Below are 72,089 nucleotides of genomic sequence, written 5' to 3'. Positions count from 1 at the left end.
CAGAAGTTCGGGACTTATGTTAGGATAAACGGCATATTTCTTGTCGTTGAATCTTGTCTTCCATTTCATTTCTTTACTTCCTTCCTTCCTTCCTTCCTTCCTTCGTTTCTTTGCTTACTTGCTTTCTAAATTAAACGTTAACTTGATAAGATAAATTAGCTGATCATTTATTTATCGTTAGATATAAAATAATATATTTAATAGATTGTTATAACTATCTATATAAATATATAATTGATGTAGTCATTGGATTGTTTGGAATATTTGTATCGATTTATAATTTTTCATATTTTCTAAAAATTTGTCTTCAAATTTGGATATAATTTTTTGAAAAAAAAAAGAAATAATATATTAGGTTCCTGCAAAATTATATTATATTAGGTTGTCCCATAAGTGTTTCTTCCTTTTTTTGTTTTTTTTATGCGAATTCAATAGACGATATTTATCGTTTAAAAATATCATTTGTATATAAAATAATAATGATTTTCTGCTTTTTCTCTTTAACTTTTAAATACTTTGATGTAGGAGAGGGAATATTGGAAAAATTAAATATTCGAACAACGAGGATGATTCGCGTAATCCTCCCGCAACGATAGAAAGTTCGATCTGGGTGCAAACGATCTCACCAAGCAAACAAGAAAATCTGCATGTATCGTATTTTTTAACATTTTTGGTAGAACTGGGAACGCAAAATGACGATTTTTAAAAAAAGAGACGAAAAGGGGAAGAGGGAGAATGAAACGTAGGCGGACGTAAACGTAACGAAACGAAACGAAACGAAACGAAACGAAATGAAATGAAACGAAATGAAACGAGAACGAAGAAGCTCAGTGGTCATGTCTACTGCAAAAAATATCCCCTGTTTTTGCACTTTTCCCCTGCTCGGGTGAGAAACGCTAATGCGTTTCCGGATCGTAAACTATGTTTTTTACAGGAGACGCATGTGTGATTCGATTACTTGCGAACGTGTCTTTTTTCATCTCTCTCTCTCTCTCTCGCTACCCTTTTGCAATAATTATTCATTTATTATTCTTACCAAGACGTTCACTTAGTTTTACATTTACGTGACTGATCTGTTAATCGCGTACGTACAAAATAATATTCAATTTATTATTATTGAATTATTTATTAATCCTATTAACGCGTGGTTGAATCATTGGTATTGCATCCGATCAATTCAATTTTAAATTGTCACTAATTATATGGAAAATAAAATTATTTATAATATTTTATATATTATATTATATTATATTTTATGTATTTTATATATTATTATATTACGTTAATAATATTTTCACAATGTTATATAATACAATTTAAATAATAATTTTATTAATTACTACAATTTTTTTTTTTAAAGAATTTTTACATTATTATAATATATTTAATTATTTTTCTATAGTAAAAAAATATCTTATCTGAGAATATTATTATAATTGTCTATTTAATTTGATATTTGTTTTACATTTTTTTGTTTTGTTTTGTTTAATAGCGAAATATCGTCACGGTTTCTTTTTATTGATTTAATTTTATTAAATTAAACGTGCTCGTAGAATATGACGTAAAATATATTATAAGTAAGATAAGATAACGGGGTTAGAAACGATATTATGAAGATAAGAAAGAAGAAAAGGGCTTGATATTGAGAAAGGAAATATCGAAGAACAAACCTTTGACTTTTTTCGTATATAAAACATAGGTCCTTTCATAGAGAGTTATTTTATCGGCAGGGACTGCTGATAAACTACCGGAGGACGTTCGATAATAAAACAACAGTAAGGAAAGTCTTTTTCTTTTCTCATTCGTGCGAGAAATAATAACCTAGCGATATTACGACCCGAGTTCAGTTCAACGATCGAATTATGGCCTTTCTATATATATATATATATTTTCTTTTTTTTTTTCTTGAATTGAGATATATATTACATGTCAATATAAATTTGTTCAATGTAATAGAAAAAAATTCACGTACGCTTAAACGTAAAAATAAACATTTTTACAGAAACAGTGACTCGAAAAAAAAAAGTATTCTTACAGTTTGTAACTTTGAATAAAAAGTTTGTAAAACTTTGTCTATTACGAAACAAAAAATAAAGGAAAGAAAATTAGCTATTTAGATAAGATAATATTAGATTTGTCGTTGTTGCGTGTTGAAAAGTAAGAATTATTATCGGTGACAAATTTCGTGTTTTACGGTGTTTCGTTGATAGTTCAAAGTATCCATGTGCAAATTTTGCTTGAAATAGCATCAGCTAGCAGCAAAATTGAGGAGGAGGAAGAGGAGGAGGAAGAGAGAGTAGGTGAAGTTCGAAAATATAATCCTCTTTCGGAAAAAAAATTAAAAAGGGACGAATGCGTGATATGCCTTTCCCCCTAATGCATTTACTTTTGATATAAACGCTACGAATATACGTGCAAACACATAAATATTATCTACATATATGAATGTATATATGTGAATATATATACGTACGTGTGTGTATTAAATATATATATAATCCATTCTACTTGTCAATGTAGGACAAGTTGGTAGCAACGTCGACAAAGTTCGAATTTACTTGGTACACATCGAGAATTCAGTTACCGCGTGTGAAAAGTGTAAATGTTTGCTTAATAGATTGGTCAAACGTCTCGAAAACCCGATCCTTTGAGACGTTACTTCTACACACTCACCGTGTTAAATATTAAACAAGCTTGTAATCCGACATCAATTTATATTTAAACTCATGCACATTCATAAATATTCATATCTGTATTAATAAATATTAAAAAAAAAAAAAGAAAAAAAAGAAATGATCTAATATATGATTATTACGATAATAATAATAATAATAATTATTATTATTGCTTAGATACTTGGATTGCATAATTATTGAATTGTATTTTAATCAACTAATCATTCTCGTCATAATTTCATTATTTTATACATATCTGTATTAATAAATATTAAAAAAAAAAGAAATGATGTAATATATGATTATTACGATAATAATAATAATAATAATTATTATTATTATTATTATTATTGCTTAGATACTTGGATTGCATAATTATTGAATTCTATTTTAATCAACTAATCATTCTCGTCATAATTTCATTATTTTAATTGAAATATTGAATAATCTACGATCAAGTCTATCAGATAGATAATAATAATGATAATGATTAATTATGTAATTTTGCTTTTAATTTAAAAATGAAAGAAGAAGAAGAAAAAAAAAAAGAGAAAGAAAAACTTATGATAAAATCCGATGAATGAATTAATTGAAACACGATAGTGAGATATAATGAAATCGTTTAAAAGGTAGAGTAAAATCAATGTTTAAGTTGTTAAAATTGGTTAAATTTATCCGATTAAATAAAATGGCTAAAGCACTTTCCGCAATGTTTGGCTTTGATTGGAAACACTACTACAAGGTTAAACATAAGATATCTCAACGTTTCATCGAACCTTCAATGTATGCACGATAAATGTGCTATACTTGAACGAAAGGTAAAGAGATTGGATTTAAACGAGCTAACTTTCTTTCAATAAGCTTTCTCTCTCTCTCTCTCTCTCTCTCTTTCTATCTATCTATCTCTCTCTCTCCTCAGTGGCCATTAAAAGACTCTTATAGAGCATGCAAAAGCACTATCAAGTTAGTTTTCTAGTGGGCAGCAGTTTTATCGAGACGTTTCTCTCTTTCCCTATCCTTTTCTATCTTTTTCTAACTTTTCCCCTATCTTTATCTTCTTTTTCCTCGGTCCATCTATCCAACTTGAGAAAGAGAGGGAGAGGAAGTTGCAATCCCGTTTCGAGTATTCTCATCGATTCCCCTATTCGGGAATATAATGAAACGTGAACTAAAAAAGGAACGTTTGCAGTGTCGATTAAATGTGTTTCATTTTGTACATATAATGTGTTTTAACGCTGTTTCCGTCATTTTTTTAAACGTTTTTTTATTGCTGTTGGAATAATTGGATTTAATCTTGTGCAAAAGTATGATTATAATAATTAATATCTATCATAAATCGTGTGTTACATGTTTTATAAATGTATTTACCATAAAAAGTAATTCTTTCGTGTAACGTAAAAATAGTATTCGCGAAAATTTGTAAGACACATTCTTCCGATACTCTTTACGTTTTTGAAATATTTTTAGTAATTTATATCAATTAAAGATCTTTTTATACTTTTCACTAATTATTTTGTTGTTTTGTTTTGTAATAGTTTTAAAAGATAGAGGAAAAATAGTTTACCAAAGGTGTCCTACAATACTTATATCGTAATATTGAAATATTTCAAGCTACATCACATTATGTTAATCACGTTAAACTAATCTCGTACTATATATGCATAGAACATAGATAAACCAATTATATGGATACTTTATGTTATATAAACCAATTAACATACACACTGTGTATACTTGCAGATATTATATTTATGATACAGATATATTATCTATACATTCATATTCATATGTCTCTATCTATCTATCGTTGTATATGCATGTATAAGTAGAACGATTATGAGGAAGCGAATATTAACGAGTTCGGTTCAAAATGTAAAGTTAAATTCACAGTATCTTAATATTACACAATTTAACAATTCATAGTTATTGCAACGTACTCGATCCAAGTTCGACACACCTGTACGGATTCGAATACTCGAGAAGCACTTGAAACTTCGAACACCATAAAAGTAATAGAAATGAATAGAACGTTTAGAATGGAGTAGTTAAACTGGTACAAACGTTTGTGCTACGTTGGAATTTCGAGAAACTATTATTTTATTTTGTTAGACAAGTGTACAATCCTTATAGTTTTAGTACAGTTTTAGTTATGATTTATTCAATATATGCATATTTTAATTTTATTTTTTTTTAATAACTTTATTTTATTATTCATTTTTATATATACGTGTGCCATGTAACAAGTCTATCGAATTAAATATTTAGAATAATAATTTTAGTTATGTTTTATTTCATCGCATATGAGATTATTTTTTTACTTTTATATAATATTTATTTTTGTTTCCTTTTTTTTTTTTATTATTTTATTTTATTGTATTTTTGTCTCTTTAAACATAAAAACAATTTATCGTACGTTCGATATGCGAGTGTGTATGTATGTGTCTGTGCGTCATACATATGTCGATCGAAAAAGATAATAATATGATATATATATATGTCGAAGAAAACAGTTTAAAAAACAAAAAATATATATAGAGAGATACATAAATAAACGAATAAGAATAAGCGGTGGAAAAATAGAAAACGTATTGTTCGTTTAACCGTAAATCAAATAATATGAACAATATTTGCCGATTCAATGAAGTGCATTGTACCTGCAACACGGTCTGCAAATCACGATTCCCGCAAATAAAATTGAATTGCGACCTGAGTTTATAGCGAAAACAACAATTTTCAAATTTTTTTATCTGACATCAAAACTCTATGTTTTTATTTTCATATTATTTTCTTATTTTTTTCTATCTTTTTCTAATAAACTTTGAAATTAAAAATTTGTGCTAAATATCTTTGAGGGTTTCGCGTATAACGTTTCTTTCGTGCTTTACCTTATTATTATTATTATTATTATTTTCTTTTTAATTCAATGTAAATATAAGAATATTATATTTTGTTTTAATAAGAGAGATGTTGATAAAAAAATTTTCGACGTTTGAATCCGCGCACTGTCTGAGTAGAAAACTTTTCATCTCGTATATCTCGCGATATTTTGATTCGTTCGTTTGGAATGATTTTTTAAATAAGAAAACTTTTATTCTTTCCCTTCCTTTTTTTCTCTCTCTCTCTTTTTATTTCTTTTTTTTTTGTAAAGTACATTCGTTGTTTCGCGAGAAGCGAGGTTACACGAAAGAAAATAAAGGAAAACTAATAATAAAAATAATAATAATGATTATAAAATATAAAAGCTATATTTCCAGTTCGCGCGTAAAATTATTTATCTTATTGCAAAAGTACAGATTATGACGTATTTCATTCCGTTAAAGGCGTTCACGAAAGTACACCGTTCAGATCTTTCTTAAAGATGTTTCCTGGTATTACATATAAAATATACTACTTTGTAAATAAAACTTGGATAAAAAAACTTTTTACTTTTTATTTTTCGTTTTTTTTTTATGTATTTTCTTTTCTTGTTTTTTTATTTATTTTTTTCCCATTTCATAAACTTTATCTCCATCTCTTTATCTTTCCCCCAACTTTGATGTATTATACGTTAATATCCTCTGGATGTAGAAAGATGAAGAAAAAGAAGAAGTAGTAGTAGAAGAAGAAGAAGAAAAAAAAAAAGAAAATAAATCTTTCCGACGAGAAGTTTACTCGATATGATTTTTTCAAAAAAAAAAAAAAAAAAAAAAATGAAAGAAAAATGAAATATAAACGTATAACCTATATCGAACTAAAAATACAATCAACTTGGATCAATCGACCAAATAATTTACAAACGATTTGAACTCTTTCGTTAGAACTTGATACTATAAAACTCTATCAAAAGAAAAAGAAAAAAGAAAAAAGAAAAAAAAGAAAAAAGATGAAGATATAAGAGCCACAAAAGTTTCACCCTCCTAGTTCACTTATATACGAACAGGAGGGAAAGATCGCTACTAGAAAATGAAGAAAGTCAATGGGACGGGGGATGAGGAATGAGGGGGGTGGGTTAGGGGGAGGAGAGTAGTAGAAATTTGTAAAGTTTGTCAAGTTAGTTTGTAAAATCGTAAGAGAAAGATCATTGCCTTGGACTTGCGTCGGATGATCAAGATCAGTTATAGTTCGAGAGGTAAAGGTAAGTTCTATACTCTTGAAGATAGTCTTGGAACATTTAGTGGTTTTGCGAGGTCATACGTCTTACATATATTCGACGCACGTAAACCACCTCTTGGAACAAGTAGGTAGAACGGTAGAAGTAGAACGGAAGAAGGGGTGGGGGTGGGGGGTTGGTTTCAAGAGGGTATCTCGATCTGTCAGTGTGTGTGTGTGTGTGTTTGTCTCTTTCTCTTTTATATATAAGAAGCAAGAGAATGGCATTCCCTCTCCTCTCTCTCTCTCTCTCTCTTCTTCGAGAGAGACAGACAACGAAGGTTCTTTGTTTCGTTAATCTCGCTTCGTGGCCTGTAGATAAAGCCAGCTTCGCTAGTTTCTAAACTACTGTGTTGCTTAGGGCTGTTATGTCAAACTGTAGCGACAATAGAGACCAAGCGAGAGAGAGATAGATAGATAGATAGATAGATAGATACATAGATAGATAGATAGATAGATACATAGATAAGGAAAAGGAGAGACAGAGAGACAGACAGACAGAGAGAGAATGTGTGAAAGGGAAGGTGGGAGTGATTGTACACATTCGTACGTACCTGAGCAAACGTGTACGTAACCCTAGAGCTGTTGTTACGCCCCTGGCGATCCATTCAAACTTCTTGCCCAGTGGGCGAGCTCACGCCAATCATTAGTATACACCTTTATACCTAAACTCCTTCAACATACATCTATCTATCTATCTCTGTCTTCTTCCTTCACCCACTCATTCAATCTCTCTCTCTCTCTTTCTCTCTCCTTTCTCCCGCCTCTCTTTGTCCCTCTCTCCTGAATTTTCTTCAGTCAAGCAACTCTACTCTCGTACGAACCGCTTCTACGAAAGAGGATGACATTAGTTACGTTTAACCCTTAACACTTTATCTTATATATATATAGATATTCTCTCGAGAGGGCAACATCACAACACACTTTCGAAGCATCAATTTAATTAAGGACACCGACATGAGAAAGTTATTCCCTCCCTTTTCTCATCGTTTTATTGAAACACTAGGTATTCGTTTTTATTTTTATTTTTTATTTTTATAATATTGATTGAGATATAAAATATTTTTGTACAATAATGTACAAGTTATATTCTCTCGATTGATCGATCGATACGAGTAAGAATTTTTCTAATGAATTTTGTAATACTTTTAAATTTTCATTTTATTTATATTAGATCGTTCAATGTATTACTTTTTTGTTTCTTATAAAAGATGATTATATTTAATCAGCGTCTCTAACGTTTTGTATTTAATTTTATGTTATATAACTTTAAATGAGAAATCAATAATGTCTTGGACTATTTACATGTATGACCACACACACACACACACACATGCTTGTTTTGAACTACTTAACCAACGACACGTACTACTCGTTCGTTCAAATCACTTTGCAATTTTAATATTTGAATAAAATGTAATTAATTTAAATATACGTAGATATTTGTGTATCTGTGTGTATACGTACGTAGACCTAAAACAAAATATTAAATATTTGATATGGTTTAAATAAATACGCGAATAATAGAAAGAAAATAGAATATAGAAAATATAAAAAAATAACATACAAGTGTAGACACGGGTTATATCTAAATGCACGTATGCACATATGCACATTTTCATGCATACAAAAAGGTTAACATAATATATTGACATTTAATCAAAACTTTGGAGATAAAATGATTGAAATATAATAGAATATAATAATATCTGAACGTCGAGAAAATATGTTTACAAACACGTGGGAATGAATGAATGAATGTTTCGTACAAATATCCGAACACGTTAAATCAAGATTCATTTTTGAGACAAAGCTTCGATGACAAAGACGAATAACGAGTAGCTACGCATAGAGAAGCTTTTGCTGTGACAGCAGCATAGAAATCCTCAATTTCACGGTTCAGTTACCGAGGAGTGGCACTTCTCCTATACCTGAAAGCTTACATTCGAAAAACTGATGCAGGAAAACTCAGCTCCGTTCTTTCTTTTTTTTTTTTTTTTCCTCTTTTTTCCTTTTTTCCTTTCGATTATCATTAGAGTGACTACTACTACTACTACTACTACTACAAGTCACCCCCTTCTTTCATATTTTTTCTTTTTTATAGATGATCCACCTCGGTGAACGTGAGAGAAATTATTTTGATCCGATTTTTCTTCTTCTTCTTTCTCTTTTTTTATTATTTAGAATATATTTGTATTATTTTATTCATCTTTCATATTTACGAGTTTTTGTTCACTACTCTCTATCTCCTCTTTATTTTCAACAAAACTCTTTTGTCGATTATTTATTTGTATTATTTGTATGTATTTTCTTTTTTTGTTTTTTTTTTCATCGAAGTAGAATCGATAATCCACGAACGAGTCTCTTTTAAAAGCTTAAGCATGCATTTTGTATTAGTTAAATTCGCGTTGTGAATTTTATTAATTTTTTGTATCATTTTACTTTTTCAAGAATGGAATAATATAAATAATTGAACTGTTGATAAAGTGTTTTTTATCTTTACGTATTTTAAAATATATAATAACTTTGTCTCATTTCGATAATATTTAATTAAACGAAATATTATGGGATCATTGAAACATGCTGAGATACGCGTAAAATGGCAGAGAAATAATAATATGCGATATATTTTCTTATCGGTCGGACAACCCTCGATGTATTTGTCCTAAATGGAGAGGAACAAAGGTAAGACAAACGAGCAAACGAAGCTAAAAGAAATAAAAGAAAGACTTAATGCAAACGTTTTTATAAGACGGAGAAGAGATAACTCTAACAAATATTTTTCTTCCATTCAAGAAGAGAAAAATGAACAAGTACGACGAGAGATTTTTATTTATTCGTTGATCAAATTTTCGATACTAAACGTAGACGAATCGGAAAATGTTATATAAACGAATGTTTTATTTAATTTTATTACATTTCTTGTTTAACAAAATAAATGTTTAAAAAAAAATTACCGTGAATTGTAAGAAGGTACATTAAAAAATGAAGTTTATTAACAAATCAACGATTGAAAAATATTTGTAAAAATAATCTTATCGAGGGAACAAGATGATAATCGTGTTAAATGAGTTGGAGAGAGAGAGACAAAGGGATAGAGAAAGAGAGAGAGAGAGAGAGATAGAAACTGTCGAATTTTCATAATTTGATATTTTATTGCGAGGATATAATTGCGGTTGCATATCCCATAGCGTTTATTCGATAACACGATAATTACGACGTCGAATCCGTTCGAATAGTAAGCAATTATTAAACACCGTTATTAAATCGTCCCGTTCAAACCGAACAGCATTGTAAATCCAGGTGAAAAAAAATGCTAATAAATATTATTTCATTAGTGGAATGAGATCTAATTATCGATCGAACGAGGCGTGAAATAATTGGGCGATCGTTAACGACCGAATTACGAATTTCTCGTTTCACATACGATTAATTCCCCGTAATTCCTTCTTCGTTGTTAATTTCTATTTTTTTGTTAGTTTTTCAATTTCTAATTGTGTTCTTGAAAAATTTGAAAAAAAAAGGAAAATAATTTTTTGGTTTATTCTACAAATCATAATTACCCATAAAATAAATAATTTCAATTAATATAAAATATATAATATAATTACCCATAATATATATTAAATATATAATCATAATTACCCATAAAATATATATAAATAATTTAAATTAATATTAAATATATAATCATAATTACCCATAAAATATATAAATAATTTAAATTAATATTAAATATATAATCATAATTACCCATAAAATAAATAATTTAAATCAATATTAAATATATAATCATAATTACCCATAATATATTAAATATATAATCATAATTACCCATAAAATATATATATATAAATAATTTAAATTAATATTAAATATATAATCATAATTACCCATAATATATTAAATATATAATCATAATTACCCATAAAATAAATAATTTAAATTAATATTAAATATATAATATAATTACCCATAATATATATATATTAAATATATAATCATAATTATCCATAAAATAAATAATTTAATTAAATTTTTCTAATCTTTTATAGAAAATTGAATAAAATAGAAATAATTTTAATTAATTATCATTTCCATTATTATACATTTTACAGATATCATAGATGCACGTTTTTATCGCGTGTATAAATAATTAGAAAAATATCGTTAACCGAAAAACAATTAAATTGGACGTTAATGTATCGTTTTTGCGAGAGATTTGTGTTTGCATTGATTTTAGGTAAAGTTGTCTGCCAGCATGGTTTTATCCTTTTCTTCTTCCTTCCGTAGGACCATTCTTCTTGAAAATGAAAAGCATCTACCGATAAAGTGTCAAAAGGTAAGAGGAACAAAACAGAATGAGGAAATAATAGGGAGAAACGGGGGAAAGAAATCACGTTGGTAGGATCTCTTTATATTCTTCTGAAAACTTTGTCTCGGTAAAAGGGATGAATTTTGTACGATTAATCAAGCAACGTTTAAAGGACTAAAGAAACAAAGCAATTGAAAGGTATACTTTACCTGTAAAAAATGTTATCTGTTAACGGGAAGAAGAAAAACACGATACGATTGTATTAAAAAAAAACGTTTCCGAATGAAAAAATTAATTAAATTCATTGAAAAAAAAAAAAAAAAGAAAAAAAATCTTTTCTTATCAAATCGAAATTAAAACGTCTATCTCGTTAATAATTGTAATAATAACGATGAAGGTAATCTCGAATTAATTAATAATCTCTCAGATTTTCAATTTGAAATCTGTATATACAAATTTGTATATTTGGATGCACGTTCGTCATACGGTATGGGGAAAATTATCGAATAAAAGGATCGATGGGTCGAATGATCGTTGCGAGATGTAACGAAAGGGGGAAAGAAAGGGGTTTATCGTTAAATTCAATTCAATTAATAAATAATATTAGGTGTACAAATAAGTTTCCGCCGTTTTTTTATTAAAAATTAAGTATTTATTCTAAAAGAATGGTAATTTTAAGGTTATTTAAAATACTGACCATCACTTGCAATGACTTTTTCCCATCTCTCAGGCAACATTCGGATCCTACGTCGGAAGAACTCCTTGTCTTTTGAGTCTATCCACGAATAAACACAATTTTTGGTATCTTCATATGATTTTAACCGCTGCTCCGACAGAGCATGTGCCATGGACCGAAATAGGTGATAATCGGACGGTGCAATGTCTGGTGAATACGGCGGGTGGGGTAACACTTCCCAATCAAGTGTTTCCAAATACTTTTTCACGGGAGCCGCTAAATGTGGACGAGCATTGTCATGCAGGAGAATAATTTTTTCGTGTCTAGAATAGTATTGAGGGCGTTTTTTCTTCAGAGTTCGGCTCAATCTCATTAATTGTGTTCGATAGAGGGCTCCGGTGATTGTTTCGCTCGGATTTAGCAACCCATAATACACTACACCCCGCTGATCCCACCAAATACACAGCATGAGTTTTTTCCCGTGAATATTCGGTTTTGCTGTTGATGTTGACGCATTGCTTGGTAATCCCCATGATTTTCTTCTTTTTGGATTATCATAATGTATCCATTTTTCGTCACCAGTGATGATACGATGTGAAAAACCCTTTTTTTATGTCTAGCAAGCAGTATTTCACTTAAGCATAATCGGCGTTCAAAATCTCTCGGCTTTAATTCGTACGGAACCCAATTTCCTTGTTTATTAATCATTCCTAATGATTTTAAACGATGTGAGACTGCTTGCTGAGTGACTTCTAATGATACAGCAAGTTCTTTTTGTGTTTGAGATGAATCTTCCTCCAATATTTCTTCCAATTCTGCATCCTCGTAAATTTTTGGCCTTCCACTGCGATCTTTGTCTTCTACGTCTAAATCACTGTTTTTAAACTTTTAAAACCACTCACGACACGTTCTCTTACTCAAAGCAGTCTCACTATATGCTTCTACGAGCAGTCGATGCGCCTCAGCAGCAGATTTCTTTATATTAAAGAAGTAAATTAATATTTCCCGCAAATGACGCTTATTTGACTCAAATTTGGACATTTTCAACTAAAAAAAATTATATTTTACTAATATGAAATCAATAATATTAATAGGTTATGTTGTTCTTAATTGTCCAAACTAATTTTTAAGCAGGATATCATCTGCGAAAGTAAACGGAAAATCCGCGCCGCGCTATCAACATTAAAACGGCGGTAACTTATTTGTACACCTAATACGTAAATATATTTAAATATAAAATCACTCGACGCGGGGGAGTGAAGGATACAAATTTTTATTTAAAAAAAAAAAAAAAAGATTTGGTTTTAATTTAAAACAAAAATGTAAAAAAAAAGAGGAAAATGAAATTGTATAATAATTATAATATAATAAATAATTTTATTTATTATATTATATTTATATATATTTATTTATATATATATAATAAATAATTTTATTTAAAAAAAAAAAAAATTTGGTTTTAATTTAAAACAAAAATAAAAAAAAGAGGACAATGAAATTGTAAGTAAAAATTAACATCGATAACGCAAAAAAATTAACCTACTATCTCTCTCTCTCTCTCTCTCTCTATTAGTATTTTAATGAAGTAACTTGATAATAATCTGACTGCCAAATGGCAGATTTTGAATGCGAAACGTGTTCACGGTATCTATATGGAATACTGATTCGTCGATTATCAGGAAAATGAAATTATGACTGGGTATAGCCCACAATACTAATTAGAACAACGAAGTAATAATGATAGAAACGACAACAAGGAAAGTCATAGGGCGATTCAACGTTAACTCGATAAATAGTCCAACCAATTGCATACAATTTTCTCCAATGCTTTAATACATATTACGTACATCTGCTCATACACACATACACACACACATACACATGTATTTAAATGTATTCATACGAATGTGTGTATGTACTTACATACATAGTTTTTATCGGCTTATCGGAAAGTATATAATATAATACATACGTACAGGTGTATATAAAATGGTTTTAAACTGCGGTCACGTATTTTTTTAACCTTTTTTTTTTTATTTCTCTTCATTTTTCTATGTGTATATATATATATATCAGTGTTAAATTGTATAATTCAATTAAAACGTGAAAAGCTTTGGTTTTATTCGAAGTAACTAGGCGTTTCTTTTTTCGAAAAGCATATAAAAAGAATTTTATTATACACTAAAACTAGTAGTTTTATGAAATAACAGGGTTATATGTATGAATTTACAAGGTACGAGTAGTTAAACTATGAGATTGAAATTTGATTCATCTTTATGGTCTGTTATTATGTCTATGTATTACAACAATGCTCGTAATTCTCATCTCTTTTTATATTTTGTACACCAATGTTCTATTAGTGGTATTGTTCTATCGGATCTAATAATCTATGGATTAAATATCAATTGTTGAACTATCTGTCTCTTGTAAATTCATGTATTACCTAATTGAAGTATATTATATTTTTCTTTCTTTTATATTTAAACAAGTCAATGTAGTTATTCCACGAATTAATGGATTTTACAAGGTAACTCTAACATATATAAATACATACACACATACATACATATATGTTACATGTGATTGGAGAACAAAGTTCGAATCGAATCACTGCCGTTTTCCCGCGATGAAACGCTCGAGTTATCTCCCAATAAGTCAGAAAAGAGATTTATGTACCAACGTGATTTATACACGCATACACACATACGCGGATATATACTTACATATATACACGCACACTCACACATATATATATGTATATATATTTTGTTCGCAGAAGTAGAAAATATTTCTTTTACGAGGCGAGTTGCCAAAATTGAAGGAAGCACTTTGAAGAGAGGGGGAGAGGGGGGGGGGTACGGTTAGAGAAATACAATTCGAAAAGAACGAGGTCACTTTCATACCGTTAGATCGATAGATTTTTCTTCTACGATCGAGTTTAACGTATTACAAACATCGATGTCACAATGTTTACATAGTAAATATCAATCTAACGGAGATATGAAATAAATGCGTCAGGCGCGCGAGAACGGTTAGTTCTTTAAGTTGTTTTTCTTTTTCTTTTTCTTTCTTTTCTTTTCTTTTCTTTTCTTTTCTTTTCTATTCGTTCCACTTTCTATTTTCTTTTTCTTTGCTTTCGATTTAAAAGCATTTTCGGTTGCGAATAACTCTCTTGGCGAAAATAATCCGCTTGGATTTGGAACGCGTGCTTATCGGTTATCATTATTTTTCGTTTATGTGAGAATTTTACTTACGTTGATTGAATGAAAGAAAGAAAAAAAGTATCTCAAGCACGTGGGAAATCGAAACAATTAATAAACGCATTTATTAATTGTAAATTCACACAGAATTTATTTAAATGTTTAATTGTTTATTCGTTTTTATTATGTTTGTTATCACCATAGGTGAAATATTCTTCTTCGAAATAACGTTCTCTCTCTTTTTTGTACGATAGATAAATTGAGTGATAAATAATTAATGAAGGGTTTATGAAAAAAAAAAAAAAGAAAAAAGAAAAGAAAATTAAAGAAAAATAAAGGACAATTGAAAATAAAATTTCATTTAGTAACGACGAATTTTTGCGGTCCGGTTTTACGAGGGAGAAACAAGTCTAGTGTGAATTTTCCTCGCAGTTATAATCCAAGCCGAGAGATTGGTGGAAAGCTTTCGTCCAAGATTTTCCCTTAAACCGCAGTTGGTCGCCCTTTTGAAGTGGTTTGTCGAGAGCATTCAAAATGGTGAGTACTCACGGTTGTACTGGTAGAACAACACCAGCTGAACACGAACCTGAACCAGAACCAGAACCAAAACCAGAACCTACTAGCAGCAGTCGGAAACAAGAAGAAGAGAGGAACATTGCCGTACCTTCGATTTCTACGACTAAACTTGTTCCCGGAGTTTTGATATAAAACCTTGCGAGAGGAATTTCTACGAGATGCCACCAAATGCGGGAATGTTGTTGAAGGAAAGCTAGCTCGTGATTTCGGTAAAAGAACGAATGGAATTCCTTCTTGGACGATTGCTATGCGATTCTTCTTCGTTTTGTAATGCCGTTGGAATTAAAAATTCGCGAGATGAAAGCCCCAAAGAGAGATATCGAGCCACGTGATTAAATCCGCAATCATTTTTTCTTCAAAGCTTTTAAATTTCTTTCTGTTTCTTTTTTTTTGTTTTTTTTTTTACGAGAAAAACTTGCTAAATAATAACGAGATTTAATCTTACTTACTTCTTCTCTTATCTCTTTCTCTCTTTTCTTTTTCTCTTCTCTCTCTATCTCTCTCTTCGTTTGTTTTTTTCTTATTTTTCTTTTTTATTACTGTACGTATATTATTCGAATATTTTCTCGTTTATTCCTTGCAATCGTAATCGGTTACGTTTAAAGATCGAAACGCGTAAATGCAATTTTCGTTTTCATCTTATTTTCATCAAAATGTCGGATTAATAATTTAATTGAATTTTTTTTATTTTATATTAAATAAATGATACAATTATATATAATCAACTTCATTCATTTTGTTCACATTTTTATGCGCTCGTTAGATTATTTTTATCGTACAATTTTTAGAAACGATTTAAACATATTTTTTTTAACGTTTCTACGAGTTTCAAGAAAGAACTGGATATTTCAGAACAATGAATTCGTATTCTCTATCTCCTGTATATTATTATAGAAAATAATATTCCATTGTATAGAATTTCTTGACTGATACTCGGTACTCTAGTTTTTTACCGCATTACACCGTTGTTTTCGAGTACGCTTGGTAGAGAGTGTTAAATTTTATTACACAATAAGGAATTTACAAAACCACTCGAAAGTTCTTTGATACCGTTGGAGAGGTTCGATTGACACCGTTTTTAAGTCTATTTTATTTTATTCGCGATATTTTCCATGTTCTCGTAAGCGAAAACAATTCGACGATTATTTCTTTTTTTGTCGTTGTTGTTGTTTCTTTTATAACAAAATTTTCTCCTCGATTAAATATAATACGCTAAAATAAAATAACAATGACCGTAAACGTAAATGGTTATTATTTGTACAATATTTCTTCTTAATTATTTCAATCAATTGTATTGTTTAATTCGAAAATATTGAAACACCGAATGAAAATTGCGAGGTATTACGTTCAAACAAGTGTCTCTGTATGTGTCTCTCTGTGTGTGTGTGTGTGTGCACACGTATAAACGAAGAAAACGATAATAAAAACGTAACGTAAAATTCGTATGATATAACATTACATTTTGTTTCGAATAAAACAAATTTTTTGATTGAATCGAAATACGCGGAAGATTGTCGTAAAAAAAAAAAGGGGATTTATTTGTAAATTAATATAAAATCTGTAAGATCTCTAACATCTTTGGAAAAGAATCCCTTCTTCCATTTCTTCTCGTTCTCTCTCTCTCTCTCCTCTCTCTTTCAACGTAGAAAAGTTTTGTATTGGGTTTGTCCTGTCTGAGAAGGTTGGGGAGATCGATCCTCAATATGAATTGAATGGTACGAAGAACGTTTGGATTTTGAAGTCGAGCAAGCTTTGTTGTGGTTACCAGTATCGTTCTATCGCATGATCTAAAGAACATTCTTCGTAGAATCGGTCGAGAACCGAAGGATTACTATGTTCTGCAGAAATATATCGGCATACTACAATATATGAGATGCGTTCTGTAATATCCTCTCTCTCTTTTTTTCTGTCCCTCTACATAATTTTTTTTCTTTTTTTCTTTTGGTTATACCTATCCGAAATTTTTCGATAAACTTTTCTTTCGATAATAAATTATCGAACAATGTCATACCAGAATTTTTCTATAATTCCGTTACACGTTATTAACATTTTTTCTCCTATCGATTTTCTTTCGTGAGAATTATAAAAAAAAAAAAATACTTTCCCCTTTTTTTGTTTCTTTCTTTATTTTCTTCTTATACAAAACGTTCGTCGTTTTAAATAGAAAGTAATAAGAAATTCGATTAACTGACGCGTATGGTTTTTGTTTGCTCGTAGATTCATCCATTAACGATAATATAATTTATTGTTATATTTTATTATATATTAAATGATCGTCGTTAAAAATGACATTAAATTAAATTGAAATTACGGTACGTAAAACTGATTTGTTAAAAAATGATGTGAAATATGATCGAACCGAGATAGCGAATGATTTTAAATTAACGTTAAACGATAGAAAAGATGTAAGTTTAGTTTTAAAGAAACTTCAGAGAAAATTTTCGAATAATACATTTAATAAAAGGGGACAAAAATATCGCAAACATCTATGACGTTCTCGAGAGTGGTCGACACTGGTTTAAAGGTCGATTTTTAATGCGAAGATAATTTAGAAACTGTTTTAACTTGCGTCAATTAGACGGTTAGAAATTGGAGCATACTTAACTCCGTTGTGTGAGCAGCCTCGACCTTCTCCCACACACCACACACACACACACACACACACATAAGCGCGGCATACTCACACAGGATACGGATTTTCAACCGTAAAGAGAAAGCATCGTTAGTCGGCACTTAATTAACAGTCACTCTCTCTCTCTCTCTCTCTCTCTCTCTCATTTTCTCTCTCATTTTCTCTCTCTTTCTATCTCTAATATCCGGCATATGACTGAACTACGAAATCCGTGCAAAGCAGTCCTCTTCTCGTCGTAATTTAAAGTAATTACATGCTTATCGATGCGTGCCATCTCTTTCTTTCACGTATTTTTCTTCTTTTTTTCTTTTTTTTTTTTATTTCTCTTTTAAATTTTTACCCCTTTTTCCCCCTCCCCCTCCCTCCATCTCCGTCCTTTCATTTTCTTTATCTTTATTTCTTTCCTGATTTCTTTATTTCGTTCATTAATTATTTCGAGATAATTTTTATCAAAACCTTCTACCTACCATGCCATTTTCATAAAAAAACCCCAAAAAAACTTCTCTTTTCGTATAAGTTTTATGATTAATCCATGGAAACGTATAATAATATATTTCTCTCTTATCTTTCAATTTCTTTCTAACTTTCTTACTTTCTTTCTTTTCTTTTTCTTTTTTTTGTTTTTATCTTTCATTTACTCATCTCATTATTTTTGTTTAAAGTATGACATAACTCGCCCTAACCGATTACTAATTAAACCGACGAACCGTATCGCAAATTGGATATTAACGTTTACGACGAGAACGGAGTTTTGCAGGTGTGCTTTCTAACGTATATATACAGGTGCTTTCACCTGACAATAATTTGAAATTTAATTAACTGAATAAATGTTCATTCATACGAAATTTTCATTCAATATTGATCGTTAAATATTTCTCGAATATCATTTTGTTTGTTTAATTATAATATTTAAGAGAACGTTATAATGTTTTTTTAATAATAATAACAAAATTTGAGACATCCTGTATAAATAGATAATAATATATCTTTTATTAGATATCAATAGATTATTATCTAGGAAATTATAACGCGGACCGGAATACAATACTACAAAATATAGGGAGGATAATTTACGTGTGATATTGTCAAATTTATATTAACATTATCATTGCCATAATCTTAGTTTAATTATCTTTCGAACCTTGTCATCATTAATATCTCTTATACGTTTACATATTATAGTATAACAAAAAAAGTATACAAATAATTTCATCGTTATAATTTTTCCTATATTTCTATCTTTTTTTTTTCTTTACTACTCAATGTAATTATCTTTCAAATCGTGTCATCATTAATATCCTACACATCTATATACGAGTATTATAGTATGAAAAAAGGAAAAAAATTTCATAACTTCATTGTAAAATTTTCTCTCTCTCTCTCCCTCTTCTTTTAAAATTTTTTTTCTTCTCGTTTAATTTTCAATCTAATTATCTTCCAAACCTTGTTATCATTAAATATCCAACATCACGTGTACTACCTATGGCGTGTATAAAAAATGATTAATTTTATCATGAAATTCTCATCAGGAGATGTCTTTCGTTCTTTTCTTACTTTCTTCAATCTTTTTTATTTTTCCTCAGTTCAGTTTTTAATCTAATTATCTCGCAAACCTTGTCACCATTAAAATATCTAACATACGTACGAGTTGATTAATTTTATCATCGTAAAATTTTCTTCCTTCCTCTCTCTCTCTCTTTCTCTCCCTCTTTTTCTCTTTTTCTTTTTCTCAGCTATTTTTTTCTTTTCTTTTTTCTTTTTTTGTATCTTCCTTAGTTCTATATCTTTACAGAGGAAGCACTTCTTCGATTCAGCTCGAAGGCATACGCCCTTTCGAGTCGACCACGAGTCGATTCACATTTGCAACACCAATGTGTAGGAAAAGTATGAAGGGGGATGAATAAAGGAGGGAAAAAGGCGACGTGGAAATTCCCAGGGACGAGAGAAGTCGATGCTCCCCGTCACGTTGGATGGGATTGCGAGAAGCTCTGAACGAATATTTAAAGTAATATCTACTACATTCGTTTCGTTCATTCGTTCGTTCGTTCGTTCGTTCGTTTCTTCTTCCCATTCCTTCTTTCCCTTCTTTTTCCAACTTGCTTTGGTTTCTTCGGTTCTTCGTTTCATAAAAGGGAAGAACCTTAGTTTATTCGTCAAAGAGATGGTTTTATATATATATATTATTTCTTATATTACACACATACAGAAACTTATTCCTTCTACACAGACTATGTGATAATGATGACGTCATACACACACACACACATTTATATAAAAACATATATATATACCTATACGAACGTTTATGTATAACCATATGTACACTATTCATTCTTCATACCACCTACACACGTGATACAACATTGACAATATATATATTCATACACACACATTTATATAAAAATATATACCTATATATGAACGTATATGTACAACCATATATACACTATTCATTCTTCATACCACCTACACACGTGATACAACATTGACAATATATATATTCACACACACACATTTATATAAAAATATATACAACTATATTTACGTATATGTACAACCGTATATACACTATTCATTCTTCATACCACCTACACACGTGATACAACATTCACAATATATATATTCACACACACACATTTATATAAAAATATATACCTATATATGAACGTATTTGTACAACTATATATACACTATTCATTCTTCATACCACCTACACACGTGATACAACATTCACAATATATATATTCACACACACACATTTATATAAAAATATATACCTATATATGAACGTATATGTACAACCGTATATACACTATTCATTCTTCATACCACCTACACACGTGATACAACATTCACAATATATATTCACACACACACATTTATATAAAATATATACCTATATATGAACGTATATGTACAACCATATATACACTATTCATTCTTCATACCACCTACACACGTGATACAACATTCACAATATATATATTCACACACACACATTTATATAAAAATATATACCTACATGAACGTATATGTACAACCATATATACACTATTCATTCTTCATACCACCTACACACGTGATACAACATTGACAATATATATATTCACACACACACATTTATATAAAAATATATACCTATATATGAACGTATATGTACAACCATATATACACTATTCATTCTTCATACCACCTACACACGTGATACAACATTCACAATATATATACTCACACACATATGAATTGTTCAGAAGCCAATGCGATTAACTCTGTTCTTGCATATGTTGGTAGTTGTTGTCAATCAGCTGTTGTTGCATACAACAATCGTATATATACGACGTCTTCTACTTCAAACACACGTATCACATGATAACGACGTTTCTATACACATATGTACGTATGTATAAGTAAGACACACATCTGTATATATAGAATCATATGTGTATATACGTTCCAATGATTTTTCTACTATAAAAAAGGGAGAATTGGGGGTGGTTGAGAAGATCGATAAGTGATTTGATACGATGCTATCTCTTTATTTCATTTTCTTTGTATTTTCTTTGACCTTCTTTTGATATATTTAACAAAATTTAGGCTTGTGATGGAGGAGAAGCATATTATTGGTAGATATTTTTGAAAATGTCAGAAGTTATAGTATTGACAATGTTGGGAGCTTAACACGTGGACGTGAATGCATTGAAATTTTCAATTTTTATTTTGAAACACCTTAAATTTTTGTAATGATTATACCTGTAAAGGTAATGACTAACTGATTCTTTAATATTAAAATATAAATTTTCGATATCACGATTAATTTCAAAATAAAATGACTGTCACTGAAATTTTGATTATTCTTACATATGTTAAGAAAACATATGGATAAAAGTTGTCTTAGTTTCGAGCTTTTACGGTGGTGATTTCCTTCCGATGAAGGGAACCTCTCCCTCCGTTCGGTTGATCGAAATCAACAGGAATTTTCGTATGCATCCATCTAGTTGGAGAATTACCAAGCGTCTCTGCGAGATCAAGTATTCCGAGAGTATGGTTAAAGGTTAGTATACTATTATAAATCGACTTGCTTTTAAACTGCTAGCTGGATGGGTTCTTTTGTACTCGAGTTTGCGTGTTAAATTCATGAAAAGAGAAATCAATGGAAATACTCGTATTTGATATGGTATTTGTATTGGTACATATAGTATATACTACGGTATGCATATATTGTATGTTTGATGAATAGCTGAAGCACTTTCGAGTCGATCGTTAACGCTTTAGAACTTTATCTTTTATTTCATTTGAAATCGCAACCATTTGAAGTTAAATTTCCATTGATAATGTTTTATATCGAAAACTTAATTTAAAACTGCTACAATAATTTATCCTATAATTAACATACACACAGAGACAACGAACGAATCTAATCAATATTAAATTAGAATAAATAGTTCTAATTATATTTTCTACTATGGAAAGCGTACAATTGAAATTTAATTAATTTTCAATCGAAAATGCGTTTAAAGTGTCTTTCTAAACTGTAAAAACGTGATCTATCGTAATTCCATTCGCTTTTTTTTTTTATCTTTCTCTCGTTCTAAGTAATTTAGTTAAAGTGAGTCTAAGAGAGAAAGAGAAAGAGAAAGAGAGAGAGAGAGAAAGTGAGAAAACCTGAAAAGAGGAAAAACATTTTTATCGATGCGATCGGTAAATTTCTTTTTAGAAGGAATGAAAGAAGGAAGGAAGGAAGGAAGGAAGAATGGTCGGTTCGATGGTTGGGGATGGTTAGATAGATGGTTGGGTGGGAAAGAAGGAAGGAAGTTGAGACAACAGGAATGGTAATGGTTTAGGTTCTTCTTCCTTGGTTTTAGTGAGTAGGAATGGTCTGCAATCGACAGTCAGAGTTTCGTTCTCCGATTAAACAAGTTGCGAGTTTCTGTAGAGAAGGCAAATCGCCCGCAGGGATAGGAAAGAAAGAAAGCTCGACGAAGTGCCGTTGTAATCGCTGAGTTCGAGTTGATTGCAGTCCGAGTACGGCAAACGTTCCTCCTGTACTTCTTTTCATCAGCTGATTCTCTAAAGTATCCTTTGAGAGAAACAAGAGTTCTGAGTAATCACAATTTAACGTTTGATCATTTGCATACGAGATCTTTCGGATTTTTTTTTTTATTTTATTTTATTTTATTTTTTGGAAGCACCACGTTTAATTGGCAATCGGATTTAATAATTTTATAAAGATTATTATCTTTTTTTTTATTGTATTCTTTAGATGTCATTAATAAATAAGACAAGCTTATTTCGAATGACCGATTAGTGATTTTTTATTTTATTTTATTTTATTTTATTTTATTTTATTTTATTTTTTGGAAGCACCACGTTTAATCGGCAATCGGATTTAATAATTTTATAAAGATTATTATCTTTTTTTTTATTGTATTCTTTAGATATAAATAAATAGGACAAGCTTATTTCGAATGACCTATTAGTAATTAAATCGTATGAATTTATCCGTAATAATAATTCGATATTTATTTTTAATTCATAATTTTATTATACATAATATATTATATTATAATATATGTCGGATGAAAATATATCGAGAATTATTATTATCGTATCAACCGATATCATTGAAACCGTTCATTTGCATATATGAAATATTATTTTTCTTTTTTAAATATTTTAACTTTATTTTCATGAGATTTTGTTGTTATGCAAGTTTTTCATTTACTTTTTATTTTATTCCTTGAAAATCTTGAATTATTTAATAAGTTGATATTAAACGAACGATTTGTAATAATACAAGAGGAACGTATTTTATAAATTAACTGTTAATAATAATGACATAATTACTTTTAATCAATAATTTTATTATTTCTTGAAAATCGTTTGCAATTACAGGGACAATTATCGAATAAGGTGTTTGTCAAATGAACTATTTGTAGGAACAAACGTTGTTTTAATTCATTAATAATAATAATAATAATAATAATAATTTATACTTTTGAAAATCTATAATAATTGTATTATTCGCAGATATTATGACATTATAAAAGAAGAAAATGTTGAAATATCGGTTGACACGAAACGAACTGATTCTTCAAAAGGAACATCATCGTTAAAATTCACTTTGCAATAATAATAATAATAATAATAATAACCCACAATCGATTCAATGGTAAATCGTAAAGTTAGAAAATCCATGCGAGAGAGAAACGAAAGGACAAATGGGGGAAAGAGATATAGAAAAGGCGTGGGGGGGGGGTAGATAAAGATAAAGAGAAAGAGAAATAGAAAGAGAAAGAGAAATAGAGATAGAAATTCTCTTGTAGAATACGGTGCGAATTTCTTGTCGCATCGTAAAGTTCCTTCTCTCGTAAAGGAGGAGGAAAGTTGGCGCAGATTTGCGCCAACTTTCGCATGGAACTAGAATCGTGTTCTCGCGTGATTTTATTGGTTGGTGTCATCACTCTCTCTCTCTCTCTCTCTCTCTCTCTCTCTCTTTCTCTTTCTATTCTTCTCTTTTTCATAGTAGTACGAAGAATAGGAAAAACCGACGATCTGATTTGATCTTTGCTTAGACCCATAGGTGTTTGTTAACAAATATTTGATGTTACGAGTTTGTAACGTTACATTGAATAGATAACTATTTGATCAATCTTAGGATTACCCTACGATATATTTTATTAAATTCATTTCAAAATCCAATAGGAGAGATCCCAAGGTTTTATGATCAACAGGGATCTACTTTCGAGAATGATGATTTTTTTTCTGAACCTAATCTCAATAAAACTATCCTCATTAAATCGTTCAAGATTTGTGTTTTAAGAAAAAAGATGATTGGATTACGAGGTTTATTACATATTACGGGTTCAATTGTTTTTACATTTAATCCAATCCCATAAGTTTCTAATCGATTTTTGCGCGTTTTTCGATAATAATTCTTATGAACTTATTTTTGTTTTGTTTTAAGAAACACTCGGGCTTGTTCTTTTACTCGAATTATTTGTTTTATTATCTACGTAAAAATGATGAAGCGAAATTAAAGAAAAAATTAGTTATTCACGCGTAAATTTATTCGCGTTAGTTTAAATATTCGCGATAACGTTTCTTCGGTCATATTAGATCTAGGGGTTGGTGTGGGGGTGGGGGTGGGGTAGTTCGGTCAGGAAAGATATTGCCAAGAGCAATAGATTCGTTCTAGTGTACGGATAGACAGTTTCAAAGTTTCAAACGTTATCTCTTGCTGGTGCTTGCCAGTTCGTGTTCGGCAAGTCGATGACATTGCACGAGAACGGCCGCGGAAACGCGAGAAGGAAAGGAAGACAAACATTTGCGATGGTCTTTCGAATAAGCAGTATCGTTCTTGGACTAACCAACTCATTTCGAACATCCCTTGAACTTAGGGAAACTCTCAAGGTCCTGTACTTTATCGACTAATCTTAACACAGACCTATCCTCGTCGTATTAAACATCGCTTCAACGAGTTTCCTCGGAAACTTACGAAATGGACCAGCGTCTTGGTAGATTAGATAAGATCTCTGCTTACGGTGAATCTATTATCCATTTAATTGTGTCGTAATTTATAGCGTATATAGAATGTCTGTATAGATTAGTTTTATTTATTTATATTTTTTATTGTATTTTTATATACTTCAGGATTGCGTATAGTTTGATTTGATTTTTTTTATCTATAGATATGTAGGATTCGTGAAAAAATTGGGCCGTAGGACTGACTGGAGGACCGGGACTCGAACCCGGATCATCTTCCTTCCGCTTTCCGGGCGACTGCTCTTTAACCAATTGAGCTATCCAGGGCCCACCGTCCAATCTCTTCACGAACGCCTACTTAAGTGTTTGGCTTGGAGATGCTCGCATCCCACAGATATAAAATGGCAAATTGATGAGACTGAAAGTTATGGGGATTTCTTTTTCTTTTTTTATTATTATATTTGACCAAAATAATAATAATAATAATAATAATTATAATGGATTTTGATTTAATCGAATATTAGGAACGAAATTTGTGAAAAGAAAAAAAATAGGTTCACCCGTATAAATTTGATTAATTTGGAATGAAAAGATTGAAATAATATTAATATATATAATAATTTAGATGAAAAAATAATGGACGCGAGTAAAGTTAACCGGTTTCGATGGAAAAAGGTTTAATGAAAGCTCGCGAATAGACGGAAATAGGAGTAATTAATGTTGTCATTAGTTTCCGGAATGGCGTCGACGTTTTCATTCAGGGAAAAGAGAATTCTCTCCGCGTAAAATCGCAACGAGCTTGGACTCACCTCGTCTCTTTTATATCTCTCCTTTTTCTCTCTCTCTCTCTTCTCTCTTTATTTTCTACCTTTTTTTCCCTACTTTTTTTCTTTCTTTCTTTCTTTCTTTTAGAGTTTCTTCTACGTTTTTTCCTCGCGTCGTTGAGAACAAAACGAAGGAACGAAGAACATTGAGTACGAACGGAAAAGAGAACTCTCTCTCTCTCTCTCTCTTTCTCTCTTTTTCGTTCCTCCGCCTCGTTGCGATCTCTCGACAAAGTTTTTCAGCTTTTCTTTCCTTTCTTTTTCTTTTTCTCTATTTTTCTATTTTCCTATTTTTCTTTTTATCTCTCTTTCTCTCTCCCTCTTATTTTTTTTCTTTTTCGTTTTTTATCTTTTTGTTTTTTTCTCTCTCTCTCTTTCTCTCCTCTTTAGACTCTTCTTTTTCCACGGGTTTATATACCTAGGGTGATTCTACGTAACTCGTATACACTTGAAATACCTTTTTAATTATGCGTTCCTAATGAAAAATTGTTAAATGCACAAAGTTGTATGGTTCGACCGTTCTTTCTGTTTTTTTTTTCCTTCTATTTTTTTTTTTTTTACGGTCTATTCAAAGTTTCTACTCGAATGGTATCATTGTTTTTTTTTTTTTTTTTCGTCATAGATTCAAAGAATATATTAAATTAAAAATTTAAACGCAGAAAATATATTCATTTATTTTGATCTTTGAAACTTAATTGCAAGCGAAATATATTTAAAGATAAATAATTTCACGGGAGAATTAAGAAGAAAAAGAAACGACGAAGAGATCTTTAATATTTTTTTTTTCTAATCAAGGGCAACATTATCAATTTAATTTTTTATTTAAAATAGTATTAATAAAATATCCATTTCTTGGCATTAAATCTGATGGGAAAATGAAATATTTCTTACGATAAATCGAATTTGGGGGAAGGACGAAGAAAAATTAAAAAATGAAATGCAAAAGTGAACTTACAAAATTTGGATAAATTAATTTTTTTTTGTTTATTTAAAACGTCGATGAAGAATGTTCAACGGAAAAGGGAGGATGAAAATGAACTTAGTCGTACGATAAAGAGAATCGTTTTATTGATATGTACATACAATAAATTTATTTACAAATAATACAATAAATTTCTCGACGTCTCTCGTTTTAGTTACGTTTCGTTTTTTTTCATGTATTTTCTTTCCTTCTGTTTTTCTTTTTCTTGTCTGAGATTTTTTACCCCCCCTTTTTTTTGTTTTTTCTTTTTTTTTGACGATATACATATAAATATATATTATATGTATATTAACAAAATACTACGTTTCTTAAACGATTATTGTGCCATGCTGATATTTTTCGAAACACCTTGGTCACAATTCGTGAACGTTTAAACGGTAATGTTCGCTTTTTACCCTGCACGAATACTTTTTATTATTATTATTATTATTATTATTATTATTATTTTTATTTTTTTTTTTTATATTTTTCACGTATTTTCCTTTTTCCTTTATTTAACTTTTCGAGACTTTTTTATTTGAACGAAACGTTAACCCTCTTCCCCCTTCTTCTTCTTCTTCTTCTTGCATCTTCTACTCGTGTTCTCCTTTTCTTCCATTACGTTCGTGGTAGTTGCTATTCATATAAACATCACGTTGGCCATTATTAAAATTATAAAACAAGTTGGTTTTGTCGTAGCGTAGGAAGAACTCCCGTCACCGTGATGCATCGCGGCTGGATGCTCCTCTGAAACAAAAAATGGACCTGTGTGTATATACGCATGCACTTACGTATGCATTCATGCATGTATGCATGTATGTATGTGGGTGGATAGTTAGGTAGGGTATATCCGATAGTTTCACCAAGAGAATATCGAAAAATATGTCGAAAAAATGTTACGCTAGAAAAATTCCTTTACGTTGTCACCGAAAAAGAAATTTCTATTTTACAAAGTTAATCGAGTTGACGTTCAAATAGTCAAATATTTTCAAATTTGACGTATATAATAATATCCAGGCCACAACTTATTTTTTATATTAATATCGATCGTACGCGTCTCTATTCATTTATTTTAATTGATTTTTTTGTTTAAATTATTTTTACGCATCCTTTTTAGTATTCCAAGTATTTTCTTTTTTTTCAGCGTATAAAATTTGAATGTCGTAATAAAAACGTTTGAAAAGATAGATTAAATCTGTCAACAGATTTTGTTCAACATTTATAATCAACACAATATACGTCTAAATAATTTCATTATTATTATTATTATTATTTTGTATTTTTAATTATTATTGACGCAGGCCAATTTGGTATTACAAAATGTTTTTCACGTATACGAGTATCGGATGAGTTTTATCGAATCGTAACGAGATTACATAAATCGATCAATAAATATAGAAAAACAAAAAAAAAGAAACAAAAGTTCCAGATTTATATCAATAACCTGCTGCTGCTGCTGCTGCTGTTGGCTATTTTTCTTTAACAGTGTTCAATCGTTATTTTATTTACGTATTATATTTATATTATCATTATGCAATTAGAGTATTTTATCCAAGTGTTGTTTTATCGTCGGACCGACAATTTTCGCGATTAAATATTTTTATGTAGAAAAGAAAAAATATATATATATATAAACGTACGTAGATAGGGGTAAATATTTATCGTAAATAAAAAACAGAAGAATGGGAAGACTGATTAGAAGAAACGTCTTTAACAAAACTGTCAATATCAGTGAAAGGAGATAATATGGTTACGTTTGGATATTGCGTTGAGGGATAATTGGAACGGGCAATGATAGCATCGATAGTATCGAACTTGACATAGGAGGAAGGGGTGGCAGGTAGGCAGGGGATAGGGATGGGGGATGGCGGGGGTGGTTAATCGGTCAAGCGTAACGGTGTTCCCTTGCTTGTGGGAGAAAACATCGCGTTATATAATCTCTCCCGTTCGATTGGATAATTCCAGGGATGTTCTTTGATGTTCAAATGCAGGATAGGGTTTGTTGCAATGACGTGCCACCATTCGAAACGGCTAGCTAATCAGGTTCCACCTATCGATTTTACAGACATGAGATTTATCATAGAACACATTCCTACTATGATATATGCACTCACACATTTATCTACGTATTTATATATATATATATATAAATAAATGTGTTCCTCTCCTGTGCATGATCTGTGTGTTTGGTACGAATGCTTACGAATTTCCATTGCTTTCGAACATTATTTACGATTTATGATTTCGATCTTGTTTGTTTAAGGATGTGATGCACAGGATGTTCGTTTTCAATCGATCTCATACGATCTATACAATGGTTTACGATTATTACCGTTGTTTGTCCATGGAAAATGCAATTATATCCTCGATCAAACTGTATCGAATTATTTTTCTTATTATCTTTATTTGTTCTTTTTTTCTTTTTGTTGAGAGAGATAGAGAGAGAGAGAGAAACTTTTAAATTCTTTTTCCGATCAAAAAAATAAGAAATACCTATATTCTATCTACGTAGCTTTTCTTTAAGGTTGATTCAAGTAATTTGATTAATCTACATCGCGAGTAATTACTTTCTTTTCTTTTTTCCATTTCTTTCTTAAAGAAAGATAAAAAGGAAGAAAGAGGATAGAAAGAATAATCTTGCGAGATGAATAAACAGATCGCGTAAATGCCAAGGGACGTCGAAGGAGCTTTCGCAGCTTACGTGAAAGAAATAAAAAAAAAAAAGAAAAAAAGAACAAAGGAAGAGAGAGAAGAAAAAAATAAAAATAAAAACGGAGAAGTAGGAGTAGAAGTAGTAGGAGGAGGTGGAGAAGGAGGAGGAGGAGGAGGATTCTACAAAAGCACTTACCATCAACAACGTGGACCTTTATGCTGCTTGGATTCGCATTGCTTGGTTCACAAGTGTAAATCCCAGAGTCACTCGGAACGGCTTTTTGAATCATCAAACGACTCGTTGTTTCAGGGCCCTTTTCTGTTACCAAGCTGATACCACCTCGGGGCGAGTCGAAATTGATTATCTGAATAAATAAATAAATAAACGATTCTCTACAATTTTTTCCCATTTTGTTGATATATCGAAATATGAATAAAATACGTTTCCTCATACGATTTAATTGTAACAAAATTTACGAAAAAAAAAGATAGATTTATTATGTTCCTTTTTTCTTTGATGTATTTAATTTGCTCTCGAATAATTTAATTCTCGCGCAATGTATATGTAATCGATAAAATTTGATGAATTTTTGGGATTGTTCGTAAGTTTTCAAAATGCTACTACGCTTGTAAACAGAATTCAATTTATCAACCGAGTGATCATCGACTATTCCTCTAATTAAAAGTTTACTAAGTTTTCTTATTTATTACAGTATATATAAGGAGAGTAAAGTATCTCGTTAATTTTCTAATAAATTTACTCAAGCTTTAGAAACTTTACACATATATATATATACTATATGTATGTGTATGTGTGCGTGAGTGTAAATATATATACCTATAACATATATTTCTGTATATTCTTTCGTAAATTTCTTGAAATGGGGAAAGAGAAAAAAGAAATAATATTTTTAATTTCCTTCTTTCTGTTAAAGTTAAAGAATTCTTTCCATTCAACAATGTCGACGATGACGACGACGACGATGCTTTGATAGAAAATAAAGGGTAGCTTTCTTCAAGTCTTTTCAAGCTTCGTGAGACGTTGTGAAAACTATATACATATATATTTATATCTATATATATATATTTACATGTATATACGACACACTTTTCGCATATTTCCTTTGAAGATTTTTACAATAGTAGATTCGCCGGTGAAATATGCAATGTCTGTACCTTTATTTTCTTTTTTTTTTCTTTCTTTCTTTTACTACTTCTTTCCCTTTCCTTTACATTCTCTTTCTTCTTTCTTTCATTCTTTCATTTTGTTTTTTTCTTCTTGACTCCCTTTACTTCAGAAATTAGAGTGAGAAGTCCTATTTGTTGTTAGACTTTTAGCGTTACTTTGCTTTGCAATGATGACCTACTATATTTATACTTGCTGATATCGACCCCTGATAATTTAGCAAATGACGAATTTCTATTATTTCAATCCTCTCGTATACAGGATATTTTATTCTTTGAGTAATGAGAAAAAATGTGCCACGTAAAAATAAGTCAATCAAGGTAGAGTCATATTTTTTTTCTATTCGACACGTGAATAAATGTTGAAGTTGTAATAATGAACAATTTATATATCAAACATTCTTTCAGTATTATTTTCCGATAAGTCAATTTAATTTCATGATTTAGTACATTCATTGTAAAAAAATAAGTACGGAAAAAAAAGAAGAATACATTTTTTGGTGTCGTTTGAGATGAATATTAAAATATAATTGAAAGCGTATTTTGTTATTATCATTAAATTCTTATTCAAATTTGATTTATTTTCATTTAGTTAATATCATTTTGCGTGTCAGAGTTTTATTAGAAAAATAAGAATTTACGATAAAAATATGAATAATTATATATTTAAATAAAATATATGATAAAAATATGAATAATTATATATAATAATAATAATAATTATATATATATTCAAACCTTTAGAATTATTTAATTATTTATTTAAAAGATCGAAAAATAGTCAGAAAATATATAACTGGTAGTTAAGATTTAGAACATGTAATACATTATGAAAGACTTACTTCGGTATTGTGGCTCCAGACCATCATCGGGGGTGGTTCCGGTGCATATCTTACGATGCACGTTAAATTGATCGTACTTCCTTTGTTAACGAAAAGGTCTGGCTGACCGACTATGATAGTAACTGGTTCTGAAAATGAAATTTACGATAGATCAGATTTTGCTTGCTATTAACTCTCTCTCTCTCTCTCTCTAACCCTTTGCACTATAATTTCATTTTATTTGGGTCAAACTCCGATCTGATCTTTACCAAAGATACTCCTACACGTATACATACTCGAATACACATATATACACTCGATGAAAATGATATTTTTTCAAATTAAAATTTACGTCACAACTCCGATCTGATATTTAAATAAATCGTACTTACTTCTACTTACACACACATATGCACGATATATTAATAATAATAATAATAATAGTTATTTTTTTCGAAATAAAATTCGCGAGACATATCGGTCATGTGTGATATATTTTCAAATTTGACGTTTCGTATATAGGATGTATTATCAAAAATTACATTTTCTATGTACATATTTATTCATTATAAAATGATCGTGCGACATTTATACAATCTTGACTTTCACTTTGATATAAACCAGATGGAAAACTTTGAGAAAACTTTACGATGTAGTAACGAATTCTGCAAAACAATTTTGTGACAAAACTTTGACTTCGAATACTAGACTTGATATTAGATTAGACTTAGGAATTTGAATGAAACTCAATATGGACGATCAAATTAAAGTATTTCATGAGTTGAAATGAAATGAAATGAAAAATATAATATCAGATAGATAAAAATCTTGACAATTGTAATGAAAATAAATATCTTTGTAACGTTGGTTGTCATCGAGCTCATAGTTTTTTTCGGCGAATGGTTAAAAATAAAAAGAAAACGTACGGTGCAAACGAGAAAATAGAATAACAGATCGATATGTTTGTCATTGACTCACCGACTATCGTCAAATGTACAGTGCGTCCTACAGGTGGTGTCGTCGAGATTTGGCACTCGTAAATCCCGGTATCTTTACGTTGTGGATATCGTATTTTTAAAGTCCAATCTTCGGTGTGTGGATAGTGTTGAGCTTCGAATCGTTGATCGCTCGTATAAGTGTAACGACCGACTGTTAATAAGTGTACGTCTCGATGTCTAACCCATGACACCTGCAATCAAAATATTTTTATACACGTTATATATCGTTTATCATTATTATTTTTGACTATTCGAAAGAGAGAACGAGATCATTAAGTATTTCATTCAACGTATATCTCAATGTAAATAATATAATATGTATATATTTTTTAATTAACGTGAAATTATTTTCAATGTAATTAAAGTTCTTAGTATTTGTCAAATAAGGTTAGTAATAATAATAATAATAATATGCATTTGAAAATAGTAAACGTATCACTTTTATTTTATCATTTTTAATTAACGCGAATTATTTTTATTATAATTAACTGTTTAATATTTATCGCATATACAATTTATATCAAGAACAATAATTTGATTATTATAAACGAATACGCGTATATACTAATTTTTTGTACTGTTTTTTAATATTACAATTGCTTTCCGTATTTTTTTTCTTTCTTTTTTTTTAAACGGATCTCGATAATAATCATAGCCAATAATAAATACAAAGGTAATGATAATATTATTACGTGCAATTGGAAAATACTATTCGTACAAATTGTTAGGAAGAAGAAGAAGAAGAAAAAAAGTATCTTTACGATATTCGCGATCCGATACTCGAGGGTGAACATGAGGTGGGAGGATTGGGAGGGGGAGGAGGAGGTGGGAGGGGGAGGAGGGTCAATAATTAAATGAAATATCCGAGACTACGATGGCGGATATACGCGCATCCTATCGATTTACTCGACTGTCGAGATACTTCCTCCTCTATTTAAAATCGATGAAGCAAAGGAACGGCTAATGGACTGGAAACTTAGTTTTATCGGCCGATATCTTTAGAATAGCAGTTATACTCTGTCGAGCATCGATCCTGCCCGAAACTATATTTTTAACCGTGTCGTCTATATAAAATCCTCTTTTTTTTTTTCTTTTTTCTTCTTAATTTTGTAATGCAATTAACGAAGCGTCATCCCCCCCCCTTTTTTACTCGCGAGATTAAATAAAGAATTAATTATTATTATTATTTTTCCTCTCGATTTTAAACGATAACGATAATATACGAAATTGAAATTGATCTATTCGTATTTTGTATTAATTGTAAATTCGATTAGAACGATCATACGTAACGTTTTGTTTATTAATTTATACGGATGGTTAAGAAATTTTAAATGTATTTTTTTTGCTTTTAAATATCTAAGTATTTTCATTTTAATTACGAATCATTCATTTCGTATACGATGAAAGGTTTACGCGTTTAGACAACAAAAAAATTGGGGTTAAATATTATTTACGGTTGTAATTTGATTGAATTTTTTTTTCTCATTTTCTAAAAGAAAGTAAGAAAAAAGGAGGAAGGTATTACCTAATCCGTTGCTTTGATAAAATATAAACCAGTTAGCAAAATTTACCGGGAAAATAATTAAGAAATATTTTACTTTGCATTTTATTGAAAATTCTTCTTTTTCTATCCCGGTTTTTTATTAGAAATTTTTTCCATCCGAAATTTTTCTATGAACAAAATTAAATTTGTTCTATCGAATTACTCGGGGGTGAGAGGGGAAGGAAAAAAATGAAACACGAAAGTAACAAAATAAATAAACGCGGGGGAAGAAAAAATTGGTGAAAAATAAAGCAGATTTAGGTTTATTTTGGGAACAAAAACCCAAAAAAAAAACAAAGAAAAAAAAGAACAAATTCGAATTCAACGATCTTAAAATCGTCGGCCATGTAATCGAGTTAACGAGCGCGTTAAATTAGTTTTGTGTAAACGCGAGAAAGCAAAATTCTGCTTTTTAACGATTTGGAACCATTTTGCGAGACCTTTATTTTTGTTTAATATTTTTTTTTTTATTTTTCTATTTTTCTTTTTCTCCCCCTTTCTTTATTTTCCTTTTCTTTTTTTTTGTTTTGTTCGAGAGTCAGTAATGAGGTAGCTACGCAATTCGTACGGTTAGGTGGAATTTCGCATGGTTATAGAAAAAAAAGTGTGTTAATGAAGTTGAAGTTTTCGGTATAGTAAACGTTAAAGTACATATTATAAAAAGTACACACACACGCACGCACGCAGGCAGGCAGGCAACACGCACACGTTGAACGATTCAAACAAAACTGCGAGAATTTTTATCGTCGATCGAAAATTTCAAAGGACAAAAACAAAAAATTCGTCTTTTTTCCTCATCCGCATCCTCGCTTTTTCCCTTTACATGGAATTTTTCTTATTTTTTTTCTTTTTTTATTTTTCCTTTTTTCTCTATCACTTTTCTATTTCTATTTCAAAATTAACGACAAAGAAAAAACAAGAGTAGTAAGTAAAACGTAAAAATTAATAAATAAATGAATACGCAAGAAAAAAAAAGGTAATAATAATAATAATAATAATTATATAAAAATAGCTAGGAGAGAAAATGTTTTTTTTATTTTTTTCTTTTTTTCAATCGAGTATTATCGAATTGAAGTACCAATAAATAACTTTTCATTTCGATACTTAGAAAATCCCAACTAACGCGTTAACGATTTCTTTTTGGAGGTTGGGAAAAGAATTAAAAAAAAAAGAAAAAAGAAAAGAAAAAAAAGAAAAGTGTAAAGAAGAAGAAGAAGAAGAAGAAAGGATAGCGAACGTTTATTGCCTACTTCTTCGAGCAGTGTACCAATTCCGTCCTAACGCGGAATTAAATCTCGAGATTAAAGGAGGGTACTCGGACGCTTTCAACTCTTCTTCCACCTTTCCACCCCCTCCCCCTCCCCTCCTGCCCCCCGCCAACCCCTCGCCCGCTAACTTTTCCTCCCTTTCCTCCCTTTCCTCTTCTTTCTCCTCCTCTGTAACTTCTCTCCAACGTTCCATCCTTTCTTCTATCTTCTATCTGCCATCTTTTATCATTGTCTATCTTTTTCTTCACTGAAATACCCAAGATAGAATTTTCCTGATGAACGGGAAAATGTCATTTAAATCTGTTGCCTCTTTTATTTTTTCTTCCCTTTCGTCTTTTTTAAAAGGGCAAATGACGAAAGTACAGGCTAGAAGTGTAGTTTTATCGAACGAGAATATCTCGAAAAGGATAATGAGAAATATAACAATCGTGAATATTTATTATACTCGGTTTGTTATATTATTAGAATTGATGATATTAAATTTTATAATTCGTTTAATGAAGTTTTAATTTATGATTTATTTGATATATTAAATATGCTTTTAAAATGACTTTATATATATATATTTTAATCAAATTTCTAATTATGTTATTAAAAATCAATATATTATAGTGTTTCAAAGACAAAATGAGAAATATTTAATCGAGAATATTTAACTTTTTGATTATATTAAAATTATGGTATACTTTATCTCGGTGTAGAATGTATTTTTACTATTATTAATTATAATAAATACATTAATAAAATAAATTTACAAAAAATGGAGATATTAAATTTAATTTTTCTAAATAGAGAGTTTATAGTTAATTTATCGAAGAGTTGATTAAAAATAAAATATTGATTTAATACAAAATATATGACATATAGGTATAACTCTTTATAATTTCGAATGAGAGAGAGGGAGATACTTTATCTCGGTGTAGAATGTATTTTTACTATTATTAATTATAATAAATACATTAATAATAAATTTACAAAAAATGGAGATATTAAATTTAATTTTTTTAAATATAGTTTAGTTAATTTATCGAAGAGTTGATTAAAAATAAAATATTGATTTAATACAAAATATATGACATATAGGTATTACTCTTTATAATTTCGAAAGAGAGAGAGAGAGATACTTTATCTCGGTGTAGAATGTATTTTTACTATTATTAATTATAATAAATACATTAATAATAAATTTACAAAAAATGGAGATATTAAATTTAATTTTTTTAAATAGAGAGTTTATAGTTAATTTATCGAAGAGTTGATTAGAAATAAAATATTGATTTAATACAAAATATATGACATATGGGTATAACTCTTTATAATTTCGAATGAGAGAGAGAGAGATACTTTATCTCGGTGTAGAATGTATTTTTACTATTATTAATTATACTAAATACATTAATAATTAATTTACAAAAAATGGAAATATTAAATTTAATTTTTTTAAATATAATTTATAGTTAATTTATCGAAGAGTTGATTAGAAATAAAATATTGATTTAATACAAAATTTATGACATATGAAAGAGAGAGAGAGGGAAAGCGTGAGTTACGTTGTAAAATATAATAGATAGAAATTTAGTTAGATCGATATAGATGGAATTTGGGTGTGATTCAACTTCACTGGACGGTAAAACGTTACCATGGAGATTTCACATTGTCCTGTCCTGTCTCAGTGCATTGCCGGATACGGCATAAGTTCTCGAGATGACGCGTTCGTGTCATCGCCATTAGCCGTACTATTGTTTGCCGATATTCCACAGGAATCTACGTGTCATCTCGTGAAATCGCTTAAATGGTTCGAAGAATCGACCAATCGACCCGCGAATCTCATCCGAAATCTTCCTCATTTTATTAGAATTTATCTTATCTTATCTCACGGCTAATTAATTTTTTAAACGAGCATCTCCACGATAATATCATTTATAAACAATTATTTCTCTTTTACATAATTTATATTTATATTATAAGAAAAATAATTCGAATTGATTCGTCGATATAAATAAATACATTCTATCAAATATTTTTATTACTAATATAAAAATTTAACTCGATGGACTATACGCACGCGAATAATTGAAATTCCAATATAAATTGGGGATAATAAATCAAAGTATTCAATTATATAATTAATTCGTGTTTAATTGAACACGAATATTTTTCTTTATTATCAAATATATTTATTAAATTTAGTTAACAATAATTATTAATTATATTATATATTAATTATATACATTTGTACGTATCGTTTGGAATAAAAATATCAAATATATTTGGTATACTTTTGTTCAATTTGAAAATATAAATAAATGTTAGAAGTAAGTATACGAAAAGCGAGTAGCAAGCTTAATCCTAAAACGCGAAACATTTATCATTTTCACTCTTAAACTCAACGCAACATGATCTCTTATGATATATGATATAACAAGTATATATGTATAGAGGCAGAAAACACACACACACACAAAGAGAGGGGGGTTGGGGGATTGGAAATGACAGGCCAAGTGTTTGAAGACCATAAGAAATTCTTTATTTGATAAACGCATTTAACGATAATGGCTTTTCATTTAATCGTTAACGTTGAATTAACACTTTTATTAGCACTTCTGGAAATGTTGTTAATCATTCTAATCGAAAATCGTCGTCGTCGTTCGATGCTTCATTATCCGTCTAATGGACAATGCGTTAATTAATTAACTCGAATAATTGATAATAGATAGTGGTGAGTTACGATGGTATTAGACTATTCAACAAACTAACAACGGAACTGATACATCTCGATTATTCTGACACCTTTTGTGTATCTAATTTATCATTAAACAACATATGTGTGTGCAATATTTTATTAATTTACCAATAGACCATTAATATTATCATCATCATTATTATTATTATTATAATTATTATTATTATACTTTTGGTTATGTAATTATTTTCAAACTATTTTTTTTTTCTGCCTCCGATATTCTAGTTCGATAATTGTGACACGTTTCGCATAGTACAACGAACGCGCGTGTGCGTGAAATTTATTAATTTACTAATAAAGTGGATATTAAAATTTTTGTTATTAAACTTTACACTAGGTTATAATTAATTTTTTCTAATTTGTTTTCCCGATTTTATTATGTTCCTTTTCCGTTCTTTTTTTTCTTTTGGAAGGGTCAAAAGGGAGGGGAGGGGGAAGAATATCCCTCGTACACTCACGCATACGTTACGAGAAGCTTCATTATGGTTCCAGCGGTACGCTAGTTGTTATTAAATTTTTTACAATGTAATTTTTTACCTAATTTATTTTGCAGCCAACTTTTGTTAGACCTCTTTTCCTTTTTCTTCTCTTTTTTTTTCCTTTTTCTTCTTCGTTTGATTGCATATTTTATTACATCTCTCGTATGCGTAAGCTGATTTCAAGCCATTTAATTAACATCGAATTACGCGAATAGAGAAATTTAATTACGCGTCTAGTCGAATATTTAATCAAAATTTGTTTTGTTTTCTTTTTTTGTTTTTCTTTTTCATTCCGTTATAATTTTACAATATGAATGATCCGAATCGTAGGAACGATTGGATATTAAATACACAAAACACGCATGGAAAACAGATGTTTCTAGACGAGCTAGACGAAGAGTAGGTAAAAAAAAAAAAAACAGAAAGAAAAAAAAGAGAAAGAGAAAGAGAAAGAGAAAAAGGAATATCGATGAATGGAAATGCGTTCGTTGGAAAGAATAAAGTCGAACGAATGGTCCAGCAGATCCGAGTAATCCGAACGGTTAACGCTTTCTCGGAATCCCACTGGGTATATAATGGTCATATAAAATGGGGCTGCTCGATTTTTAACGTAAAGCAACGGGGTTAGGTTGGTAGATTGGTTGGGGCCAAACTCTATATCACCTTTTCCTTGGCTACGCGAGGGAGATAAAAGGATTTATACGAATATCACGCGGCCTCACGAAAGAACGTTTTATCTTGGATCATCTCGACTTGAAATTGCACATTCCTTACGTTTTCTTCCTTTTCAAATATATGTACTTACGTATATTTAAGTATCCTATATTTTTTCCTTCTTCCCCCATTCTATGGGCGGAATGGGGGATCTTTTTTTTTTTCAATTATCCAAAATTATGTCTTTCCGATTTTCATTTTATCTATTTATGTGACATAGATTGTTACTTATTTGATTTGTTTTATTTGCTATTTTCCTTTTTTCGTTTTTTTTTTCATTGTATATTGCATATTGCTTACGTTTCTTCCTTTTCAAATATTTGTACTTACAAACATATATTAATCCTATATTTTTTCTATCTCTTTATTTCGACCATCTTTTTTTCAATTATTAAAAATTTGTCTTTTCGATTTTCATTTTATCTATTTATGTGACAAAGATTGTTACTTTTGATTTGTTTTATTTGCTATTTTCCTTTTTTGTTGTTTTTTTTTTATTTTTCATTGTATATTGCATATTGCTTACGTTTTATTCCACTTCAAATATTTGTACTTACACATATTTAATCCTATATTTTTCTTCTCTTCATTTCGACCATCTTTTTTTCAATTATTAAAATTATGTCTTTTCGATTTTCATTTTATCTATTTATGTGACAAAGATTATTACTTATTTGATTTGTTTTATTTGCTATTTTCCTTTTTTTGTTTTTTTTTTCATTGTATATTGCATATTGCTTACGTTTTCTTCCTTTTCAAATATTTGTACTTACACATATATTTAATCCTATATTTTTTCTATCTCTTCATTTCGACCATCTTTTTTTTCAATTATTAAAAATTATGTCTTTTCGATTTTCATTTTATCTATTTATGTGACAAAGATTGTTACTTATTTGATTTATTTTATTTGCTATTTTCCTTTTTTTGTTTTTTTTTTCATTGTATATTGCATATTGCTTACGTTTTCTTACTTTTCAAATATTTGTACTTACACATATATTTAATCCTATATTTTTTCTATCTCTTCATTTCGACCATCTTTTTTTTCAATTATTAAAAATTATGTCTTATTATTAAGATCAGATTATTACTTATTTCATTTGTTTTTTTTTTTTGTATAGTGCATGTGATTTTCTTCCATTACAAATATTTGTACTTACACATATATTTAATCCTATATTTTTTCTTTCTCTCCATTTCGACCATTTTTTTTCAATTATTAAAAATTATGTCTTATTATTAAGATCAGATTATTACTTATTTGATTTTTTTTTTTTATTGTATAATGCATGTGATTTTCTTCCATTACAAATATTTGTCTCTACATTTACTCAAGTATCTTAAATTTTGATTACCCCTTTCGTGTTTTTAGGATTTTCTTTCTAATAAGAAAAATAATTATTAAAAATGATAGTAACAATATGATATAAAATAATGTCTAATTGTTTAGAATCTCATTTGAAAATTCTATTTAAAAGAAATATTTTCACGATACTTATTCTAATATCAGAAAAATTCCTATATATATATATATATGAGTTTCTATTGAAATGAAAATGAATTCTAGCCGAAGTCCCTTATAAATTCTAATCTCTCATGAAAAATCTTCGAAAAATCTTTCCGAATGATCGGAAAGATGATCGTAGGAGATAAGAGGGAAAAGGAATCCCGATTAAATCGATCGTCCTCAGTATTCCAAAGTAATTTCGTCAATTTTCTATCTCCCATTCGAAAATACCCATATCTTTATAGGTCTGTCAGATATTTAAGATGAAGAAAAACGTTAAAAAAGTAAAAAAGATGGAAAATGAAATATAGAAGAAGAAGAAGAAGAAAATGTTGGAAGGTTGGTAAGGTTTTCTCGAGTTGAGATCGATATTATTCGGTGTAACGGTATTACAAGAGAAAAAATTTCGTCCAGAGGTAAGAAATTCGTAAGAGACTTGGTTGTAAACTTACCGTACGGTTTCCCAAGTTTTTGACTTTGCAGACGAGTGCCACGGTTTTGCCGACCAACCCGGTGAAATTCGATTGCATGGAAGCGTCGAAAATGGGCACGGTACCTGGCGTTGGCCATTCCTCCAAGAAATCGGTTCGAAAGTTTCGCAAAGAGGATACCATGGCGCCTGTATAAAACAAAAATACAATGGATTACGATATATCAAACGTTATTTTATTTCTTCTAGTATAAATAAATATTTACAAAAAAGGGAGGAGACAACACAACCGAAAATCTTTTCGATTTTTTTACAAATCGAAAGTTAGAATCGTGGTCATTGACCATTTGCGTTTTAATTATTTCAATACGGTCAGCCAGGAATATTAACTTTTCGCATTTTTTATTGATTATTTACCGGCATTTGCATACCTTAAATAACTTGCAAATTGTCCCCGTAATGAAAAAATTATGTAAATCGTTCCTCTCGCAAGAATATTTTCCTCTCTTTATTTTCCTATTCTTTCTTTTATTTTTTTATTCCACTTAAACAAACGACGATAAAAATTGAACCTCCCCTTTATGCGACGTAATTATGATATATTAAACATTTCTACGTTCGTTCTATTAATTAACGTTGAATATTTCGATTGGATATATTATTAAGATGAAGATTTTCATACTGAATTTTAATTATAACTACGAATAACACGTTCGAGTTATTAAACGGAAATTCATTTCCGAGTTAGTTAGGAATGAGAATCGAGAAAAGGTAGGAAAACTTTTTATTCTTTCTCTCTCTCTCTCTCTCACACACACATACACACACATATACACACGTACACACACTTTCTCTTTCGTTTTGTCTCTTTTATCGGACGTTATACGTTTCCTTGAAAATTCTTTAAGTCCGTGGAGATTAATGTTGAACGATAGATTTGAGGATAATTCGTAGAGGTCGTGGCGTGCAATAAATCGCAACGTCAAAGCAAACCCCCTCTCCCCTTCCCCTCCCCCTTGCGCCCAACTGATGCGGTTTTACCCTCTCGTTATACGATTAAACGCGATATATCGTATTACATCAGCCGTCAGTATATTCGCTGAACGAACCACTCTTCTCCGACGGTAACGTCAATTTCGTTAAGTGCTTACATTGTGTTCGAACGACTAATGGAAGCTTCAATGAGTGGTTTTTCGAGTGAACAAAAATTTTCATCCGAGAACTTTTTCACAGTATTTTTTTCTTTCCTCCCTTTTTTCCTTTCCCATTTTTCCCCCTCCCTCTCTCTATCCCTCTCTATTTCTATTTCTTTTTATTCTTCTCGCTTTTCTTTTAAGGTTTATATACTAAACTGTTTTTTTCCAGTTTTAGATTAAAATTGTTATCGTCAGATTGGTATCGTTAGTCTAATGATTTTAATTTTATTTTGTTTTCATTGTTCGTTGACAAGTTGCAATTGAGAATTTAATTGAAACTTGTATACTTAAAATTTGATTATTAGTTAGTTGTAATCGTTTGAGATTAGTAGTTTGTCACTTTTGCGCATTCCCTTTTTGTATACGGTAATTTCTTTTATCGTGAGTATTTTTTGATTGATTTAGGCTTATATCCAAAATTTGATATTATTATTTTATATTGAAATTGTATCGTTATGTTAAAATAATTGAAAGTTTCACGATTTGTTAGTTTTTATTTTTGCCAACAAACACAAAGCGTGTAGAAAATTAAATAATTACGGTGAACGGTTTTAATGCCGTTCCTTGTACAACTTTTTTCTTCCCTCCTATCAAATATATTTTTATATCAACTTATTGTTAATAAAATTTGATATTATTTTCTTTTTAATATCGTTGATAATTACTTTTGTTTGTTAAATTTTTCTGTTAAATTCTATTATTATTCTTATTATTTGATTCGTTACCTAGGAAGCGTGATAGAAAATAATTGAATACTCTAAACGTAAGAGAATAATTCATTTCAGTTCGGAAACATTTCATTTCGTTCGTCGAAAGCATTTCGAAATGAGTGAACTAATTTCATACACAGATAGATACGCTAGGGAACAAGAGCTCGACTTGTCGTCGGAAGAATACTTAGCGGACTGCTTACATCTGCATTTTAAATTCGATGTTTCCCGATTTCTGCTCCAGTTCTCTCAACTATTTCATTTCGCAATGCTTTCAGTTTCATAATTAAATTCAACGATTACAAACATGAAAATCCAAAAAGGAGCATGAACGTTAACGCACAGTTTTGATATTCCGATTAATTCCAATGTTTAATTACTATCTTTTGCTATTGAATAAATATCTCTTTGCCTTTTGATTACTCGCTTTCAACGTTTTCGAATGGCAAATTAGTTGTCTGATTAAATATTGACAGAAATTAATGGGTATAAAAAAAAAAAAGAAAATTTTCAAAGAACGCACGTACCACCCGTCATTTTAAGATAAAAATTTTATTTCCGCGTGTTTATATGCACCCCGATTATGCGAATGTGTGCGCACGCGTGAGTTTTTTTTTTTTTCTTTGTTGGCGTGACGTATAAAGAACGATAAAATTAATTGAATTAGAACGTTCACGAGATGGATATTTCGCGTAATTTAGATTAACATTTTTGAGAAATAACAAAATTAATGGAACAAATATTTTCTAGATTGATTTCTTTTTTCCTTTAACTTTCATTTCCTTTTCCTCGTAATAAAAAAAAAAAAAATGAGAAAACATAAAAGAAGTGATAAAAGAGTTCGAAAATTATAGTTATTTTTAAAAATTGTTCCCGAACAACAACGTGGTGATATGACAAAATGTTATTTTCCTATCGTTTTACGAACGACGAATACCATTACGAACGCGAATTTGCTTTCATTCTTTCGAATATCGTTGTTAAGAAAGTGGAACAACATCGCCATTGAAAAAACACACAAATATATACTCGCACACACACACACAAATAGAGACAATGCAGCTCTTTAATCTCGTTGCATAAATATCATTGCGAAAACATTTTTATGTACGTCGACGGTTTTTATTATCGACTTTAAAGTTGAGTCACAATGTTAAGTATTTAAGTATTTAAGTGCTCGTACTTTTATATTGTCTATTGGTTGTTATGCTTTTAAAGAATACTCGACAAAATATTGATGACAATTATATCCCGATGACGCTTAAAAACTAAACAATAGATGTGCAACGTGTCAACGTGTTTCTAATCAAATTATTCAAAATACTAAATAAACGATTAATTTATTTGAATTTGTTAATATTCGCATCGGGGACGATAGAAAATGTTTCAATTTAAATCAAGAAAAATATTTAATTTATTAGAATAACAAGAAAATAAATACATAAGAAAAATAAATAAATAAATACGAATAATCGGGAGATCAGACGCATAATTAATTTGACACGCATCACGTATAATGCTTGCTCGCAAGATATATTATTATTATTATTATATTATTATAATATTAAGCTATAGTTAGACTAAAACTAGAGCGAAGGGGATTATCTGGTATACAAGATAAGAAGAAGATTCATATCATCCCTTGGAGACATATCTATCGTCACGTTTCAGCAACGACATTATCGACCAACCCCTATCTTCCTAACTAGGAGTATTCAGGATTAATCTTTTTTTCTTTTTCCTTCTCGGTGGAATAAAAATCAACATGTAAGAAGTTAAGAGGGAGACGAAAAGGTTTTGACAAATGTTGACTCAAGCAAACGTTATAATTATTTCAGGCTTTACCTCCAAGCAAGAAGGGTTGAATACACTGACACACACATACACACACACACGCGTATACATATTTACGTTTGGATTTATCTCTTTGCTAGTGTGTATGTACCTATATGCACATCCATACATATTCATATATAAACGTCTGGATTTATGTGTGTTTATTTACCTGTATATATATATTTATATTACACATATACATTTCTATGTATATTCATGTACAAGTATATATGTACGTCTGAATTTGAGTGTGCATGTTAGGTGTGTATGTACACTACCGAACAAAATTTTGGAATTTCGTGAAACAGCATAATTGTAACAAGAAAAATAAATGCCTTTGGAATAATCGAGATTAATATTATTTGTCAGATACAAAAATTATGTATAGATAAGATGTTTTACATTTCGTATCGTCATATTCGTATTCACGAATCGAATATTGTTCTTCAAATTGTCCTTTAAATCGAGAAAACCGTCTTTATTTTTAATAACAAATTTGACACATTCTACATATCATTGAAATCAATTTTTCCGATTGTTTCTGAATATTATGTTCAAGTAAAAAATTGTATTTCGAAACGTTGCTTTAAAGTGGGTATAAAAATATTAATAAAAACATGAAGAATAAAAAAAAGAAAAGTGATAAAAATATTATGATTTAAAAAATCATGGGCAAACTACTATTGGAAACTTTTGGTTGGTAGTGTACTCATATCCCATGTTCTAAGTATATAAGTCTGGATTAAAGTATCTACGTTTCTGAGTGTGTATGTAAAAGTATATAGATATAAATGCGAAGGATAAATATAGTAAGAGGAAAAGGGTAGGTGATACCAGTGCTCGGTTGTTACGGCTCAGAAGCAGAAAGATCTTTCTGGACATTGAAGGACAGGAGCGAATTTGGCTAGTCACCACAGAATCCTATTTCGTCCCCTGCGGTACCGTTAACTGGCCGACCTCATCTCCCCCTTTTTCCTCGTTCACCCTTCTCTTCATTCCTACGAATGGTCAAACCAACTTCATTTCCTGCCTTGTGAATTTCCACCCTCCCTCCCTGCCTCCCGTTTATTTTTCTCCACGTATACGTGTATTTTTTGTATCTTTCTATCTCACCCCCCTCTCCGATTCTTTCTATTTATCTTTTCGTGTTTTCCCTATCTTTGTCTCCGTATTCCTTTTTTTGTCCTTTGGCTATCGGACAAACACACTTTCACGAGTCCCAACCCAACGATTTAGAAAAAGACTGTGAGATATCCTGTAGGAAAGGGGGGAGAAGGGTAAGGAAAAATAAGGAAGACTCGATCAGTGAAACTTTTGGGTGATAGCAATTGGAACGATAACGAGAGAACATCTCTTCTATTCTTTTCTCTTACTTTCCTTCTTTTTTTTTATCCTTTTTTCTTGAAACGTTAGGAAAGTCTCAAATTGTCTATGGGATCTCTTTTTAGAAGAGAGAGAGAGAGAGAGAGAGAGGATAAAAGAGAGAATGACTTTTGGTCGACTGTTGGGAATTCGCTTTTTCGCCTGTCCGATCTTAAAAGCGTCTCTTTTGTTGTCTGGATGTCGAAGGGTCGCAATAGATTACCTGGATCTGTACGAGTTCGAGAACTTCCTTCCTTCCTTCCTTCCTTCCTTCCTTCCTTTCTTTCTTTTCCCTTTCTTTTTTTTCCTTTACTCAACTAGAAAAGGACAAAATTAAGCCGACATTTCTGTAGTTCGTCCCTAACGACCAACTTATTGGAAAATGAGAATAAACTCAACGGGAAGTAAGTGGATAGGATTTTCCACTAATCTTTTACAACTTCGAACTTGTGGCCAAGATCGGTACTCTTTGTAGAAATTAGTGGGTACTAGGTTACAGCCCTTATTGCTATAGGGTGTCCTAAATATATACAAAAAAATTCAGCAATACGAGTAAAGTCGGAACTAAAGGTTGATGGTCTGTTTAGAAACGGGAGATGGTTTTTCCTTCTGGAAAGTGTAATAGTCATGCGGTTGCAATTCTTTGTCGAACTTTATGGGCCCTAAAACGCAGCCCTTATTACTGTAGGGTGCCTAAATATATAAAAAAATATAGCAATCCGACTCCAGTTGGAACTAAAGGTCGAGGTATCTATGGAAACGAGAAAAGGTTTTCTTTTTTTGGAAAGTGAACATAAGTGTTTGTGATTCTTTGTCGAACTTTATGAGTCCCAAGGCGCAGCCCTTATTGTTATAAGGTGACCTAAATATATAAAAGAGGCTAACAATCGGATTCCAGTCAGAAGTCAAGGTCTAAATATGTGCTGAAAATGGAAAAGGTTTTTCCGAAAAGTGATGGTTGTGCAGTTGCAATTCTTTGTCGAATTCTATGGGTCCTAGGATACAGCCCTTATTGTTATAGGGTCCCCTAAATATACAAAAAAGGCAACAATCTGACTCCAGTCATGGTATGTGGTGAAAATGGGAAAGATTTTTCTGAATAGCGAAGGGTCGTGCGGTTAAAATTCTGTGTCGGAATTTTTGGCTCGCATGACGCAGCCCTTTTTTCTAAAAGGGTTGTCTCACCATGAAAGAGAATTGTTTTTCTGGAAAGTGAATGATCGTGTCTACCAATACTCTTTAAAGAACTTGATGCTAGAAATTGAATATCCTTGTAAAATAATATTCAGATATATTTATTTTCCAAACAACACTTCCTAGTAATGATTATCTTCTTTCTCGCAAACTGTTTCAGAATTTTCCTCATAGTTTCAATCTTATAAATAAAATATATCCAATCGTGAAAATGATTTATAAAAAAAAACATGATATGAATGAAACATTCGAATTAAATTTTTATTCATTAAAAAATACATATCGATTAATCGTTAGGTAAATAATATATTGTTTCAAATTACATAAATATATCAATTTCATACTAGAATTAAATTAATAAACGTTTACGTAATGACATTAAATATAATAATAATAATAATAATAATAATGAAAAAAAAAGAAAAATAAATTCATGATAATATGAATTGATCGAGAATTTTATACGAGTTTTTCCGTAATTAATTGAAAATTAGAATCAGTGGGAAAAAGAAAAAGATAGAAAGAAAAAATAGAGAATCCGTTGTCTCGAAGAAGATGGCGAATGCAATCATTACGTGAATCCACATTGAATTTGGGCTGATTAGTATGTACGTCGATAGATACGGGTATGCCGTTGAACAACTATCGACTGAAAGCACAGCTGCTTGGAGGATAGAAATTCAGGAGACACAGACTGAAATAGAAAGAGAGTGAGAGAGAGAGATAGAGAGATAGAGAGAGAGAAACAGAATGAGAGAAGGAGAATTCTAGATCGTTTCAAGTTTCCACATTAAGCGACGAACGTAATCTAAAGACTCAACTCGCATAGAAGCTTCTTACAGTTATACGGAATCCTATTGCTTTCGGTTGATCGAGTAATTGTGCGAGAGAGAGGAAGATATAGAAATAGAAAGGAAAGAGAGAGAGAGAGAGGGTGAGGGGGGAGGGGGGGAGAGGGAGAAAAGGGATACATAGGAGTACCTACAGTCTTGAATTCACGTTTATATAGAGTATCATTAGGATTAAGAGAAAATGCTAATCTTCCAGTACAAACGATAGAATCAAAGAGCAAACTAGAAACTTCAACGGCTATTAGAGAATTGTTTGAAATTTTCTATAAACACAATAATATTCGTTATCCTTTATGGTAGATAACGTTACGCATAAGTATGTAATTATTTTTCTAACTATTTCTTATCAAAATCTATCATACTGTTTCTAACATGATAATTATTTGTACAACGTAGACGGTTAAATGTATCGAGTTTAATTTAAAAAAAGAAAAAAGAGAATAAGAAATATGAGCCAGATTATCGAGCATGATTTTTGCTGTATCAGCAGTAATTATCAACCATACACACATACACACACGCACACAAACGAAAGAGAGGGAAGGATTCTCTTTTCAAGGATGAAATTCATCAAACGAAATCTTACGGAAATTTGTTCGTACAGATATCGGTTCTCCAGTTCTCGAAAGGAATTTATCGTGTCGATTGAGAAAAAGAAAGGAAAGGAAAGGAAAGAAAAGAAAAAAAGGAAGGAAGGAAGGAAGGAAAAGAAAAGGATGAGAAAAAAAGGAGTGGTGAAATATAATGACGATGGATGAAATTTTCTAGGTTACAGGGTCACCAGCAAAAGCAATCACTTGGCAAACGATTCGGAAACTTAGAAAATTCTGCTAGGAGTGACTTAAAAAGTTAATGTATATACATATATATATACATATACGTGTATATGTATGGACGTTATTTCGGATGTTGCTCGTAGTGATATCGATAGAAGACAACGATAGATTACCTGGGTCAAAAACAAAGCGATACCGGACACCATCGCTGCTGGTTCACCGATCGATCGCTTACGCTTCGTCAGAGAATTTAATCCGGCCACTTCTCCCACTCTCTTCTCCTATTTTCTCTCTCTATCTCTCTCTCTCTCTTTATCTATCTGTCTATCTATATATCTTTGTGTTTCTAGATCCCTTGTTAACTTGCTCTCTCTTTCTCTATCTATCTATCTTCTATTTCACTCTCTCTCTATCTCTATCTCTCTTTCTCTCTCTATTATACATACTTTGTGTTCTGTCGTTCGAATAACACCAGCCATCATTATTTTAACCAGGCTCTGTGGGTTCGTCATACCTTTCACCTATATTCTTTGAAAACGATTGAAAAACAAAACTCGTTCATTTCGTACCTCGATATTTTCATTATTTTATACCATGATTTTAATCTGCTTCGAAATGCAAAGCTCATACGCGTTCGCTAGCAGCAAACGGGAAGAGTATAGATAGATAGATAGATAGATAGGAGATTATTTTCTACCACGATTTAATCTCCATTTAATATAATTTAAAGATCAACGTGAGAGAAATCTATAGACAAAATATCCTAATAATATATATATATATAAATAATATAGATCAATATTATATATAAAAGGCAAACGAATCAATTGATTATTATATAATAGAAAAATAAGAATAATAATTCATAAAATGGAATAATTTTATTTATTTTATATTTTTTCTCATATTTGTCATCCTTATAATATATCTTCTACTCTCTTGATATCTTATTTTGATATATAATATTTTATATATTTTTTTTTTGCGTATCCAATCACACCTATACAATATTACAAAGTAATCAATAGCACAGGATTTTTGTTTGTCCGAACGGATCACTCATCCATTATATTATTATATTGACCGTGCCCACGTTACTCAAGTTAAGTGATTTGACGAAAATAAATAATCCAACATGGCTAGACTTGTTGTGAATTTTATTTTATATATTAAATAATTCCATATTTTATTAGTCACACATTTTATTTCTATTTATATTATTTATATATATATATATAATATAACAATAATAATAAATATATTTATATTTATTTATTATATTATTTTAATGACAATTTATTACTTTTGTATTATAAAAATCCTTTAGCGGAAAGATAAATGAAAGGAATATAAGTGTTATCATATCGCATTACATTTCGGTGGAGAAAAAAAAACATATGGTTAAATGATGTAACGATGGAACAGATTAATAACTATTAAAACAAGATAAAATCGTGTTGTAATCGATAACGTATCGATCGAATACTTCATCGAAATACGTTATTTTAAGTGATTACAAACGTTCCACCCATTTGCACCAGGCCCCTTTTACCACTCACACCTCCCCCCCTCCCCCCTTTTACCGCCCGCTCCCTCCCACCCCTGCCACGTATAATTTAACTTTTTTATTCTCCACGGATGCGACAGGATGCAAGGTTAATCCGGCTGATTCGTAAAACTGCGAGCTTTAATCGGATTTGCGTTTGAAATTTTGTCAGAGGAAATCGGTGTCAAGTTATATAGCGCCGGGACTCGATTCGAGTTTTTCGTTCGGTTCCCAACCCGTTGATTCGTTTATTCTCGTTGGTATCCGGTTTTTTCCTTTTTTTTTTTTTTCTTTTTTTTTCGTTTACCACTTTTTTTCCTCTTCATTTTTTTTTCATTCGCTTCTTCTTCTTCTTCTATCTTTCTTTCTTTCTTTCTTTTTCATTCACCTTTGCATTATTTGGTTGGTCTCGCGAACGTATGCTAGGATAATGTGTGTCTGTGTCTGTGTCTGTGTGTGTGTGTGTGTGTGACTGTGTTGAAAAACATTCGTAGCGAAAATAACGTTCGTAAAATTTTCATTTAGCGATCTCCAATGGAAATAATTGATAACATAAATGAACGTAAAAGACTATTTCTCTCATATCTCTACATTTTTTTTCTTTTTTTTTTTATTTCTTGTTCTCTCTCTCTCTCTCTCCGGAATATTTTCTTACATCGATGTCGCATTACGATTTCATACAATTTCTCTTTTTACTTTTCTTTTCTTTTCTTTTCTTTTGTTCTTCTTTTTTTTTGTTTCACGAAAAAAGAAAAAATATCGCAAAAGCAACGTTTCTCTCTCGTAAATATTTTCAACGTTCGATCAACTAAAAAAAAAAAAAGAAAAAAGCACGCGCGAGACGTGAGTACGTTGCGTGTGTGTTTTCGTCGAAAATAAGAGAGGAGAAAAGAAGAAGAAGAAGAAGAAGAAGAAGAAGAAGAAGAAGAAGAAGAAGAATATTGAAAAATAACAAAAAAAAAAAAAGAAAAAGAAAAAACGAGAAGAATTAAAAAGCGAGAAAGAAAATACGTTAAGCGTTTGACCCTAAAATTTTTCTTCCACCATTCGACATATTCTTTTCTATACTTTCTTTATTTCTCTCTCTTCTTTTCTATTTCTCTTTCCGTTCACGTTCTCCAACAGCAGCAGCAGCATCAGCAGCACCAGCAGCAAGCCTTTTTATGCGTACAACGTAGTAACGTTGGTACGTTGATAACTGTGTATGCGTTTTCTCTCATCGAAATAAAGAAGGAAAGAAGTATAAAAAGATAGAGACAAAAAGAATTTAGAAAAAAAAAAAAAAAAAAAAAAAAGTAGTAGAAGAAGAGAAAAAAAGTAGAGGAAAAAGCTTTTGCAGCAAGCTTTTCCACCCGTGGGACCTCTTTATAAAAACCATAGGCGTCGAAGGAAAGAAAAAAAGAAAGAGAGAGAGAGAGAGAGAGAGAGAGAGATATTTTCGAAGAGAAAACAAGAAATTATTTTTACGAGGTTTATACATACATTTTATGTATATATACATATACATATATATGTATATATATACACGTAGGTATATACTATTCATATTACTACAACTATGGTACCTACAATGTACCTTCGTTTTTTAACCTTCTTTCACACTTACCAATCTAACTCCCCCCCTCCCCTTCCCCCTTTACCTTATCCATATATACCCCCTCCCCCATATATACCCATCCTTTTCACAGTTATGGCACGAGTTATTGGCACGAACCGAGTACCTGCCGTAAGATGATAACCACTCATAAATTCTCAACGAATTTTCTAGTATATTCCTATCTTCGAAACACCTATTATCTTCATTCTAACGAGTCCATCTGTATTATCGTGGCAATATATTAAATAAAATTGTAGTCTCGTTTTTGACGGATTTATTTTAATATTTTCGTCATACTTAATTTTTTTTTTTTATTTATTTTTCTCTCTCAATATTTTTAGTTTCAAGAACATACTTCCGATAAGATTTGTTTACATACATATATGCATTTGCGTATATATCTATTTATAATTCTAATTATTTATGATATATTTTTATCGCTAAAATAAATAATTATTATTTTCAACGCAATGAGGTCATATCTGTATTTTATTTTTTTGTAATTATTTTAATTTTTTTTGGATTATACTTAAAATATATATATATATTTTTTGTTTTTGTTTAAATATCTTTTATACAGAGAGAATTATTCCGATTTGATTTGTTACTTTTAACATCCTATTAACGTTTTTATCTTTCTTTTGTGCCATAGTTCAATATTTTCCTTGCCGAAGGTTAGTTTTTGTGCAACACGAGAAAGATTTATGTTGATACTCGAAACCTTACTTTACGATTTTTACCGAACCCTCGCAACCTTCGTCATCGTTTTCTTATGAACGCTAACGAATTTTCCGACTCTTTGTCACCAATCCATATGCATCCTTAAATATTCCTAGAAACATAAATTATTTGAAAGAATTTCATTCCTACCATAAACCAACGCATTTCGTTGAAATTTTGAAAAGTTTGCATCTTCCCAATTCCAACTTTGAAAATACAAAAACCAATCAGGCTGATGGGGAGGGATTAGTATATCTATCCAATAAGGAACCAGTGATTTTTTTTTTAGAAAAAAATCCTTTGCTATGCAAAGAAGAAAGTGGGGGTTGGAATTGTCCAGAAGGAAAGAACACGAAATTGATGATTTCAGTTTAGTAGGAAAATGTCTCTGTTGAATCCTGCATTAGTTCGTCAGTCTCTACACAATGTTCACGAACGATAATAAACTAATTACATAAAAGTAGTGAACTAACTAAATCCTACTTAATTAGGTAAACATTTATTTTTAACATAATTCGTCCATCATTAATAGACGAATTCAATAACTCTGATTGAGGTAACAGCACGTCGGTGAAAAATGTGAGTAATAATAAACCTCGTCATTCTAATTTATTGTATTTCGTATGCTAATATTCAGAATAATTTTCTACTCGAATTATCCTACTTTCTATCCTGTTCAACCATATTATTCCAGCCCATCACTCACTCTCTCGGTCACATTTCTTAAAATCCCATAATTTGATCAATTCTATTTTATTATATCACAGAAATGTATTTGTTCGTACTTGAAAAAATTAGTCATTTTTTAGTATTGTTCATTATCATGATAGTATAAAATGTATTATCCTAATTGTACAAAAATAAGCCTGCATTGTATGATAGTTTTTTATCCAAAATTTGATGTTTTATCAGATCAATTTGGAAAACAAAAATTAGGCATTCTATTTTAAAAAAATAAGAAATATAATAAAAAAATTATCTTGAAAGAAAAGAAGGTTTTGTTTGCCATTACATTTGTCCTATAATTTAGTGTAACTATGCCGGAAACATTTTTTTGTTTAAATGTCACGTTCCGTGACTCACCCTGTATACATGTAATTCACCCGAATTACACGGTTTCTAATTATAACGATTTTCGAGTAATTTTTTTGAAAAATATGGAAATACGTAATGAATTATTTGATGTAAAATTATTTCTAAATATGTCATTTGTTTTTTTTTGATAAAAGAGTGAGTTATGATCAAAGGTAGAATTCACGTCTATGAATTCTCAATACTATTTCATTTTAATTGAAATAAATACACATTACATACACATTACTCATAATTTTGTATTTCCACACTTGAAACGGTTATCCTGTTTTTTTTGTAGTCTCGAACAACACTGTACCAATTAATCCTGTTCTCTTATTTTTTTTGTTTTCGAACGCAACTCTAATCTATTTTTTTTTTTATCTTTCGTTTATTTGTTTCTACGCGCAATTTTAAAAAACGACGAAAATTTGTTATAGCGAACGAAAAAAGAAAACAAAAAAAATGATTTTTAAAACGCGAACAGTAGGATGAAAAATATTTCATATTTCAAATCTATTCGTTTTATCGTAAATTTTCTTATCGATTAATGGTATTTCGATTAAATCGAAGAATAAACGAATGCGAGTTGAACAAAGTAAAAAATAAATGATCGTATTGTAGTTTAAATTAATACACTTATTCGTTATATTATTTTAATGTTATCATTTATAGGATATTAGGAGAAAGATTATACGGTTGCGTTAATGAGCAAGTGCATTATCGTAAAGTAGTGAATCTTTGCGAAGGCGTTAATGGACCGTAACTTCTAATATTCCCTAAGGACTAAGTTTCCAGCTAAGTAATGCAGCCCTCAGGAATTAGATACTAACGTGTCTTGGCGTATGCATCGTTAATAAAAGATTCAGTGGTGTTATCGATATCGAAAGGTAGTTCATTAGCATTGTTGCTATCGATATATTACTCTAGACAAATCGTTTATACTTTCATTAATTTCTAATCAAATTCTAACGTGATAAAAAGAGAAAAAAAAGTACTTTTTTTTTTTGGTACACGTAATAGTTCGTTTACATGCATAGAAAATATATAAAATAAATGAAATGAGATAAATGTAAATTTTTGGGGTATTTTTCGATAAAAAAAAATTAGAAATACAGTTTATTCGTAAATGTGACAACAAAATTCGATAAAAATTATTTCTATGAAAATTGAACGCTGAATATAACATAGAAATCAGTACTTTTCTTTTCCATTTCGATGAAAATTTTGAACAATTTCTGCGATCGTCATGTTCGCTCGGTTTCAACGAGTGCATTAATCTTAGTCTATGGCAAGAACATTTCTAAGATATTTTACTTCAACGATTTATCTTAAAACGATCGATAAAAATTACATTAGTTCTTATTCATAAAAATATAGCGTAAAGTTATTTCAAAAGTATAAGAATTATGCAATTTCAAAAGAATTTATTTAAATAAAATTGTACGGGATTAAAAACTCGAATAAAAATCTCCGTTATTCAATTAAAAAATATAATATTTTGTTTTTATTAAAAATAAATTAAATTAAATTAAAAATAATATTTTTTATTATTAAAACTGACAAATATAAAAATTGAATCGTATAAAATATCACTGCCAAGTTTGTTAAATGAAATTTTGATTAAAAGAAAAAAAAAGAATGTTATGTCATTTTGAAAAAAAAAAAGAAGATGCATGAGTAATAAATACTTACCAAAAGAAATGATAAGAGTGACGAATATGCGAAGAGAAGTAGACATCTCTTTTCCTCAAGGCCGAGGCTTTTTCACATATCGGACATCTCGTGTATAATATTGGTACGTATATAACATATGTATATATATGTATATATGTATATATATATATACTATCTTAGGCTCATTTCTAAGATATTATTATTCCACGTCGTAAAATGGTTCCACAAGCGAAAGTAACTCGCTATCACTTCGAATTAACTCCTCGAATCGTCGAACTTACACATTTTCTTCAATGTTTATATAAAAACCATTAGAGCTCTGCTTTTTTCTTCTTTCTTCCAATGTACGAAACAACTCGAACGATTTGCGATGAATATCGAATTATCGATTATTTCCTATTCGTTGACCCTTTCGTAACAAGGATGTTTTGTATTAACACACCCATACGGCTCGTGCAATTCAAAGTTAAATGAATGGGTTCACATAAACACGTAGATGACTAAGCACACACACACAGATATTAACTTTTTCTAATACGACGCGAGATATCGTAACACGAAGAAACGAAAATTCTTTTTTTTTTTTCTCTTGTTTCGTATCAATAATACGTAATATCAAAAATGTATTAAATCGTTCGCGCGATGATATGGGGACCATCGAAAAATTACAAATACGCAAATTGTTCGGAATGTTTAATCAACACGACACGCCCGCGTATTAATTTGGTAATTTTGATAAGTTTCTCTTCCTTTCTTTCTTTCTTGTTTAAAATGAAAAGAGATATACTGGTGGATGGATAATTTGAGCAGGTTGAATTCGCATCGTACATTAATTGGATTTAATCACTTTTTTTTATGACAAATATTAAAAAAATACACGCAAAACTAATCGATTTAAACAATTACATATAGTAATTATTCAATTTGAAACTGGAGAGAATTTCATTAGATGACACTGATTTATTAAGATTTTTTACGCAAAAGGAAAGATACGTGAAACATATACGGAACTAGGATAATAAATAAAGGATTAGAAAAAGACACGGGGATTTACAAAGAGGAGGAAGTAAAAATCACCGAGAAAATAAAAGTATACAAACGTACGCGCGTTCTCTTTCACTCCTAGGTATTTCTGTTCTATTTTTTGTCGCTTTGTTAATGATTTTTCCACTATTGGAAGATTCATTAAGGGATGAAGTCGCGAGATTTTAACCAATGATAAAACTCAATGAAGAGTAACGCGATTGAAAATTGCCTAGTGCGCATGCGTTGGGATATTTAAATTATTGACGTTTTTCATTGGTCGAGATCTAGCGTGCATTTATTGGTAGGTTTGTTAATGCCGAAGTTATTAGGTTATGTTATATCAACCTCTTGGAATTAGAGTCGCCATTTTGAGAAGACACGATTTTGGATTATATTTCTTTCTTTCTATCACTTTCTCTTTATCTTTTTTTTGTTTGTTATTCACGTTACGTTATGATAATAATACGACAGGAACGATTATGTCAAAAAGGAGTTAGGTTAGAGGGAGAGTCAGTCGTAGTCGTAGTCGTAGTCGTAGTCGTAGTCGACGTAGGTGGACTTCGAATTAGTTGGCTAGGATTCTATAGTAAACAATCTTCGTCGATCTAGTCAGTATTGCGTTTGCTGGATTTACGATTAAGTACGATTGATCCTGATTATTATGACGCTAACTACAGATAATACTAATGACCAATAATAGGATTGTATCAAATAGTTAAGTTCCAATACTAGAAATTAGATCAATTGGTCATGGATTTTAATCCAAATTGATTATATAGAATTTATCAAATAGATAGATAAATGATATCCCATTAGTTCTAATGAAAATCCACGCTATATTCTTTGAGAGATAGAATGATGGAGAGAGAGAGATAGAAAGATATAAAGAGATAAAGAGAGAGAGAGAGAGAGAGAGAGAGAGAGAGATAGAAGAGGAAGAAATATTTCTCCGTAGGGAAAGTCTGGTTCAATCTTTCCCAATAGAATTCGAAATTAGAATCAACGAGTAGGTCGGCCAACTTGGCAAGTAAGAAATCCTCTCTTCTCGTATGCTCTTTCAAGAATAATGAAACTTCTTCTTCTTCTTCTTCTTCTTTTTCTTCTTTATCTATTTTTTTTTTCTTTTTTATTCTTCTGTCTTTTTTTATTTTTTATATTCTTGTTTCTTCTCTATTCTTCTTCTTCTTATTCTTCTTTAAGATTTAAAAGTATCTGAAAGTTAGAGTCACGTTGACGTTATTCCACGAAATAAAAAGCAAGGAAAAATAGCTTTTCTCCCTAAGTGTCCTTATCAAGAATTCACTAGCGAACTTATAGAGACAAAGTTATCAAAATCCCCCAACACACAGACGTGTTCTCACTTTTTAGATCCTTCACGTTGATATCCAGTTGTTACTCCTGGACAAACACCTATTTCTACTTTTTATACATAATAACACTTTATTTTTCCGCACTCGTCAAACAAACAAACAAACAAACACCAAAACACGTATGTGTTGTTAAACTCACGTTTCTGACTTTCTTCTCGTTTTTTTCTTGTTTTTTTTTTGTTTTCTTTAGTTCTTTACGAGATTATTCATACATTCGTAAGATTATCAATCATTCTCACCGTAATAATCTCGATCTTCACGAAGCTTTCTTTTTTCTTCTTTCTTATTTTATTTATCGAGCAAACACCATCGTAGTTTATCAATCGTTTCTTTACACAAATCACGAATAACACTTGATATAATATATTCAAATATATGTTCTCTTGTCAACACCAATTATGAAACCTTTAAATCGAGCAAAGTCCAACGACCCATACCGTCTGTATCCATCTTCATCAAAGAAAATATATTTATTTCGATTTGTTATGTCATCGGAATCGAATCGTTTAATTTTTGACACACCGTATATATATATATTTATATATATATATATATATATATAAATATAAACTGTAATTTATATTTATTTTGTTGTTGTCGATTAATTAAAATAATTCGAAATTTTATCGACGAAATAATGCGAGAGACGAAAAATTTCAAGACAAATTTTGAATAATAAAATGACTAATAATAATAATAATAATAACGATAACAACAATAATAATAATAATTATAAAACGGCAGAGGAAGAAGTAACCAGGAAGGTGGCCCTTGTGGTAGCCCTTTCGAAACGACGATGCTCCCGCGTCAAGGATAACCGAGGGACTACATTGCGCGAGCGCCAGTCAGACCTCGAGCACGCAGCCGCTCCGTAGCAGCAGCACCCTATCAAGATGCGCGCGCTTACATATACATATACAACACCCATTTACCCTACATTCATCTCTCCCTATATATTCATTTATATATATACATATATATGTACATATATATATAGTATAAATATATTTACATATATAAATTTTCGTATTTAGAATTTTGTTTTTTAGGTACACATATTTGTTTGTTGGTATATGGGTGTATATTAGTGTATATATATATGTTTATATGATATAAATATATTTACATATATAAATTTTTGTATTTAAAATTTTGTTTTCGTATTTAGAATTTTGTTTTTTAGTTACACACATTTGTTGGTTGGTATATGGGTGTATATTAGTGTATATATATATGTTTATATGATATAAATATATTTGCATATATAAATTTTCTTATTTAAATTTTGTTTTCGTATTTAGAATTTTGTTTTTTAGTTACACACATTTGTTGGTTGGTATATGGGTGTATGTTAATGTATATATATATTTATATGATATAAATATATTTGCATATATAAATTTTCGTATTTAAAATTTTGTTTTTTAGTTACACACATTTGTTGGTTGGTATATGGGTGTATGTTAATATATATATATATTTATATGATATAAATATATTTGCATATATAAATTTTCGTATTTAAAATTGTATTTTTTAGGTACACACATTTGTTGGTTAGTATATGGGTGTATGTGAGTATATTATCAATTTTTGTATTTAGAATTGTGTTTTTTTTTTAGTTACACACTTGTGTTGATTGGTATACGAGTAAATATACGAAGGTATTACTATACGTAAAAATTCATGCATTTAGAATTTTGTTTTTTAAATACACAAGTGTAGTATACGTTAGTATGCGATAGTGTAGGTATGTATTTTAATTCATTTTTATGTAATACATATGTTTTGTTGGTGTACGTGTACTTATGTAGATTTATTTTATATGTTATATATTTTTATATATGAACGTATATATCTATTACATATATGTATATTGTATTATCTCTTTTTCTTTCTTCATTTCTCTATCTTCCTTTGTACAATATATACATGATCCATATACAGTACATACGTAGTAGACTACGTTAAGCGTTACAAGCTGACTTCTTAGATAGTTATATTTTTTTTCGTCCCGATTAAATGGGTCGGCAAAAAGAAATATTTTCCAAGAGAAAAGGAAAAATGTATTTTCTTGGGAAATTCTTCTCTTTGACATCGATCGAACGAGCATACGCGTTTTATCTTTTATTCGTGGTTTAACAAAAATATATACCTATACCTACCTTCTTATTTTCTATATATATAAAATATATATTAAAAAGAAAAAAAAATCTTAAACATCTCGTTGGTTGTTCCTTCCAACATATCATAGATTTGATTTAAACCAAACAAAATATATTTTACATAATTAAATATTCGTTGCTTTAAATACATACAGTTTCATGGTAATAAACTTGTAAGAAAAAAAATCAATTGGAACGAAACTATCATGATACATTTAATTTTCTTCAATTTAAACGTGTCATAAATTTGATCGAGACCAGAAATTCGAATAATAATTACTAATTCATCTATATATTTAAATTGTTATCGCGTTAAATACATCGGTTTCGTAGAAATCAACATGTAACACTTTAAATGTGCCCCACCCTGTACATGGCCTCTATACTACGTTTATATATCAGAGTTCCTCCCTCTTCTACACGTTCGCTTCTGCCACCCCTTTTCCAACACCGAGCAACCCCTTCCTCTTACACCTTTTCCTCTCACCCTTCCTCTCCCACTCTCCCTCTATTTCTCCCTCCCTCTCTCTATCTATCTCTCTCTCACTCTCTACTCTCTCAGCCACTATTCTTCTCAGTTCTGCGCTACTCCAAGAAGATCCGAGGCAGTGCTTCGATAAAAACGCGAAAAAGCGCGAATCCGGTTATAACTTATGGCCTGAGATAATTAAAAGAAGTTATACGAGTCTTGTACGACGTTTCTTTCTCGTTAGTCTAACCCTCTCTCTCTCTCTCTCTCTCTCACAGACACTTTTTCGTATATTTCTTTTTTTTTCTTTTGCTTCTCTTGAAAGATAATTCTAAAGAATATTCAATTTGAAATAGAAGTGTGTCACTGCCGCTTTTATTGATATTAATTTTGAAATAATTAAGACGACGATTAACTAACATTTTCGGTTAGAAATTTTTTTACTTAACTTTTATATACGTTAATTATTATTATTATTTTTTAAAAATACATTTTAATTGATTAAAGCGAAACTCTGATAAATATTTATACGTACTTGTAAGTAATTACAGAGGCGTGTTAATGTTTCATTTTAATCAATACTCCCGCAGGGTAATTATGATAATGGATTAATTAAAAAAAAAAAAGAAAAGGGGAAAAATTTGATTTCATGATTTACCCTTTAATTATAAATAATTGTAATATTATAATAATCTCGTGCAATTATAAAATCAATTTTTATAATCGTTTGGTTTCTCTTTTCTTTTTTTTTCTTCTTCTAACTAACATCAGTGTCTTCTCAAAAATTCAAAAATACCTATTCTATAAAATAAATAATTCTATAAAATAAAATATTCGATAAATATTTATTTATATAAAAATTCAAACTCAATATATCTACGAGTATCCATAAGGTGTATGTGTTTTATATTATTTATATTTAATATATTTAATAATCAATATTTATATAATAATTTATAATAATAACAAAAATCCTATATTTATTATAAAATTACGAACAATTATTATTATTTAAAAGTATATGTGTTTTATATTATTTATATTTAACATATTTAATAATCAATTTATATAATAATTTATAATAATAATAAATATTATATATTTATTAAAATTACGAACAATTATTATTATTTAAAAGTATATGTGTTTTATATTATTTATATTTAACATATTTAATAATCAATTTATATAATAATCTATAATAATAATAAATATCATATATTTATTAAAATTACGAACAATTATTATTATTATTTAAAAGTAACTGTTTTCTTTCTTTTTTCTTGTTTTATTTATAAAAAAAAATATAACATAGAGAGATATCGTTTAATTTTCTAACGTTAAGAATTCGCGTTAGAAATCACGAAAGAAGAAGAAGATTGTTGCATTGAAGTTCGTAGTCGTCTGGAATCGAGTTTTCCTGGCCATTGTCGATATTCGTCTACGTCGTGTCGCAGTCGTGTTAGAAGGGAAAGTCGTCTTTCGTCGGAAGGGTTCGTTCCATCTATTGCACTTCAAGTTATACGACACGCGTTTGAAAAGGGCTATCGATCGATCGAGGAAAGTGCTAACAATCGTTAGTTTCGCGCAACTTGTGTGTTCATAACGAAACATACTAATACTAACAACAACAACAATAACAACAACAACAACAATAACTTTCATATACGTTTCAATATAGTTTCATTGTCTTTTTGAAATTCGCTGAAATTATTCATTGTTTTTTTGTTTCTTCCTTTCCTCTAATTAAATTTTTGTATTTAATTAAATTTTGAATAGTAACGAGAGGCGTATCAATTAATTTTTATTTCATCGAAATAGAATATTTTAATTCATTGTACGCACGCGACTCGTTGTTTATTTTTTATATTGTCAACGTAAAAGAATCTTTGTTTTACTTCTTCTTCTTCTATTAAACATATTAATTAAATTGAAAATATAAGCTGAAAGAAATGAAGTAATTATATTTTTAGGAGTATAAGATGTTTCATTTTTTTTTATATTCATCATCATAAATTGTTTAACGAGATTTGAAAAAAAAAAGGAAAGAAAAATAGAAAATAAATAAATTGTTTAACACGTTTGTATTTGAACGTGTAAAAGTTACATATTCGAAATTCTTTTATTTTTCTATATCTCCCAAAAAAGTAAAAAGAAAAAACATAAAAAAAATATAGAAACTATTTCGACGAATTCGCAACTACACATCGTTTGTTTTATTTACGTATACAGATTTGATATCGAAAATTTTCTATGAAATATAATAACGATTTCCATCTATGGTTGATATTGTTCCATCGGAAAAACGTACAAATTTGTGTATTTTATATTATATTTCGAGAAAATTTAAAGCAAAATTTTCTATGACTTAAAAAGATAAATATTAACTTTATTTTATAGGGTTGAAATATTGAATCATTCGTATATATGATTTTTTTCATTTATATAAAACGAAAAGAATATATAGTTATATTTTTTAATGAAAATTAAAAAAAAAAAATCTTATTGTTGCATACAATAAATATTAGTCGAGTGACAACCTTTTAGAAAAAAATTTGTCGTCAACGTTTTTTACTTATCACAAAAATCAAAACGTGAAAATAAAACTATAGAAAATAGAAAATAAAAAAAAACAAAGAAAAGGAAGCAACAAAAAGTACGCGAAGGATTTCAATTCCATTCATAAACTTTACTCGGGGTATTTTATTTGTATATACATAGATTTGATATCGAAAATTTTCCATAAAATGCAATACGAACTCCTGGAAACGAATTGAATTGTCCCGGAAATTGGAATATCGCGAAACATCAAATGTTTATTTTCCCCAAGACGATTTGTATTTTGTATTCTTGTAAATAAACGATATTTCTTTTTGCGTAATCTGTTATACTTTCTTAACTCGTGTATACGAATGTATAGAATAGTGAGATAACAAAAAAATATCACGTAGCTTATATATATATATATATATGTATATGTATGGATACTTACGACGAAAGCGCGAATTATAGCACGTGATATAATCGTAACATCAACATAGGAATGGAATAACAAAACGACGTATTGTACATGAAACGTGAATATGTGAGAAACGGGGTTGGAAACCTCGAAATGCATTTATGAAACGACGCGAGTCGAGCTACCGTACAGGTTTGAACGAATTGAAGCAGCGAACGCTGACCCACATAAATTCTTGAAGAGTCACTTCGTTTTGCTCTCATGTTAGATATAAAATACAGGAAAAGGAAGAAAGAGTAAGAAGAAAGAGTAAAATAGAGATAGAGTAGTTTACAATATCAAAGTATTTTCAACTTGAAGACGAATTTTAAATCAACTTTGTCATTTTAGATTGTATTATCGAAAATATGAAAAAGTTTATGGAAATTAAGTAGACTCCTATACTCGTAGACTATTTTTTTAAAAATATGATTTTAAACGAATTATAATTTATAATCGAATCGAAGATAAAGTATAGATAAAATACGTTCACATTGTAATTTGTAGAAAATTTCAACGCATGATTTGACCTAAATATGTTATACATTTCCTATTAAATTTTACTTTTAAATCAAGTTTTTATTCAATTATTAAAAATTATTCGAGAAGGAAAAAAGATATTAATTAAAATGAAAACATTTGAACGTGGAATTTGACCCAAATGATGCCTTGAATAGTTGACAGAGAAGTACAAAAAAAAAGTATTCAATGAAAAGAGAGAGAAGGAAATTATATACATATTTACTATATACTTTGTCTATATATTATATTATGTATATGTATATATATATATATATATGTATGTGTAGTTGCATTCGAATTCGAAACTGCAAACATTAGCGCGACTATAAATCATTCCAGCGCATTCGTCATAACGCGTTTAATCACAGTTAGTTTTAGCGACTCTGTCGACTATTAATTAGTTTAAGAGTAATTAATGATTATCCTAATTATCTTACACGCTTTCGCCACTCGATGTAGAAGTAACCTCGAATTTCCTGGATGATGGCAAGCAACGTAATGTAATACAGAATAATTCGTTCGTTTATAAATACGAGCTTAAGCTTAAACATAATGTTGAAATAATATGATTAACGTATTATACGATTGATCATAATAATTGAATTTTCTTATAAGAGATTGACTTTTCATCTTGAAAATAATATTATTCAAGTTTTTTAAATACATATTATAAAGAGAAAGATTCGAAGATAATCAGATATCTCGTGAAACAAGTAACAATCTAACTCTGGAAACATAAACTCTCCCCTTTAAGAACCAACGAGGTGGTGGGAGTCGTCACTGATTGGACGATTAACACATTCTCCAAATCTTAAATTCCACCTTAAACTAACCCTTAGAGAAAAGGTTTTAACCGTTTCCGAGATATCCGAGTATATAAGACTAGTATATCCCTCAGAGATTAGTTGCATTCTAAGAACAATTGCATAGTCGTATTTAAATCGTATCCAAATGAAATCGCAAGAACATTATTACGAATTGCAAGTATGCGGTTTGTAATTGAAAGGAAAAAAAAAAGAAAAAAAAAACAAAAAAAGAAGTCTTCTAAAATTATATAATAATTCTAATAATAATAATAATAATTCTAATATAATCTCTAGAAAAAAATTACAAAAAACTCGATCATGTTTCTTTGCGTGAGGGAGAAAAATTTTCGAAAGATACTCGCAAGCAGGTAGTCCTTGGGGGAGTGTCGGATTAGGCCACTGATGGTGTTGTAGACCGCTTACCGGCTAAACTACTCCCTGCGTCCCTTAACGCCTTTCCATTGTAGACAAAGAGGGAGAGAGGGAGGTAGGGAGGGTGGGAGGTTCAAGATCCTTGTTCAGACTTTGCCTCCTACTCTCAGGTAAGATTTTTCCCTGGAATTTTTCTTCATCCTTGCAACTAGCGACAGCAGGAACCTTACGTTGTCGTCGGGACACATCTGAACTGTGCCTTTGGTGCTCGTGTTACTCCAATGGTACCCAAATGCAACCCTTTCTTTACATCCTGCAGGACTCTAATACAATTCTGATGTCAAATATTAAGTTTCATTGAATTCATTGCTAGAAATATTATCAATTGTAAAACATATTTTAATTGTTATTAAAAAAGTGAGACACATACATTGGAAGTTGTTGAATCATTGATTCAACTGATGACATTTGAGCGTCAACGATATAAAAGAACGAATCAACTCGACAAAGCTTTTCTTTTTTTAATAAAAAAATAAAAAAGTTTGTTTAAAAAAGTAAATTAAACAACATATCTCCAGTATTTCGTGTTCATCGTTAAACGAATAACTGCGTGCGGTTCGATTGGTCTATATATCTACTTTTGATTGAATAATATCTTCATTTCTCATTTACCAATTTCGATATAAACATTATGAATATCACCTAAATATATAAAATAAAAAAATTAAAAAAATATATAAAAAAAAATTACATCGACACGATCAAGGATTTTTCAATCATTTGAATAATTGCAGAGAAGTCGCGAGGAATTGAAACGCGAACGAGAAGATTTCGTTTTGGATTATTACCAAGTAATAAACGAAGAAATGAACTATCTAAAATAATATAATATATCCTATCCTAAGGAGGGTAAGAATTCGTGCCAGTTTTAAAAGAGAATGACTTAAGAATGGGTGGGGGTGGGGGTGGTGGGGATAAGGAGAATGGTTAGGTTAGAAATGAACAGATATTTGATTTTACCTACCGGAAGAAACATACGTTCGCACATACGTTTTGATTTATGTAAACTGAAATTTAACCAACCTACCTACCTTCCTACCTACCTACCTACCTACCTACCTACCTAACGGTGGTACCTGGACTATACTATGATCGTAACTGACTGGGTGGTCTTTCTCTTAGCACGCGATGGGCTGGTTTCTACCGTAGAACGCATTCAATTTGAATTCAAGATACTCCAGACACGTATCGCACAGTTCTCACCGAAAATCCATCGGCACGATAATTTCGAGCGTGCTCGTAATGCCTGCCTTACTCTGCGTTCCACTTTGGAAGAACTTTCTGAATTGGGGAGAGGTAAAACAAGAGAGAAAGAGAAAGAGAGAAGGGGAGTGGAGGAATGGGAAGAAGAAGGGATGGTAAAGTGGAAGGTTTGGTGGATGGGTCGGTAGGTGGGTAGGTGGGTGGAATAGTTCACCGGATTGAATTTAATCAACTCATCTCGTTGTTTTCTCCCGATGCCAAAGCTCGAGCTTCTCCAACTTTCTTTCCGCCGACTTTCTTTCGTTCAATTTTCTGGCACAGGAGCACGATTGCTCTGATCGACATTTTTAAATACCATCGATTTATCGTTACCCTCTTACCCCTCTCACAATTTACCCTCGTACAGCTAACCTGCTCTCTTGATTTTCGTCATTTTTTTTCTATTTTTTCTTGCTTGAAATTATTCGAATTGATATATTTTTGCGTAAATATTGTTATTAATAATTTATTAATGTAGTAAAATAATGTGGGATGCGAGCACCTCCAAGCCAAACACTTAAGTAGGCGTTCGTGAGGAGATTGGACGGTGGGCCCTGGATAGCTCAATGGTTAAAGAGCAGTCGCCCGAAAAGCGAAGATCCGGGTTCGAGTCCCGGTCCAGTCTGTCCAACGGCCCAATTTTTTCACCAATCCTACAATAATGTAATTGTGAAACTACTAATATTAAATTTGAGTATATAAACTGTTGTAGGATTGGAATTGGATTGAGTAAAAAAGAAAAAATATATATACAAAGATTTATAAACAAACTATATGATAATAAAACGATATTAAAATAAATTTTGTATTAATATATTATTTTGAGTAACATTAAATAAATTGAACTATCATATCTTCGAAGGATATATAAATATCTGTATATACAAAATTGTATTATTTCTTTGGAGTTAGCGATACTAAACAAAAATTGGCCTATCTTCAAATACGACTTACATAAAAATATCATGGATCATACTTTAGTAATTTTATTATATTATAGCATTGGAGTTAGAAATTGGCAAAGGTTGAGAGAGAGAAAAAAGTAACCAGCCGGACGTTCCTTTTAGATTTGATCCTACGATTCAGTGAAGGAAAGTAATCTACGTAAATCCCATCTTACACCGTCTATCCTTTCACCAACGAATATGCGTGTCGAAATAGACTCGAGGTTTCATGAATATCTTCATGAAGTTCGATGTTTATTTTGTAAGGTAATTCTTATAAAAATATGATGCTGTTTTTTATGAGAATATATATTACTACCAATCCTTTTAATACTTTTACAGTAGAAAAAACATTTGTTGCGAAGGAAAATATTGAATATTTTGTCAGATACGAGAAATATATATTCATTTTAAATAATAATAAAAATATAAAGTAAAAGAAATATAAAAATATCTATAAGCGAATATATAATAAAATATGAGAGAATGCAACTACAAATGATTTCAATCTACGAGATATTTAAAAAGTCTCATCATATACATATTTCAACGAAATGAAATATTTTTGTGCTTTAAAAAATGTTCAAATGTATAAATGTTTGTATAGAAAATATCGAGTTGCATCGATCGGTGATGCATTAACATTTTAATATAAACAAAAATAAAGAAAATCATCTTATTGCAACATGCATCCAACATTAACTAATGAAATTTTATTCTAAACACTGTTAATAAAGAAGATATTTAGGTGTTTCAATTTGGAACGTATGTTCATCCTCCTATATATAATAATAAATATAATATAAATATTTAACGATTACTACGATAATTATAAAAATAACTAATTATTGAAATCTTGTTTTTCAAGTACTAAAAAATGAAAGAAAGGTAAGAAAAAGTATAAGAGGCAAATACAAGTGAAGAAGTTTGAAACGCTGTATGGTTCCACTAAAGAGAGAGAGAGAAAGAAAGAGAGAATGAGAAGAGAAGAGAAGGAGAAGAGAAGTTATTCTCAGAAGAACGGACGAAGCAAAGGGAAACATCTTATCCCAAGGGAAAATGGGTGCCGTGGTTAAGTTCCATGCTTGAACTTCGTCTATTACCGTATATAATAAAGAGTCGTTATTCCAAGGCGGGCTCTTATCTTTCCAGGTAGCCGTGAAATAAAGAGACGGAGAAGAGCCTCGTCTGGTATGCCGGTAAGAAGCCTAGAGGCCACTATAAATGTCGGAGGATGAAGGTGGAAAAGGGATAGCTAAGTATAAAGAGTAAGAGTAAGTATAAGAGAGAAAGAAGAAGGCTTACGTTCACTGATGAGACAGCCCTGAAATACGTTTGCAAGAGAGAAAAACCATGTAAAAACCGTACTAACATTTATACGTTCTATCGAGATAATATTATGGAACACGTTAAAAAAAAATAATACTCGTAGATACGCGTAAGCAGATATATTTTTTAGAATTTCTTTTTATATTCCTTTGTTGTATTCATTTTTTGTTTTTATTAATATTGTTGTTGTTGTTGTTGTTGTAATATGTTGTTATAATATGGTGGTGGTATATGCGTCTAGATATAACATAGAATGTCATCGTAAATACGCTAACGCGAAACATATTTTACTCTTTGTTTAAAAAAGTAATTCAGTAAGCAGTGCGTTATACGTCAGAGACGTGAATAACGTGCAACTTCGTACCCGTGTTTCAAACAAATTGTCTTTTGCATCCTTCTCTTTCTCTTTCTCTTTCTCTTTCTCTTTTTCTTCTTTTTCCTTTTCTTTTTATTATTTGTGTCTATTTTTCTTTACTTTCCCGTCAATTTCACGAATGCAATCTTGAGAAAAAAGTTACGTCATTTATCTTGGGAACATGTTAAAGTAGCTACTTGCACGCTTTAAATCGTTTGTTTCTAGCTTTGGGAAATGGGTAAAAGGGGGAGAAAGAAATTTAGACATTTTTTCAGATTATCTTCGGATACGTACAAACTTGGGAAATGTTTTCTTCGTTACGGTTACAGTAGTTAGTAGAATTTTGCAATTATGTACATTCTTGTTTCTTTTTTTCGAATGACAGGTTATGATGGTGCATCGAAACATTCGAACAGATTATGTTTTTGTTAGTTAGAAAAATTTAGATAAATAAAATTATAGAAATGTTTAGAATTTTTATTATCGGTGATATTTGTCATAATAATTATTCCCAGTTACAAATCAATAATGTAGGTGTAAACAATTGCATCGTGGTTTATTTTTATAATTTAGGAAAAAAATGCGTGTTTCTTTTTTCTCTTTAAAAAAGAAAAATAAAAAACGTTGCGAGTTATTTCGAAAAGAAAAGTTCCTATGCGTTTGAATAAGCGTTCGAACGATAAGTCAGAATATTGACGATTTAGAAATATCACGATTTACTTTGTAAGTCGGTAAGAAAAGTCCAGGGTGTATTCGGTGAAACGCGAGAAGAGAAAGAGAGAGAGAGAGATAGAGAGAGAATCGTGAAGGTTAGATATTGAAGAAAATCTCGTTCACCTTCCATTGTACGTCGTACGTCGCGAAGGATTTAGGAAAAATCCCTTGGCCGTTTACTCCCACTTGATCCTTTCGCATTACTTTCCACTTTCGACTTTGTTCGAATCGTCGTTATCTCGAAGGTACAACAAATCGATGTTTGCGAAGGAATGAATAAATGAACGAACGAACGAACGAATCAACGAAAGAATCAACGAGCGAATCAACGAAAGATCGAATAAACGACCAAACGAAATTCAATATTCTTCAAAAATATAATCATTATTATAACTCTACCTGGTGGGAAGTTTAAATAATCGAAATTTTGATCAAATATTTGAAATTTAGATCGAAAATCATGATTTTTCTTCTCCCCAAATCTTCCCTCTCTTTCTATTATGTTTTTTTCACTTTTTCTTTATTTTTCTCTCTTTCTCTTTCTCTCTTTTTATTTCTTTCTTTCTTTTTCTCGAACGAATGAGAAAAAGCCTTCGCGAAATCTCCAAGGATTTCTCTCGAAGAATTCACTTGCTAGCAGACGTCTTCATAAATCGGAGAACCCTCGAAAATCCTTTCGACTATCCTTCGTTGATCCACTCATATCGTTTCCCATTTTTAAATCGTCAGACCATATCGGGGAAAAGATGAATCGGTATTTTGAATTTTTCCTAACTTTTTCTGGAATCTTAAAGGAGTATCTTTTACGTACGTTTAATGAATACTAATTTAAAAGATCGTATATTGTGATCATTTCTATCATTGAATTAATTTATCAAGCTAAATATCCAAATTATTCATTCTAAATAATTTTAAAATTAAACTTCATTTGATTAAATTAAAAATCAAAATTATAAATAAATATTATAATACATATTATATATAAGGAAATATTTTATATTGTCTTTATTACCTTCCATTTTACGGGTTTGAGGGGTCCGTTCCCTTTTACAAGTATTTATTACATCCTCTCATCTCTTCCTATTACCACGCAACTTACAACTATGTAATTGAACATAGAACGCAAAACTAATCTAAACATACATATTTAATATACTTCAATATAACTACTCTACATACTACAACTATCCCAATTATTATATATACACTATTTGAAAAATATTTTATAAACGATATTACATATTACAAAATATTATACATATTAGTCAATATTAAAAAATTGTAGGAAAGAAAAATGAGAAATAGAGTAGTGGGGAAAGGGAAAAAAATGAAATATACGTCATCGTATATTATCTCATTTCTCTTTCTA

At 30.1% G+C, this 72,089-nt stretch overlaps 1 protein-coding gene across 2 annotated transcripts; it reads right to left on the bottom strand.

Annotated features, from left to right (window-relative positions):
- Positions 1-28,053: 28,053 nt before the first annotated feature.
- LOC122519151 (zwei Ig domain protein zig-8) lies at positions 28,054-59,585 on the bottom strand. Of its 2 annotated transcripts, XM_043638439.1 has the most exons (7): positions 57,720-57,885; positions 56,367-56,757; positions 41,835-42,001; positions 33,106-33,316; positions 32,149-32,276; positions 30,318-30,486; positions 28,054-28,216 (listed from the first exon to the last, which is right to left on the bottom strand). In XM_043638439.1, the coding sequence occupies exons 2-7, from the start codon at positions 56,410-56,412 to the stop codon at positions 28,110-28,112; spliced, it is 828 nt and encodes a 275-aa protein (XP_043494374.1). In that variant the 5' UTR covers positions 56,413-56,757; positions 57,720-57,885; the 3' UTR covers positions 28,054-28,109. The 2 variants fall into 2 exon arrangements, with proteins under 2 accessions (XP_043494374.1, XP_043494375.1); XM_043638440.1 differs by lacking the exons at positions 56,367-56,757; positions 57,720-57,885 and adding an exon at positions 59,502-59,585.
- Positions 59,586-72,089: the final 12,504 nt, after the last annotated feature.

The sequence above is a fragment of the Polistes fuscatus genome, unplaced genomic scaffold (genome assembly GCF_010416935.1).
Source record: "Polistes fuscatus isolate 324 unplaced genomic scaffold, CU_Pfus_HIC Scaffold3, whole genome shotgun sequence".
In the NCBI taxonomy this organism is placed as follows: Eukaryota; Metazoa; Arthropoda; class Insecta; order Hymenoptera; family Vespidae; genus Polistes; species Polistes fuscatus.
The sequence above is the reverse complement of the archived record's forward strand: the minus strand, read 5'-3'. Positions and strand labels throughout refer to the sequence as shown.

Excerpts from the sequence above, each read along its gene's own strand:
- LOC122519151 (XM_043638439.1), bottom strand. The coding sequence starts at position 56,412 with ATGTCTACTTCTCTTCGCATATTCGTCACTCTTATCATTTCTTTTG. Across the intron at positions 33,317-41,834 it reads AAAACTTGGGAAACCGTACG|GTGTCATGGGTTAGACATCG; the intron begins GTAAGTTTACAA and ends TTTTGATTGCAG. Across the intron at positions 32,277-33,105 it reads TGTACATTTGACGATAGTCG|AACCAGTTACTATCATAGTC; the intron begins GTGAGTCAATGA and ends TTTCATTTTCAG.